Source organism: Ranitomeya variabilis, chromosome 5, assembly GCF_051348905.1.
Source record: "Ranitomeya variabilis isolate aRanVar5 chromosome 5, aRanVar5.hap1, whole genome shotgun sequence".
NCBI classification, from domain to species: domain Eukaryota; kingdom Metazoa; phylum Chordata; class Amphibia; order Anura; family Dendrobatidae; genus Ranitomeya; species Ranitomeya variabilis.
Window position 1 is genome coordinate 445,107,650 of NC_135236.1, and position 72,089 is coordinate 445,179,738.

The following is a 72,089-nucleotide window of genomic DNA, read 5'->3' on the forward strand; positions in this document are numbered from 1 at the left end:
ACGTGTGTCAAAAAGCACAACAGGTGTAGGACAGCGTTGCAATCTGGTGACAGTAGCACCGCGTGCAAAGCCTGAAAAGGTATTCCATAGTAGGATGAGTGCAGTGTGGCAATTTTTTAACCAAGATCCGAATGATCAGTCCAAAGTTATATGTAAGAAATGCTCCAAGACCTTTAGCAGAGGGAAGAATCTACAAAGTTTAAATACAATGTGCATGCATAGACATCTAACCAGCAGGCACTTGGAAGCATGGACTAACTACCAAACTTCCCGTACCGTTGATGCACCTGCTCATATTGAAGTTAGTCAGCAACGCAACTTTGCTTCCTTCACTGGAAGCCCACCGGTTATGGCACCACCAGTAACAAATGTGGAGGTATTGTCGCAAGGCCAAAGCAGTCAGGGAATCACAAGGTTCTTGGTTGGAAACACTGTAGGTAGGCCCACATCAAGAATACCATCACCAAGCCTCTCTCAATCTGCCATGTCCACCACCACCCCCGCTAGTTCCACCATATGCAGCTCTCCAGTCCAGCTCAGCCTACAAGAGACTCTAGATAGGAAAAGAAAGTACTCTTCCTCTCATCCGTGTACACAGGGTTTGAACGGCTACATTGCTCGACTAATATCGTTAGAGATGATGCCCTACCGGTTGGTTGAAAGTGAAGCTTTCAAAGCCCTGATGGCCTACGCAGTACCACACTATGACCTACCCAGTCGACACTTCTTTGCGAGAAAAGCCATCCCAGCACTCCACCAACATGTCAAAGAACGCATTGTCCATGCACTGAGGCAATCGGTCAGTAGAAAGGCGCACCTAACAACTGATGCATGGACCAGTAGGCATGGCCAGGGACGTTACGTGTCTATCACGGCACACTGGTTTAATGTGGTGGATGCAGGGTCCACAGGGGACAGACATAGTGGCACAGATCTGCCTAGCCCACGGTCTAGGAAACAGTTGGCTGTAGGCGTTTGCACCTCCTCCTCCTCCTCTTCCACAAGCAAAAGCTCGTCCACAGAGCTCAGTTGCACGAACACTCCATCCGCAGCTGCCAGTGTTGCACCCGTGGTGTCCCATTATGGAACAGCTAGTGGTAAGCGTCAGCAGGCTGTGCTGAAAATGAAGTGTTTGGGCGACAACAGACACACTGCGGAAGTACTGGCCGAGTACTTACAGCAAGAAACTCATTCATGGCTGGACAGTGGACATCTTGAGGCAGGCAAGGTAGTCAGTGATAACGGAAGGAATTTTATGACTGCCATAGCCCTTTCCAAAATGAAACACATACCTTGCCTGGCTCACACCTTGAACCTTGTGGTGCAGTGCTTCCTCAAGAATTTCCCTGATTTACCAGCCCTGCTCCTGAAGGTGCGCAGACTTTGCTCGCACATCCGCCGGTCGCCCGTACACTCCAGCCATATGCTTAACCATCAGCGATCGCTGAATCTTCCCCAGCACCGCCTAATAATAGACGTTGCAACAAGGTGGAACTCTACACTGCACATGCTTCAGAGGCTGTGCGAACAGAGGCGTGCTGTAATTTATTTGTGGCAGGATACACATACACGGGCAGGCAGTTGGATGGCAGACATGGAGTTGTCAGGTGTGCAGTGGTCGAAGCTCCAAGACCTCTATCAAGTCCTTCAGTGTTTTGAGGAATGCATATGGCTGGTCAGTGCGGATGACGCCATCATAAGCATGAGCATCCCACTAATGCATCTACTGATGCAAAGTTTGATGCACATCAAGGAGCAGGCGTCTGCGGCCGAGGAGGAGGGAAACCTTGATGACAGTCAGGCATTGTCTGGTCAGGGAAGTCTCCGGGACAAGGTAGCGGATGAAGAGGAGGAGGAGAAGGAGGATGATGGGGCTGAATATTTATGGGAGGAGGATGCTTCTCAGGGGGCAATAGAAACTGGTGGCATTGCAAGGTCAGGTACAGGGTTTTTGCGGGCCACAAGTGATGTAGATTTTCAAGAAAGTGCTCCTCAACCCAGCACAAGCAGTGAATTGACACCTGGAACTTTGGCCCACATGGCAGAGTATGCCTTGTGTATCCTAAAACGGGACCCCCGCATTATCAAAATGATGACCGATGACGATTACTGGTTGGCCTGCCTCCTGGATCCACGATACAAAGGCAAATTACAAAATATCATGCCACATGAGAACCTTGAGCAAATATTGGCTACCAAACAAGCAACTCTTGTAGACCGTTTGGTTCAGGCATTCCCAGCACACAGCGGCGCTGATGGTTCTCACACGGGCTGTAGGGGGCAACATGGCAGAGGTGCTAGAGGTGCACAAAGCCGAAGTGGCATTGGACAGAGGGGATTTCTCACCAGGTTGTGGAGTGATTTCACAATGACCACAGACACGACAGGTACTGCTGCATCGATTCAAAGTGACAGGAGACAGCATTTTTCCAGTATGGTTACCAACTATTTTTCCGCCATTATCGATGTTCTCCCTCACAGGTCATTCCCCTTTGATTACTGGGCATCTAAACTAGACACCTGGCCCGAATTGGCAGAATATGCATTACAGGTAGTGTTGAGCGATACCGTCCGATACTTGAAAGTATCGGTATCGGAAAGTATCGGCCGATACCGGCAAAGTATCGGATCTAATCCGATACCGATACCCGATACCAATACAAGTCAATGGGACTCAAGTATCGGACGGTATCCCTGATGGTTCCCAGGGTCTGAAGGAGAGGAAACTCTCCTTCAGGCCCTGGGATCCATATTAATGTGTAAAATAAAGAATTAAAATAAAAAATCTTGCTATACTCACCTCTCCGACGCAGCCTACACCTTACCGAGGAAACCGGCAGCCTTGTTTGCTTAAAATGCGCGCGTTTACTGCCTTCCGTGACGTCACGGCTTCTGATTGGTCGCGTGCCGCACATGTGACCGCGACGCGACCAATCACAACAAGCCGTGACGTAATTTTCAGGTCCTGAATGCCTAGAATTAGGCACGCGACCAATCAGAAGCCGTGACGTCACGGAAGGCAGTAAACGCGCGCATTTTAAGCAAACAAGGCTGCCGGTTTCCTCGGTAAGGTGTAGGCTGCGTCGGAGAGGTGAGTATAGCAATATTTTTTATTTTAATTCTTTATTTTACACATTACATCGATCCCGATACTGATTCCCGATACAACAAAAGTATCGGATCTCGGTATCGGAATTCCGATACCGCTAAGTATCGGCCGATACCCGATACTTGCGGTATCGGAATGCTCAACACTAATTACAGGTCGCTTGCCCAGCTGCTAGTGTGCTCTCAGAAAGAGTCTTCAGTGCTGCTGGTTCAATACTGACCGAAAAAAGGACACGTCTGGCTCCCCGAAATGTTGATGATCTAACCTTCATTAAAATGAACCAATCATGGATTTCAAATTATTTTGCCCCACCTTCCCCTGCTGACACGCAGCTTGCCAGAAAAATTTCTTGTTTTTGGCCTCCTCTTACTGACTGCTCCAATTCCGCCATTTGCAGGTGCCGAATGTCCACCATAGGACATTTGTATACCTCCTTAAATGGGCTGACTCCCCCCACAGGGCCGTGGTCACAACGTGGCGCAAGCACCCGTGCGAGTGCCGTTTGCCTGGACAGGTGGGTGTGCCCACTCTTGGGCCACGGCACTGGCGCAGGGTCCCTCATAGTACAATGAAGTGTCTCTGATTGTGGTGGTGCACAACCAACGTCAGACACACCGTCGTAATATGAGGGGCCCTGGGCCAGTACCGCCGTCCAAGAGAGAGAGTGTTCCCCCCAGCTCGAACTGTGCTCTACCACTTGCAAAACTTGCCTCTCCCTGCCCCACCACTGTGTAGTCTGTGCTGTTAAATCCTTAAATGGCACTGCCAATACAAATTTGTTGCAATGATAGATGATAGTAAAAATATACAGGGGCCCTGGCCTCCATTTAGACCTCTTAATACTTTGCGCCAACTACCCCTGTCTGCAACTCTGCAGAGGAGCCCACCCCTGTACCTCGCTATGCCACCAGTTTATTTATGACCAATTCCTTGGCTGACATTTAGCCCACTTTAGTATTTTGGCCTACTAACTGTGTCAGTCACTTCTAACAGTTGACCTCCACTGAACAAAGCTATGCCACCTCTGTACTCCTGTTACCAATTGTGAACTGCATGTAGCCTACTTACTGATTTGTGCCTAGTAACTGTTTCAGCCTCTCATAACAGTTGTCCTCCCACGCTGAAACAAGCTAGGCCGCCTGCTTAGTCCTGCTAGCAGTTTTGAACTGCATGAAGCCACCGTTTTTTATTTTAGGCCTCTGTCTGTCTGTCTGTCTGTCGGCGCCACATATTGCAGCTGCCCCCCCCCCCCGAAACAAGCTAGGCCGCCTGGTTAGTCCTGCTAGCAGTTTTGAACTGCATTTAGACACCTTTTTTTAGGTTAGGCCTCTGTCTGTCTGTCTGTCTGCTCCACACATTACAACTGTCCCCCGAAACAAGCTAGGCCGCCTGGTTAGTCCTGCTAGCAGTTTAGAACTGCATGAAGCCACCGGGTTTTATTTTAGGCCTCTGTCTGTCTGTCTGTCTGTCTGTCTGTCGGCGCCACACATTACAACTGTCCCCCCCGAAACATGCTAGGCCGCCTGGTTAGTCCTGCTAGCAGTTTTGAACTGCATTTAGACACCTTTATTAGGTTAGGCCTCTGTCTGTCTGTCGGCGCCACACATTACAACTGTCCCCCCCTGAAACAAGCTAGGCCGCCTGGTTAGTCCTGCTAGCAGTTTTGAACTGCATTTAGAAACCTTTTTTTAGGTTAGGCCTCTGTCTGTCTGTCTGTCTGCTCCACACATTACAACTGTCCCCCGCGAAACAAGCTAGGCCGCCTGGTTAGTCCTGCTAGAAGTTTTGAGCTGCATTTAGACACCTTTTTTTAGGTTAGGCCTCTATCTGTCTGTCTGTTCCACACATTACAACTGTCCCCCCCGAAACAAGCTAGGCCGCCTGGTTAGTCCTGCTAGCAGTTTAGAACTGCATGAAGCCACCGTTTTTTATTTTAGGCCTCTGTCTGTCTGTCTGTCTGTCTGTCGGCGCCACACATTACAACTGTCCCCCCCGAAACAAGCTAGGCCGCCTGGTTAGTCCTGCTAGCAATTTTGAACTGCATTTAGACACCTTTTTTTAGGTTAGGCCTCTGTCTGTCTGTCTGCCCCACACATTACAACTGTCCCCCCCGAAACAAGCTAGGCTGCCTGGTTAGTCCTGCTAGCAGTTTAGAACTGCATGAAGCCACCGTTTTTTATTTTAGGCCTTTGTCTGTCTGCCTGTCTGTCTGTCGGCGCCACACATTACAACTGTCCCCCCCTGAAACAAGCTAGGCCGCCTGGTTAGTCCTGCTAGCAGTTTTGAACTGCATTTAGACACCTTTTTTTAGGTTAGGCCTCTGTCTGTCTGTCTGTCTGTCTGCTCCACACATTACAACTGTCCCCCACGAAACAAGCTAGGCCGCCTGGTTAGTCCTGCTAGAAGTTTTGAGCTGCATTTAGACACCTTTTTTTAGGTTAGGCCTCTGTCTGTCTGTCTGCTCCACACATTACAACTGTCCCCCCCGAAACAAGCTAGGCCGCCTAGTTAGTCCTGCTAGCAGTTTAGAACTGCATGAAGCCACCGTTTTTTATTTTAGGCCTCTGTCTGTCTGTCTGTCTGTTGGCGCCACACATTACAACTGTCCCGCCCCTGAAACAAGCTAGGCCGCCTGGTTAGTCCTGCTAGCAGTTTTGAACTGCATTTAGACACCTTTTTTTAGGTTAGGCCTCTGTCTGTCTGTCTGTCTGTCTGTCGGCACCACACATTACAACTGTCCCCCCCTGAAACAAGCTAGGCCGCCTGTGTACTCCTCTTACCAATGTAGAACAGCATTTAGCCTACTTATTTATTTTGTCCTAGTAACTGTGTCAGACTCTCACAACAGTTGTCCTCCACCGCTGAACCCAGCAAGGCCGCCTGTGTACTCCTCTTACCAATTGTGAACTGCATATATCGTTCTTTTTTATTTTACGCCTACTCAGTGTGTCAGAGCCACTAATTACACTTGTCCTCCTCCGCTGAACCACGCTATGCCGACTGTATACTCCTATTACAAATTTTGAACTGCAATTAGCCACCTTTTTTAATTGTTGCCCTACTCTGTCTGTCTGAGCCACTTATTACAGTTGTCCTCCGCTGAACAAAGGTATGCCGCCAGTATACTCCACTAACCAATTTTGAACTGCATTTTGCCTACTTTCTTATTTATGCCTACTAACTGTGTCTGCCTCCCATTACAGTTGTCTTCCACTCAACAAAGCTGAGCCTAAGTTTTCATCCGATGTCAGATATTAAACTGCATTTGGCCTACTTGTTTGGTTGGGCCTACTAACGGTGTCTGCCGCTGCTTGGTGTTCTCCTCCACTGAACAAAGCTGAGCTTCAATCTTCAGGCTTTCGGCCTACATAACACATGAAACTGCATTTGGCCTACTAGTTTGGTTGGGCCCTAGTAATGGTGTCTGCCGCTCCTTGCTTTTCTCCTCCACTGAACAAAGCTGAGCTTCAATCTTCAGGCTTTCGGCCTACATAACACATGAAACTGGATTTGGCCTACTAGTTTGGTTGGGCCCTAGCAACAGTGTCTGCCGCTCCTTGCTTGTCTCCTCCACTGAACAAAGCTGAGCTTAAATCTTCAGGCTTTCGGCCTATAGGAAATTTTAAACTGCATTTGGCCTACTTGTTTGGTTGGGCCCTAGTAACGGTGTCTGCCGCTCCTTGCTTTTCTCCTCCACTGAACAAAGCTGAGTTTCAATCTTCAGGCTTTCGGCCTATAGGAAATTTTAAACTGCATTTGGCCTACTTGTTTGGTTGGGCCCTAGTAACAGTGTCTGCCGCTCCTTGCTTGTCTCCTCCACTGAACAAAGCTGAGCTTCAATCTTCAGACTTTCGGCCTACATAACACATGAAACTGCATTTGGCCTACTAGTTTGGTTGGGCCCTAGTAACAGTGTCTGCCGCTCCTTGCTTGTCTCCTCCACTGAACAAAGCTGAGCTTCAATCTTCAGGCTTTCGGCCTATAGGAAATTTTAAACTGCATTTGGCCTACTTGTTTGATTGGGCCCTAGTAACGGTGTCTGCCGCTCCTTGCTTTTCTCCTCCACTGAACAAAGCTGAGCTTCAATTTTCAGGCTTTCGGCCTACATCAGATATTAAACTGCATTTGGCCTACTAGTTTGGTTGGGCCCTAGTAACGGTGTCTGCCGCTCCTTGCTTGTCTCCTCCACTGAACAAAGCTGAGCTTCAATCTTCAGGCTTTCGGCCTATAGGAAATTTTAAACTGCATTTGGCCTACTTGTTTGGTTGGGCCCTAGTAACGGTGTCTGCCGCTCCTTGCTTTTCTCCTCCACTGAATAAAGCTGAGCTTCAATCTTCAGGCTCTCGGCCTACATAACACATGAAACTGCATTTGGCCTACCAGTTTGGTTGGGCCCTAGTAACAGTGTCTGCCGCTCCTTGCTTGTCTCCTCCACTGAACAAAGCTGAGCTTCAATCTTCAGGCTTTCGGCCTATAGGAAATTTTAAACTGCATTTGGCCTACTTGTTTAGTTGGGCCCTAGTAACGGTGTCTGCCGCTACTTGCTTGTCTCCTCCACTGAATATAGCTGAGCTTCAATTTTCAGGCTTTCGTCCTATATCAGATATTAACCTGCATTTGGCCTACTTGTTTGGTTGGGCCTACTAACGGTGTCTGTCGCTGCTTGGTGTTCTCCTCCAATGAACAAAGCAGTGCCGCCTGTTTACTCCTGTTACCAATTTTGAACTGCATTTAGCCTACATTATTCTTTGGGACTATATCTGTGTTTCCTCCTCATCCTGCCCATTGCCCAGCCACTGCTAGATGAGTCTGCTGGTACATTGACCCAGACCACTACATTCCACTTGCACTCTACACAGCCAGAATCTGACCCTGCTGAAAGTCAGGTTCCCCTTCCCGCATACTATACCACCTTACACGGGGACAAAGAGGAAGGTGCAGATGAAAGTGCAGGTTCCTTCATCAGGTGGGGGAGCATACTCGTTGGCGACGTCACTGGCACAGGGACCCTCATAGTATGCAAAAGTGTCTCTGCCGGTGGGAGGCACCCCCGCCGTCAAACACACCGCCGTACTTTGAGGGGCCCTGTGCCAGTGCCAATGTGAACAAGTGGGCCCCCCCTGCTTGCTCGGGATCATAGCACTTGCAAAGTTTTAATACTTACCTCTCCTGGCTCCACCGCTGTGACGTAGTCCGCGTTTCCTGGGCCCACAAAAAACTTGAGCCAGCCCTACCCCCCTCCCCACAACTTTAGCCAAATGACCCCCAATTTTAAATGCCTAACTATTATTAAGATAAATTAAGATTCACAAGCTTAAGTGACAAGAATTGATGTTTTTGACATTAAAATGGGCACTGTTGGAGTTTTCCTGTCCTCCACTCACTGCCGACTTTGATTTCCCATTGACTTACATTGGGTTTCGTGTTTCGGTCGATCCTCGACTTTTCGCAATAATCGGCCGATTTCACTTGACCCGACTTTTGACAAAGTCGGGTTTCGCGAGACCCGACTCGATCCTAAAAAAGTAAAAGTCGCTCAACCCTACTGATCAGTAATATAAAAAAATACAATATTATCACCAAAAGTGCCATTATACACAGGAGATCTGTACTTAGTATGCAGTATCTGTGTACAGGTAATACAGTGATCACTGGTGACATTATACACAGGAGCTCTGTATATAATATACAGTGTATATCATCAGTGTATAGGTAACACACTGACTCACCAGAGACGTCTCTAGGTGAAGTCCTTCATCTTTGTTTTTCATCTTTCATCCAGCACAGACCGCCATCACTTCTTCTAGCTAGGGCTTGTCTCTGCAGGAAATAACAGTTATCTCGAGCTCTGTTTGCAGAACACATTAATTAATTTTCCCTAACTTCTACATTACACCACATGAAGAAAAAAAGGCAACATAGTATCACTCTACACAGTAACAGGACTGTCCCCCCCCATTTAAAACAGTATATTCAAAAATAAAATAAATACATCACTGCAGTAATAATAACCCTTAATTAGCCCATATGGTAATAATGTTCCCCATCCTAGCCCCCGTGTGTCTCATTCCTGACTTCAGCCATATGTTCTCCCATCCTGCCCTCATGAGTATCTATTCTGCCCCATATGATCTCCCCATCCTGCTCCATCTGTCTCCATCGTATCAATCCTGCCCCATGATCCTGCCCCGTGTCTCCAATCATGCCCCGTATCTACATTCTGCCCCGTATCTCCAATCATGCCCGTATCTCCATTCTGCCCCCTATGTCTTCAGTCTTGCCTCCATGTCTGCAATCCTGCCCCGTGTCTCCATCCTGCCCCATCTATCTCCAATCCTGCCCCATCTGTCTCCAGACATGCCCCCAGTGTCTCCAGTCATGCCCCAGTGTCTCCAGTCATGCCCCCATGTCTCCAATCATGCCCCGTATCTCACATTCTGCCCCTGTGTCCACCATTCTGCCCCCCGTGTCCAGCATTCTGTCCCCATGTCCAGCATTCTGCCCCATGTCCAGCATTCTTCCCCCATGTCCAGCATTCTGCCCCCATGTCCACCATTCTGCCCCCATGTCCACCATTCTTCCCCATGTCCACCATTCTGCCCCAATGTCAAGCATTCTGCCCCCATGTCCACCATTCTTCCCCCATGTCCACCATTCTGTCCCCATGTCTCACAGTCTGCCCCGGGCCCCCTGGATCGCCGCTCTCAATACAAAAATAAAAAAGTTCTTCTTACCTGGCCGCGCTCCTGCGGCGGGCGAAGCTCCCTCCATGCAGCTGGCGAAGCTCCCTCCATGCAGCTGAAGGACGCACTCGCCGGCGACTGACAATGACGTCAGACGCCGGCGATGTGCACGCTGTGACTAACGTCACCTGCCAGCTTGCGATTGGCTGGCGGCTGTTAACAATTGACCTGCGGGCGCTGGCCCGCACGTCAATAGCGTAAAAACTGCCGCAGCGCCGCTAAGGGCCCGGTTTAGCCTGTCGGTAGGGGCCCAGTGAGCAGATGAGGCGGGGTCCGAGGCGGGCCCCCTCTGCCCACCTGGCCCCATACGCCAGTCAGGGAAGTAATGCCCTGATGGCGGCCATGGTGAGAGATACTAAATGTGCAGTTGCAGAGGTATGAGGAGATCCCAGAGATTAAAGTGAGTGTTCTGTTCCTCATGCAACACACACCACAGACAGAACATTACAATTTCTTTGTGTGGTGCCAGAGTGCGGGAACACATCAGCCCCTCGCCATGACTACTATCCTGGTCACCTCACAGCACGCTGCTTCTTCTTGGGGTCCTGTATGTGCTTAATTCTCTCCAGCAAGGGGCTTATCTGTCTCCTTTTTCCATATCATCACCACACACACTGATCTTTATCAGGAAGTTCCTACACTCAAGTACACTATGCCCAATTCTAGTTCCTCCTAACCTGGAAAGTCACCTGTGTTGTGAGCATAAGGTCTCCTAACAATACTGCAATATAGTGCCCCCTCCCCTTACTTCTACTAAACTGTGCTTCCCAATCCTAAAGGGGAAGGGAGAAGTGTGACCTGACTCTGGCACAGTCTTACATATATACTACACCATACAGGAGAGCTTACAGATCCTCTATATATATTACCTCACACAGGAGAGCTGACAGATCCTCTATATACTGCACCACACAGGAGAGCTGACAGATTCTCTATATATTACACCATACAGGAGAGCTGACAGATCTTCTATTTACTACACCATACAGGAGAGCTGACAGATCCTCTATATATTACACCACACAGGAAAGCAGACAGATCCTCTATTTACTACACCACACAGGAGAGCTGACAGATCCTCTATATACTGCACCACCCAGGAGAGCTGACAGATCCTCTATATACTACATTACACAGGAGAGCTGACAGATCCTCTATATACTGCACCACACAGGAGAGCTGACAGATCCTCTATATACTGCACCACACAGGAGAGTTGACAGATCCTCTATATACTGCACCACACAGGAGAGCTGACAGATCCTCTATATACTACACCGCACAGCAGAGCTGTCAGATCCTCTATATACTACATCACACAGGAGAGCTGACAGATCCTCTATATATTATACCATACAGGCATACAGGAGAGCTGATAGATCCTCTATGTAATTGCAGCGCCCCAGAGTCCGGGTCTTTGCAGTAATGTTATTCTTTCACCAGGGGGAGTGATATTACATCTGAGGGCAATAAAGGAGATCTCTTTGCCAGGTATCACAAACCATACACCACACTTCACACTCCAGTCCACCAGGGGGAGCCTTGCTCCTATTCACTAGGGCACTCCTCACAATTAGGTAAAACTGGTGGTTTGGATAGGAAGTTAGTCAGACGCTGACTGGGCTTCACCCAGGCAGCATCCTGTGAGTCAGACGCTGACTGGGCTTCACCCAGGCAGTTCCTGTGAGGCAGACAGATGGGAAGGAGGAACATCACAGAGCTGCAGACAGAGAGGTCCCTGACAGGGGTGGGATCCTGTCAGAGGCCTAGACAGAAGGCCACGGAGCTGCGCCTGCCTCACGTGCGGCAGCATCCTAAGGAAGGACACGAAAGAGAATTGTATTGTAGCGAATGAGAAACGAAGTCATAGCACAAGGAGAGGAATCCAGAGGGAGTTCTGCCCTGCAAAAGGCTGCCTCCTTCTGAGGCGCAGAATCCGGTAGCCGGGAAACCGAGGGAGCAATCGTCTCCAAGCCTTGCTTCAGAGACTGGCAGGACAGTCAATTCCACGTTGGCTGCCCGACCATATACCCAAGAGGCATGGTGGCAACTTGTGGGGGCTGGGACATCGTAGGGTCCCTATAAAAGCCTCATGCCACCAGTCATATGGGTTTGTCCTATCCATACCATCTGGACAGAGAGAAAGAGACATTCAATCTACAATAGTTGTGAAGACCTTACCGAGAAGCTCAGCAGGGAGGTACTACAACACACAGGCGCTAGAGGAAGGCTACTGATTTCCACCTGGATAAGGGGACTCTGGATTTGCCTTCAGACCGGCTGGACTCTGCCTACCCTGTGGTCCATACCCTGAACTGTGGACACTGAAGCCTTCAGGAAAGGTAAAGAGACCGCAACCTTGTGTCCTCGTTCTTCACTGTGCCTCACACCATTCACCATCTACACCTCTGGGAAGCCCTGGGGATACACTTCACCTGTGGGAAGGTATACCATCTTGCTGCCATAACATCACCCCAGGGGACCCCTAAGCAGCGTCGGTCACCCTGACCGAATACCACAGGTGGCGTCACGAACATTATTCAAACTTTCCCTTTTATTGGATGTCCCTCAAAGGGCCACGGACCGGGTCGGGCCACCGTGACATCCCCACTGAGAACCGAAGGACCCAGGACCGAGTACCCCATTGCCCTGACGTGGGGGCGCTCCATAATACACCACACAGGAGAGATGACTGATCCTCTATTTACTACACCACACAGGAAAGCTGACAGATTCTCTATATATTACACCACACAGGAGAGCTGACAGATCCTCTATTTACTACAGCACACAGGAGAGCTGACAGATCCTCTATATACTGCACCACATAGGAGAGCTGACAGATCCTCTATATACTACACGGGAGAGCTGACAGATCCTCTATATGTTACACCATACAGGAGAGCTGACAGATCCTCTATATACTACACCACACAGGAGAGCTGAGAGATTCTCTACATACTACATTACACAGGAGAGCTGACAGATCCTCTATATACTGCACCACACAGGAGAGCTGAGAGATCCTCTATATACTACACCACACAGGAGAGCTGACAGATCCTCTATATACTACACCATACAGGAGAGCTGACAGATCCTCTATATACTGCACCATAAAGGAGAGCTGACAGATCCTCTATATACTACACCATACAGGAGAGCTGACAGATCCTCTATATACTGCACCATAAAGGAGAGCTGACAGATCCTCTATATATTACACCATGCAGGAGAGCTGACAGATCCTCTATATACTACACCACATAGGAGAGCTGACAGATCCTCTATATACTACACGGGAGAGTTGACAGATCCTCTATATGTTACACCATACAGGAGAGCTGACAGATCCTCTATATACTACACCACACAGGAGAGCTGACAGATCCTCTATATGTTACACCATACAGGAGAGCTGACAGATCCTCTATATACTACACCACACAGGAGAGCTGAGAGATTCTCTACATACTACATTACACAGGAGAGCTGACAGATCCTCTATATACTGCACCACACAGGAGAGCTGAGAGATCCTCTATATACTACACCACACAGGAGAGCTGACAGATCCTCTATATACTACACCATACAGGAGAGCTGACAGATCCTCTATATACTGCACCATAAAGGAGAGCTGACAGATCCTCTATATATTACACCATGCAGGAGAGCTGACAGATCCTCTATATACTACACCATACAGGAGAGCTGAGAGATTCTCTATATACTACACCATACAGGAGAGCTGACAGATCCTCTATATACTGCACCACACAGGAGAGCTGACAGACTCTCTATATACTACACCACACAGGAGAGCTGACAGATCCTCTATATATTACACCATACAGGAGAGCTAAAAGATACTTTATATACTACACCATACAGAAGAGTTGACAGATCCTCTATATACTACATCACACAGGAGAGCTGAGAGATTCTCTATATACTACACCATACAGGAGAGCTGAGAGATTCTCTATATACTACACCATACAGGAGAGCTGACAGATCCTCTATATACTACACCGCACAGGAGAGCTAACAGATCTTTAATATACTACACCATACAGAAGAGCTGACAGATCCTCTATATACTACGTCATACAGGCCAGGTCCTTTATATACTACACTACACAAAAACTGTCAGATCCTCGATAAACTACACCACAAAGGAGAGCTGACACATACTCTATATGCTACACTACACAGGACACATTCTCTATATACTGCACCACATGTGACACATCCTCATACTACATCACATGAAACACATGGCTGCATATAGCAGAAATCATAGTCTCCTTTGAAGCCCGGCCACAGGAATAACAGGCACCGGCGGGGTCATCAGTAGTCTCCTGGCTGTCATTACAACATGAAAAAAAAGGCGTGCCTGTGACGTGATTGCGGGGCACCGATGGGTGAAAGAATAATGCGCATGCATGTCGGCTTGTGTTAAATGCCACTGTCAGAGATGGATAGTGCCATTAAAAATGCGCCATACATTAAATAATAATAATAATAATCTTTATTTATATAGCGCCAACATATTCCGCAGCGCTTTACAGTTTAACAGTTTCAAACACAACAGTCATAGGTAACAATGTTAACAATACAGCAATAAAGCAAAATAAGACGACCCTGCTCGTGAGAGCTTACAATCTACAATGAGGTGGGGAGATACAAAGTACAGGTGTGTATTTACAATGATGTATTTACAATGATGGTCCAGCCATCTTCAGGGGGTGGGGGGTAGGTGAGATAGTGAATGGGCTACACACACACACACACACAAACATAAAATATTACATTAAACATTACATTAAACATATAAACATTAAAGGCAGATGTCGTGAATGGGTTAAATACCTAAGGGCACCCTCCCCCACTTTTGTCAGCTAATTTCCTGTGGGCACCTTCCCCCACACTTTTTATCTCTAATTTCTTGTGGGCCCCCTCCCCCACTGTTTCACCTCTAGTTTCCTGTGGGCTACCTTCCCCCACTGTTTCAGCTCTAATTTACTCTGGAACTCCTCCACACAATGTTTCACCTCTAAATTCCTGTGGGCCCCCTCCCCATGGTGTCACCTAATTTACTGTGTGCCTGCTCAGGGTGCAAAAGGAACCCACAGTAGAATAGATTGACACAATGGGAAATGGGGTCCACGGGAAATTAGAGGTGAAATTGTGGAGGAGGGGGCCCACAGAAATTAAAAATTTCATGTGAGCCCCCTCCCCTGTGTCACCTTTAGATTGCATGCGGGCCCCCTTCCCTAACTGCCTCTCTGGCTGGAGAACTAGTCAGGCTGAAGGCATCATATATTTTATTTACTTACAGACACTCACACTGCAGCCATCAACGTTGTCCCTCTGCTCCTTTATACAACACTACCCTGCTGCTTGGACAGGACAGCCGACCTATCACAGCACAGCTCCTTGCCTGGGTGGTGCTGTGAGGTCACACAAAGAAAACTAATGCTGATTGGCTGCATTGCAGCCAATTAGCTATAGACACACTGCTGTCCAGGGTGTTGTGGAAGAGGAGCTGAGGACTCAGCACAGGAAACAGGTGGTTTGCGGATTGCCAGTGCAGCACCCCAGAGTCCTGGTCATTGCAGTAATGTTGTTCTTCCACCAGGGGGAGTGATATTACGTCTGAAGGCAATAAAGGAGATCTCTTTACCAGGTATCACAAACCACACAACACACTTCACACTCCAGGCCGCCAGGGGGAGCTACGCTCCTATCTCTTAGGGCACTCATCATAATTAGGTAAAACTGGTGGTCTGGATGGGAAGTTAGGCAGAAGCGAGCTGGGCTTCACCCAGTGAGCTGCTATCTGAGCTCCTCTCAGGTAGTGGGTCCCTGACAGGGGTGGGATCCTGTCAGAGGCCTAGACAGAAGGCCACAGAGCTGTGCCTGCCCCACGTGCAGCAGCATCCTAAGGAAGAGACATTAGAAAGGAATTGTATTGTTGCTCGTGAGAAACAACGTCATAGCAAAAGGAGAGGAATCCAGAAGGAGTTCTGCCCTGCAAAAGGCTGCCTCCTTTCTGAGGCACAGGAATCCTGGTAGCCAGAACACCGAGGGAGTAAGGATCTCTACACTTTACTTCAGAGACTGGCAGGACAGTTAATTCCTTGTTAGCTGCCCGACCTTATACCCAGGAGGCACGGTGGCAACATGTGGGGGCTGGGGCGTGATAGAGTCCCTGTAAAAAGTCATCAGTCATACGGGTTCGTCCTATCCTATCCATCAGGGGGACAGAGAGAAAGAGACATAACATCTACAATAGTTGAGAGGATCCTACCGAGAAGCTCAGCAGGGAGGTACTACAACACCCAGGCGCTAGAGGAAGGCTACTGATTTCCACCTGGATAAGGGGACTCTGGATTTGCCTTCAGACCGGCTGGACTCTGCCTACCCTGTGGTTCGTACCCTGGACTGTGGACACTGAAGCCTTCAGTAAAGGTAAAGAGACTGCAACCTTGTGTCCTCGTTCTTCATTGCGCCTTACACCATTCACCATCTACACTCTGGGAAGCCATGGGGATACACTTCACCTGTGGGAAGGTATACCATCTAGCTGCCATTACATCACCCCAGCGGACCCCTAAGCAGCGTCAGTCACCCTGACCGAATACCACAGGTGGCGTCACGAACATTATCCCTTTAAAGACCTTCCCCCATTCATAACGGACGTCCCTAGGGCCATGGACCGGGTCAGCCACCGTGACATCCCCACCGAGAACCGAAGGACCTGGTACCGAGTACCCCATAGCCCTACTAGGGGGCGCTCCACCTGCATGTGTCAACTCTCAGATTCAGCCCACATAGTCAGCTGTGCCTGTGACTGTGCTGACTGAAGTGAGGGTTGGCACACAAGCACTGAATTTCAATAGAAGCCAGCAGCGGCAGCACCTTCACATCACTTGTGCAGCCTGTTGGCCAGTGCTGGCTATAGAATAAAGTGTGCTCCACTTGGTGCACGCTATTAGCTTCCGGTGCAGGTATGATTTAAGGAGGCAGGATTTGGGGCTGAGGGCGGACCCACCAGAGGATTCTTCAGTGTCCTGCTGCTGCAGTCCAACCCTGCACTCAGCTACATTCAGGACACAACTGACCTATTGAATAAACTAGCAGAAGGAACCATCCTGGCCATGGATGTGGAATCTTTGTATTCTGATATCCCACACCAAGATGGATTAAATGCCTGCAAAGCCTTCATGGAAAATACAGGAATTTATGTGGATTCTGTCATTAAACTTACAAAATTAATACTCTCCTGCAAATGCTTTGAATTTGATGACAAGATACAGATCTGGCAAAAATTAACCCCTTCAAGACACAGCCTGTTATGATCCGGTGACCCTGGAGCCGCAGGAGACTATCTTTGGAGTAGGTGGTACCTGTACTGACCGCAATCCTAATACTGACACCGCAACTAGAAGTAGCCATGGGATGTACCTAACCAGGCCTAGACACCTCGACACAGCCGGAGGACTAAATACCCCTAAAGATGGAAATGGGAAATCCTATCTTGCCTCAGAGCAGAGCCCCAAAGGATAGGCAGCCCCCCACAAATATTGACTGTGAGTTTAAGAGGAAATACGTACACAGGCAGAAAAAACAGAGTTTAGCAAAAGAGGCCCTTCTAGCTAGATAGAAAGGATAGGACAGAGTTATAAGTGGTCAGTATTAAAACACTAGAAAATTCCACAGCAGAAAATACTATATACTACATCTAACTAAAGACATAGGATGTATATCTGCATCTCCAGAGAAACCAGCATGACAGAAAAATCCAAACAAGTCAAGCTGGACAAAAACACAATACATTGCACTGCACATAAAAGCACACTGCATGTGTGCTACAGAGAACCAAAACAAGGCACTTATCTTAGCTGAAATGACAGCAGGGCAGTGGAGCCAGACAGAGATGCAATCCCTCCAAGATACAATGGACAACTGTCAGGGATTGATGGATCCTACAAACCTAAATACCTAATAGAGCTGCAATAAGCAGAAACACCTGCCCTGGCCTATAATCCAGAGACCACTGCACTACCACTAACAACCACCGGAGGGAGCCCAAGAGCAGAATTCACAACAGGAGGAAAAGTATACCCTCGACAAGATGTATAATAAATACCCGTTCACCATCGGCAATTTTCCTCCTGTTGATATATTGGATACTAAGGGTTGTTTAGCAGGTGTCAAAACCGTTATTGGTGTCTATACACTCATACAGTATAATTGGTAGCAGATATATGTGTATTATTCTGTGCATATACAGTATATATTTTTGTACTTTTTCTATGGTTAACACACGTTATATATGTAAGATAAACTTGTTGTAAGGTGCTTGTGGGCATTTGGTTCCATTTTGTCTGGGGGGTTGCACATAGCCTACTAGCTCTGTGTATGCCTTTTGGTTTTTAAATGTTTTTAATGTATGTCTCACCTTGCTGTGTGTCTTAATAAAGTAAATATTTTTTCATGGTGATCCCATTGATATGCATATCTTTTTTCTTGTTCAGATTAAGTTGTACTTTTGAACGACACCATTGGTTTACCATGTCTTGTACTAGAAAACGGGAAACAAATTCCAAGTGTGGTGAAATTGCAAAAAAGTGCAATCCCACACATGTTTTTTGTTTGGCTTTTTTGCTAGGTTCACTAAATGCTAAAACTGACCTGCCATTGTGATTCATCACGTCATTACGAGTTCATAGACACCAAACATGTCTAGGTTATTTTTTATCTAAGTGGTGAAAAAAATTCCAAACTTTGCTTAAAAAAAAAATTGCGCCATTTTCTGAAACCCGTAGCGTTTCAATTTCTTGTGATCTGGGGTCGGGTGAGGGCTTATTTTTTGCGTGCTGAGCTGACGTTTTTAATGATATCACTTTTGTGCAGATACATCCTTTTGATTGCCCGTTATTGCATTTTAATGCAATGTCGCGGCGACCAAAAAAACTTAATTCTGGCGTTTTGAATTTTTTTCTCGCTACGCCATTTAGCGATCAGGTTAGTCCTTTTTTTATTTGATAGATCGGGCAATTCTGAATGCGGCGATACCAAATATGTGTATGTTTTTTTTTTTATTGTTTTATTTTGAATGGGGCAAAAGGGGGGTGATTTAAACTTTTATATATTTTTTATTTTTTTCATATTTTTTAAAACTTATTTTTTACTTTTGCCATGCTTCAATAGCCTCCATGGGAGGCTAGAAGCTGGCACAACTGGATTGGCTCAGCTACATAGGAGCGATCATCAGATCGCTCCTATGCAGCTGAATTACAAGCTTGCTATGAGCGCCGACCACAGGGTGGCGCTCACAGCAAGCCGACATCAAGAACCATAGAGGTCTCAAGGAGACCTCAGGTTATCATGCCGACGCATCGCTGACCCCCGATCACATGACGGGTTTGAAAGCGGCATTTAACTAGTTAATAGCGGCGGGTGGATCACGATTCCACTTGCCACTATTGCGCACACATGTCAGCTGTACAAAACAGCTGACATGTTGCAACTTTGATGTGGGCTCAGCGCCGGAGCCCACATCAAAGGGGGAGACACGACATGCGCTGTACTAGTACGGTGCATGTCGTGAAGGGGTTAAGAGACCACTGCATCAAAACCCTGTCATGGGCAGCCCAATCTCCAGACCTGAACCCCATTGAAAACCTCTGGAATGTAATCAAGAGGATGATGGATAGTCACAAGCCATCAAACAAAGAAGAATTGTTTAAATGTTTGCACCAGAAGCAGTGTGAAAGACTGGTGGAAAGCATGCCAAGACACATGAAAGCTGTGATTAAAAATCATGGTTATTCCACAAAATATTGATTTCTGAACTCTTCTTGAGTTAAAACATCAGTGTTGTTGTTTCTAAATGATTGTGAACTTGTTATAAACTTGTAATATTTTAGGTCTAAAAGCCCTGAGTTTTCTTTTAATTTGACCATTTCTCCTTTTCAGAGAAATAATACAAAATGTATTGCTTGAAAATTCGGAGACATGTTGTCAGAAGTTTATATAAAGGAACAATTTACATTTTACTCAAATATATACCTATAAAGAGAAAAATCAAGACAAACTGAACATTTTGCAGTGGTCTCTTAATTTTTGCCAGAGCTGTATATCTACATGAGACTGGTACATCAATGGGAAGTAAAATGGCTCCACATTACGCAAATCTTTTCATGGCCAAGCTTGAGAGTGACTTTTTGCCCTCATGTCCCATCAAGCCTCTGGCCTACTACTGTTACATTGACAATATTTTAATCATCTGGACGGAGTCTGAACAACAGCTAAAGATGTTCTATGAACAGCCTAATCAGTTTCACCCCACCATCAACTTAATATGCAACTACTCCTGTACTGAAATTAACTTTTTGGACACCATCATTAAGCTACAGAATGATGAAATAGAGACATCCCTGTATCAGAAGACAACTCACCGTCCAACATACCTTAAATGGGACAGTTTTCATAAAAAAGCAAATAACTATTGTCTACAGCCAAGCCATCAGATACAATCGTATATGTTCCAACCCAATGGATAGAGACAAACACCTTGGTGACCTCAGAAAGACCTTTTTAAATCAGGGCTACCATCCAAGAACAATTAAAAAACAGATTTCAAGAGCCACCAGAATATCAAGGAATCACCTGCTACATTATAAAACTAAAGAAGAAAGCAACTGGGTGCCTCTATTAGTAATCTACAATCCAAATCTGGAGGTGCTAATGGGAGCTGCAGGAAACTCACAACCTTTCCTACAAAAAGATGCCCGCTTACAATCCATTTTTCCTAACCCCCCACTACTGTGTTTTAGGCAGCCCCTTAATCTAAGAAGCATCATTGTCAGAAGCTCCCTGTCCTCTCCAGCAGCTACAGGAACCTTCCTCTGCAACCAGAAAAATGTAAAACTTGTCCATTTATAATGACCACGGACAAGATAAAAATCCCCAACTCACATCAAGACTACAAGGTACCTTCAGCTGCATCACATCTAATGTGGTGTACTTAATTATATGTACTAAATGTCCAACTGGGGGTCTGTATGTTGGGGAGACAGGGCAAAAACTGAGAACAAGGATAAATTCTCATTACCACACAATAAAAGAAAAAAGAATAGATCTACCTGAGGCCAAACATTTTTGTATCTCTGATTACAGCACCATGGACATGAAATTGGTAGTATTAAATGTCAATTCAATTCTCAGAGATACAGAAGAGTCTGAAACTAAAACTTATGACAACCTTTGACACACTCAGTGCAGCAATGAACGTGTCGCATGGATTTATGTCTGCCTATATCAACTACCTCACAGGCGCATCACAACCCGGGACCAGACCTAAATCACAGGTCAATAAAACTTTCACACTCCTTACCTATGAACTGTTCAAATATTTATGGTCAAAACTGATTATCCCTCTACCATAATGATAGTTCTGCTTCACGTAACTTGAATTATCTATTGCATTATTCCTCTGTCCTGTTGTGTATAAATATGTGACTTTTCAGATTTTGTGTTAGTCTTTGCCTGATGAAGAGGCCTGAGTAGTGTCGAAAGCTGCAATTTGTTACCATCTTTTCAGTTAGCCATTAAAAGGTATCAACCACTGAGGACTCTCAACTCCGGGCAGGGGAGGAAGCCAAACAGTGTACAGTCATTACAGCATTGGATTGCAGCTGATTATTTTTTAAGGCAAAACATTTCACTGCCTGTTATTAAGCAATGTTTTATCTTAAAGAAAGAATTAGCTGTGATCCCGTGCTGTAATGTCTGTATAGTCTTTTGCTTCCTCCCCTGCCCAGGAGCTGTGGTGTGATCAGACCATGTTCCTGTTCGGTCAGACACGGCCATTACACAGCACACAGCAGGGGCACATTTATAAGATTATCTCCGCAGAGGAACATTTTTATAACACATACAAATGTGGAACTTATTATTATTCTAAGATCTATTTATTAAAATGTTGATTAAAATTAACTTTGCTCTTGGGAAAATCCCTTTAAAACAGATTAAGGTCTCATTCAGACATCAGTGATTTTTCTTGTATTTAAATAAACGAGCCATTTGTCATCAGTGCTGTGGATCTGATTATTATCAGTGTTCAATCAATCAGTGATTTTGACATATAAAATGCAAAGCTTCTCAGACCATTACAATGTTAATCACAGACATACACGGATGATTTTCATAAACCCATGGATTTGTTTAGTAATTTTGATTGGTGACTCAGATACAAAATGGACATGTCTGTCATTTTTTCCTGGCCTCTCGGTCTTCAAAAAAAGCACAGACATGTGAACAGCTCCATACCCTATAATGGGTACTTATTCTATCCTTGAAAATCATGGATAGAACACATACGTGATTCACAGATGTATGTTTGAGGCCTTATTAAAACTGGAAAGCCCCTGGATGCCCAGTATAAAAGTATAATGTATGTGGCAGTAACCACAACATACTGTAAATAAATACAGGATACTTATGAATTGTCTTTTCAGCAGACTTTACACATGTGCAGAGCAATATGATTAAAACATTATAAGCAACAATGGAAGACTATAACAATCATCTTGTGTAACCAGGGAAACTGGCTATGATTATTATATAGCACAGGCAAAGTACATGGCAGATCACACACTTTGGGTAAGCTGTAATCACATCTGTACAAGTGTAATAAATGAATACTTGTTTGCCTCATCCTATTCAGACTATCATTCTTGATTTCATTTATTGCTTTGCAAATAGAGCTTTTAACAATCAATTATAAAATGCCATTAATATATTTAATAGATATGAGTTGTAATAAGAGATGGGCACATTTATCAAAGGGGAATTCAACTTTACTCAAATGTTACATAAATCCACATTCTCCAGAATACAGAAATTGTTTTGTGATTCACTTTGCTCTAATTCAGCAAAATGGCAGCCTTAGGCTACTTTCACACTAGCGTTAACTGCATTACGTCTCAAATCGTCTTTTTTCAGAAAAAACGCATCCAGCAAAACTTTTTGCTGGATGCGTTTTTTCCCCATAGACTTGTATTGGCGACGTATGGCGACGGATTGGCATACGTCGTGTACGTTTTACGACGGATGCGTCGAAATTTGGCGACACGTCGTCTCAAAAAAACGTAGATTGTAACGTTTTTTGTCTCCGCCTAAAAAACGTGTCGCGACGCATCCTGCGGCATACGTCGTTGGCTGCAATGGAAGCCTATAAGCGACGGATGCGTCGGGACACGTCGTACGACGCAATGCAGCGCTGCAATACGTTTTTTTTACACTGAGCATGCTCAGAAGAAGTATTTTGTTGCCAATTGGTCAGACACCCCCAAATCTATATAAACCTGGCCTGGGCCTTCAACCCCACATATGCCAGCAAGAGCCAGAGAGAAGACTGCCAGCAAGAGCCAGAGAGAAGACTGCCAGCAAGAGCCCAGCCAGCAACAGGACCCCAGCCAGCCACAAGACCCCAGCCAGCCACAGGAGCCAGCCACCATAGAGCCAGCCACAGGAGACAGACATAGGACCCCAGCCAGCCACAAGACCCGAGCCAGCCACAGGACTCCAGCCACAGGAGCCAGCCACCATAGAGCCAGTGTGAGTATTGCAATTTTTGTGTGCATCTGTGTGCCTGTGCATTTGTGTGTGTATATGAGGTACTGACTACAGAAAGAGCTTAAAACCTGAAGAGAACCTGAGGCCTGCCATCGTCCTGCACCAGCCAGTGCCATGCTAGAGTCCAGATGCAGCCTGATTCCAGCCACTGTGAAGACCTGCTGCTTCAGCCAAAGGATTGTCAGCCTTTTGTATGTGTGTGTGTGTGTATGCGTCTTCTGATTGGGTTCACCTTTCTGCCTTTGTTGTACATATGTGTATTTGCATAAAGCTATGTGCGTGCATGTGTATGTGTGTATTTTTTTACGGCTGTGTGATTTTGTATCATGTGCCTGCACCATATTATGCCTTTGCCAATTTTATGCCTGTTCATGTGGGAGGGTATGTGTCCATGTGCAGGATTGCATCAGGATGTGGTCAGGATTTTCCATCAGTATTTGTACGCCAAAATCAGGAGTGGGTGATAAAATCAAAAGTGTGCCTGTTTTCCTATTATACTTTACCTAATTTTTACACTCCTGGTTTTGGCTTACAAATACTGATGGGAAATCCTGACCAAATTCTGATGCAATCCGGAATGTGGAAACATACCATGCATGTTTTTTGTGTGCGTCTTGTTGATTGCATGTGCATTTGTCCATGCTGTAATTGGTTATTTGCCTTTTTCTGATGTATGGACTGTATAGTGGTCTGTGCAGCATGTGGTTTAAATGTTGTTTGTTTTTTTTTGTTTTTTTTAAAAATTTGATGTGTTTTTTAAAAAAGTCTAGCGGTCTGCAGCTTGTGGTGTGAGTGTGGGGTTTTTCTATTGAATAAAAGTGTTGATTTTATTTTAATTACTGTTATAACCATTAGCAGTTGAAGTACTTGTATTTAAAATAAAGAGCATGTCAGCTCCTAATTGTGATTTTTAAAAAAAGAGAGAAAAAAAATAATAATAATAAAATGTGTTTTAAAAAAATGTCCGTAGTATTATTTCATAAAGGTAAATTTAAAACTGGTGTATGTACCAATGGTTACACATGCAATACAGGGTTGGTTGAGGGCTCATTTTTTTAATAAAGGTTAACTTGTAAAGTTTTTTTTTTTTTTTTTTTTGGGGGGGAGGTTATTTTTTTAAAATAAAATGTGTCAAATATATTTTTTCATAGTGTTAACATTTTAAAATTTTATTTTTTGGGACATGGAAATGAATGGTATAACGTGCAACTTTTTGGGGGTTTTTGTTGTTCACCTGTATGAACATTTCTGACATCATTTCAGTAGGGTGTTTATCATTGAACATTACCTAGTTCAGGGGGTGGTCTAACTATAGATCCATTATACATATTAACAGATAAACCAGGACCGCAGCCACAGCCGCTGCCCACCAGGACCACAGCCGCTGCCCACCAGGACCACAGCCGCTGCCCACCAGGACCACAGCCGCTGCCCACCAGGACCACAGCTAAGTGTTAGAAGTAAGTTTTGAAGACCCACAATCTGCTACTTCAATGTGTCGAGCAGATTGCAAGTGTCTCTTTAACTTACAGAAACACCAGGACCACAGCCGCTGCCCACCAGGACCACAGCCGCTGCCCACCAGGACCACAGCCGCTGCCCACCAGGACCACAGCTAAGTGTTAGAAGTAAGTTTTGAAGACCCACAATCTGCTACTTCAATGTGTCGAGCAGATTGCAAGTGTCTCTTTAACTTACAGAAACACCAGGACCACAGCCGCTGCCCACCAGGACCACAGCCGCTGCCCACCAGGACCACAGCTAAGTGTTAGAAGTAAGTTTTGAAGACCCACAATCTGCTACTTCAATGTGTCGAGCAGATTGCAAGTGTCTCTTTAACTTACAGAAACACCAGGACCACAGCCGCTGCCCACCAGGACCACAGCCGCTGCCCACCAGGACCACAGCCGCTGCCCACCAGGACCACAGCTAAGTGTTAGAAGTAAGTTTTGAAGACCCACAATCTGCTACTTCAATGTGTCGAGCAGATTGCAAGTGTCTCTTTAACTTACAGAAACACCAGGACCACAGCCGCTGCCCACCAGGACCACAGCCGCTGCCCACCAGGACCACAGCCGCTGCCCACCAGGACCACAGCTAAGTGTTAGAAGTAAGTTTTGAAGACCCACAATCTGCTACTTCAATGTGTCGAGCAGATTGCAAGTGTCTCTTTAACTTACAGAAACACCAGGACCACAGCCGCTGCCCACCAGGACCACAGCCGCTGCCCACCAGGACCACAGCCGCTGCCCACCAGGACCACAGCTAAGTGTTAGAAGTAAGTTTTGAAGACCCACAATCTGCTACTTCAATGTGTCGAGCAGATTGCAAGTGTCTCTTTAACTTACAGAAACACCAGGACCGCAGCCGCTGCCCACCAGGACCACAGCCGCTGCCCACCAGGACCACAGCCGCTGCCCACCAGGACCACAGCTAAGTGTTAGAAGTAAGTTTTGAAGACTCACAATCTGCTACTTCAATGTGTCGAGCAGATTGCAAGTGTCTCTTTAACTAAGGGTCCCTTTCCACTTGCGAGATAAAAAACGGTCCGTAATCTGGACCGAAAAAACGGATGGAACGTATGCGATTTTCATGCGAGTGTCATGCGAGTACAATGCGATTTTTAATCGCATCATCCGTTTTTTATACTCGCATCATCCGTATGACATCCGTATTACTGTCCGATTTGTACGCACCGGTGTCCTTTGAAAAGCCGGCAATTCAGCGCAGTGTACAGTAAAATCACACTGACAGGTTAGAATAGACTAGATATATACACATAGAATAGGTATATATACATATATATATGTCAGTGAGACACCTATATATGTATATTTATATTTAATGCAGCGCAAGATAGCATAAAAGCCACTAATTCAATTGCCGGCTTTTAATTTCTCCTTCCCAAACCCGACAGGATATGAGACATGGTTTACATACAGTAAACCATCTCATATCCCCCTTTTTTTTGCATATTCCACACTACTAATGTTAGTAGTGTGTATGTGCAAAATTTCAGCGCTGTAGCTATTAAATTTAAGGGTTAACTCGCGGAAAAAATTGGCGTGGGCTCCCGCGCAATTTTCTCCGCCAAAGCGGTAAAGCCAGTGACTGAGGGCAGATATTAATAGCCAGGAGAGGGTCCATGGTTATTGGCCCCCCCGTGGCTAAAAACATCTGCCCCCAGCCACCCCAGAAAAGGCACATCTGGAAGATGCGCCTATTCTGGCACTTGGCCACTCTCTTCCCACTCCCTGTAGCGGTGGGATATGGGGTAATGAAGGGTTAATGCCACCTTGCTATTGGAAGGTGACATTAAGCCAGATTAATAATGGAGAGGCGTTAATTATGACACCTATCCATTATTAATCCAATTGTAGGAAAGGGTTAAAAAACACACACACACATGATTACAAAGTATTTTAATGAAATAAACACAGCGGTTGTTGTAATAATTTATTGTTCTCCCATTCCATTTCCAGGACCTCGCTTGGCAACATAATAAACGCACAAGATACATACCTTCTGCTGTCAGATCTCGTCCCACGAAGTAATCCATCTGAAGGGGTTAACTAATATTACAGGCAGGAGCCCTGCAAATGCAGCTGTGCTCCGTGCTTGTAATCCCCGGGGAATGAATGAAATGTAGGTCATTGACCTACATTTCCTTCAGTCGCGGTGATGCGCCCCCTGGTGGATGTCCTCATATGACCTGGAGCGTGGGAAAAAGTTCCCAGGCTGCAGTTCATGAGAACATCCAGCAGGGGCGCATCACCGCGACTGAAGGAAATGTAGGTCAATGACCTACATTTCATTCATTCGCTGGGGATTACAGGCAGGGAGCACAGCTGCATTTGCAGGGCTCCTGCCTGTAATATTAGTTAACCCCTTCAGATGGATTACTTCGTGGGACGAGATCTGACAGCAGAAGGTATGTATCTTGTGCGTTTATTATGTTGCCAAGCGAGGTCCTGGAAATGGAATGGGAGAACAATAAATTATTACAACAACCGCTGTGTTTATTTCATTAAACTACTTTTAAATCATGTGTGTGTGTGTTTTTTAACCCTTTCCTACAATTGGATTAATAATGGATAGGTGTCATAATTGACGCCTCTCCATTATTAATCTGGCTTAATGTCACCTTCCAATAGCAAGGTGGCATTAACCCTTCATTACCCCATATCCCACCGCTACAGGGAGTGGGAAGAGAGTGGCCAAGTGCCAGAATAGGTGCATCTTCCAGATGTGCCTTTTCTGGGGTGGCTGGGGGCAGATGTTTTTAGCCACGGGGGGGCCAATAACCATGGACCCTCTCCTATCTGCCCTCAGTCACTGGCTTTACCGCTTTGGCGGAGAAAATTGCGCGGGAGCCCACGCCAATTTTTTCCGCCATTTAACCCTTTATTTCAGCAGCTACAGCGCTGAAATTTTGCACATACACACTACTAACATTAGTAGTGTGGAATATGCAAAAAAAAAGGGGATATGAGATGGTTTACTGTATGTAAACCATGTCTCATATCCTGTCGGGTTTGTGCAGGAGAAATGAGAAGCCGGCAATTGAATTAGCGGCTTTAATGCTATCTAGTGCTGCATTAAATATAAATATACATATATAGGTGTCTCACTGACATATATATATGTATATATACACATTCTATGTGTATATATCTACTCTATTCTAACCTGTCAGTGTGATTTTACTGTACACCGCGCTGAATTACCGGCTTTTCAAAGGACACCGGTGCGTAAAAATCGGACAGAACTCGCATGGTGCGAGTGCTGTGCGATTTTTTTCTCGCACCCATTGACTTGCATTGGCGAGTCTCGTCCGAGAATCGCAGCAATACGCAGCATGCTGCGATTTTTTTCTCAGCCGATCCAGATTTTTCTCAGTCCGATTTCGGCTGAGAAAAAAATCGCAAATCAAAAGACACCTATTAACTAACATTGGTCCGAGTGCAATCCGATTTTTTATCGGATTGCACGCGTCCGTTTTCCTCGCAAGTGGAAAGGGACCCTTACAGAAACACCAGGACCACAGCCGCTGCCCACCAGGACCACAGCCGCTGCCCACCAGGACCACAGCCGCTGCCCACCAGGACCACAGCTAAGTGTTAGAAGTAAGTTTTGAAGACCCACAATCTGCTACTTCAATGTGTCGAGCAGATTGCAAGTGTCTCTTTAACTTACAGAAACACCAGGACCACAGCCGCTGCCCACCAGGACCACAGCCGCTGCCCACCAGGACCACAGCCGCTGCCCACCAGGACCACAGCTAAGTGTTAGAAGTAAGTTTTGAAGACCCACAATCTGCTACTTCAATGTGTCGAGCAGATTGCAAGTGTCTCTTTAACTTACAGAAACACCAGGACCACAGCCGCTGCCCACCAGGACCACAGCCGCTGCCCACCAGGACCACAAAACAATGTCCTCTTCTGACAGCCCTCCTCCACAGCAACAGTGTGTATCGGTAAAAGTTAACGCAAAAAATGGGTTTATTTTTTTTTGGTTTTTTAAAATTACATTTTGATGTCTAACCACATGCATAAATTATGTTTCAACAGGAAGCTGAATCAGATGAGGAGCTGTCAGAAGGGGGCGAGACGGGTGGAGAGATGCTAGTGGAGGAGGAACCAAGTGTAAGTAGTGGTGAAACAGTTTTTTCGCACATCACACTGCACCATACACAAAACAGATTTTCATACATAACTAAACACAGAAAATATATGCCTACATTACTGAGAATTTTGTTTCCTTTATTTCAGGCTGCTGCTGCTGCTGCTCCTGCTGCTGCCGCTGAAGGTTCTCCCAGACACTCCCAGAGTCGGCGGACTCGTCGCCGCGGTCGGCCATCAGTGAGTTTTTTTTTTTTTGGGAGGGGTATTCTATTGGTACTTTAGTGTTTCAGTGTACTAATTTGTTTGTTTTCCTTTTTTTTTTTTGGCACAGGCTTCACAGCGTGCTCCCGCAGAAGAGGATGATGATGATGATGACGACATTGATATTGAGAATCTCATCGAGGAGGTTCGCGAGCGGGAGCCGCTGTGGAACATGGCTGACCACAGGCATGCTGATACCGGTGTCACCCGTCGGCTCTGGGACGAAGTGTGTCGCAACCTGTTTCCAAGGCGGGAGAGCCTTCATCCTCAGCAGCAGAGCAAACTAGGTAAGTATTCACTTTCCAGTGATGTTTTGAGCTGACTGTAATGTATTGCATTTACCAATTTTTTGTTTTTTCTTTTGATTCTTGTCTTCACAGTTGGAAAGATTAGGAAGCGGTGGCGGTCACTGAGGGATCGCTTTAAGAGGGAATTCAACGATGAGATGAAGGCCCCGAGTGGCTCTGCAGGAAGGAAGAGGAGCAAATATAAATATGGCCAGGCCCTCTCCTTCCTGAGGCGAACCATGCTGAGCAGAGTGTAAGTATTCTACAGCCCACTAATAACCATGTTAACCTGTCTACTTAGTTTGCTTTCAGTCAGGGCTTTTTCATTCCAATGTATTAATTTTTTATTTTTTTCTTTCACAGCACCTTCTCCAGCCACCGGGCGCCTGCATCTTCCTCTGCGCCCTCTGGAGCGATCCCTCCTGAGTCCGCCACTGAGGGCCACGTCGGTAGGCCCCACACCTCTGTCCCCTCCTCTGACCCCTCTGTCCCCTCCTCTGACCCCTCTACTTCATCCGCCCCAAGCAGTGGAGCATTATTGCAGGCTTCATTGCTCGCATCTGATGCTGAACAGTTAGCGTTCCCTTTACCCCACCCCTCTGATCCTGCCACCTCGACACCACCATTAGGTTCGTGGCGGCAGCGACAGAGGGGTCAGGAAAGGAGCTATGCTCCTGAGTTCTTACACCTGAATGCATCCTTCCAAGGCTCTTTCAAAATTTTGGGAGAGCAAGTGACTGCTGGTTTCAACATGGTGCAGTCACGCATCAGTGAAACAAGCCGTGAAACCAGCAGTCGCTTGGATAGGCTGCATTCAGCTGTAAGTCCCGATCCGGCCAATCTTTTTTTCCAATCCATGCTCATGAGCATGGAGAAGCTTTCTTTTGAGCAACAGATGCGGGTAATGAATACCTGCCATAATGCTGCACTGCAGGCCATTAATGAATCGACCCACACACCTCCCCACACCTCCACTCCAATTCCACCCCAGGCCCCATTTCCACACCATACCCCCCATTACCAAACCCAGCCCCAATACCCACACCAGCACCATTACCAAACCCAGCTCCAATCCCCACACCAGCACCATTACCAAACCCCACGCCAGTCCCACTACCCTACCCAGTCACAATACCCGACCCAGTCCCCACAACAATCCCGGCCCCCAGACCAAATTACTTCCCCAATGTTTTCCTTACTCAACTTTTCTCTTCCCCCTACCCCAACACCACCCCCCTCTGGTCAGCCTCTTGGTTTAACCCCCCCTTCCACTGCACCCCAAACAAGTAGGGTTTCCCCACCTATCGACGTGGTCCAACCTTCCTGCCCCTCCTCCTCTCATATCTCCACCCAACACTTTGAAAATTTGTAAAGTGTTATTAATGTAAATAATATTATAAAAAATGTTCAAATTTTTCAAAAAAAAAGTTGGAAAATAAAAATATATTTTTTTTGCAAAACAAAAAAAAAAAAAAAGAGATAAAATAAATTTCTGATTACAATTCTACTCTTTGTGTGTGTGTGGATTTAATAAGGTAATATAATAAAAAAAGGTTTAATAAAAACAAACACCAGACATGTAAAAGGTATAACATAATGGTTTTACTAGCAAGAAAACCACGCTTTTGGGCCTTTTTTTGGGGGGGGGCTGAAACACTTTTTTTACATAAAAAAAACACATGGGAAACAGGTTACACATGGGAAACAGGTTACACATGGGAAACAGGTTACACAATCATGTCTTGCCACGGGATCCGCCCGACAGGTGAGACAAAATAATCGGCAAACTGGTCCCTCATCCTTGTAACTGAACTTGTAGAGCGAACCGAGCTGCTGCGGTAGTCCCACAAGGTGGTCTCCAACTCTTCATCATCCAAAGAAACGGGCTCCTTTGACAGGACAAAGTTGTGGAGCACCACACAGGCTTTAACTACCTCGTCTATAGTTGTTGTTTTCAGCTTGATAGCCGTCAGCAGAACTCGCCACTTCGCCGTCAATATGCCAAAGGAACACTCCACTACTCTTCGTGCTCTAGTAAGTCGGTAATTAAAGACCCGCTTGGTACGGTTTAAGTTCCGGCTACTGTACGGTTTCAGTAGGTGCGGCGACAGTTGAAAGGCTTCATCACCTACAAAAACATATTCCAGGGCTGGGTCATTTGTTCCTGGCAGTGGTGTGGCTGGCGGGAAATCGTAGGTCTCTCCATAAAGGCAACGACCCATCGGAGAGTTTTTAAGAACTTGCGAATCGTTGGACCGTCCATATGCTCCGATGTCCACGGCAAGGAACCTGCAGTTGGCGTCTGCAATAGCCATAAGGACGATGGAGAAATACTTCTTATAATTATAATACTCCGATCCTGTTCCTGCCGGTTTCGCAATCCTTATATGTTTCCCGTCAACTGCACCCACACAATTAGGGAAATTGCAAATTTGCAGAAACTCTTCAGCACTTCGCAACCAGATTTCCATGGATGGTTGGGGGATATACTCTGGTTGCAAAGTGGTCCAAACAGCCCGACATGTGTCCTTCACTATTCCAGAGATAGTTGAAATGCCCAGCCTGAACTGATAATGGAGCGAAGTCATAGATTCACCCGTAGCTAGGAAACTTTAAAAAAAAAAAAAAAAAAAAAAATGTTAGAAAAAATTGCACAGACCAACAAGTTTTAATATGGCACTGTTATTTTTTTTTTAAGGACGGGACACCCAATAAAACCAGCATGAAACCAGTGTAAAAAAACAGTGGAATGTCCGCCAAGAAAACCCAAATTACATGCTGCAGAAAATAGTGCGCAATATGGCAGCGCAGTATTGTCTGCAGCGTGTAATATAACATTCAAAATGACCAATGACAGAAAAAAGCAGTTGCATGTCATCAAACCCAAAAAACCCCCCCCAAAAAAAAAATGCAGAAAAACATTCAATATCAGCAATGACATTTAAATAAAGCAGTGGAATGTCCGCCAAGAAAACCAAAACTACATGCTGCAGAAAATAGTGCGCAATATGGCAGCGCAGTATTGTCTGCAGCGTGTAATATAACATTCAAAATGACCAATGACAGAAAAAAAGCAGTTGCATGTCATCAAACCCAAAACCCCCCCCCCAAAAAAAAAAATGCAGAAAAACATTCAATATCAGCAATGACATTTAAATAAAGCAGTGGAATGTCCGCCAAGAAAACCAAAACTACATGCTGCAGAAAATAGTGCGCAATATGGCAGCGCAGTATTGTCTGCAGCGTGTAATATAACATTCAAAATGACCAATGACAGAAAAAAAGCAGTTGCATGTCATCAAACCCAAAAAACCCCCCCCCAAAAAAAAAATGCAGAAAAACATTCAATATCAGCAATGACATTTAAATAAAGCAGTGGAATGTCCGCCAAGAAAACCAAAACTACATGCTGCAGAAAATAGTGCGCAATATGGCAGCGCAGTATTGTCTGCAGCGTGTAATATAACATCCAATATCAGCAATGAAATAAAAAAAAGAGGCTTACCGCAGGGTCACCATCAGCCGCTCCGCCGGTGTGATGGCAAGCCTCATCCTTGTATCCTTTCTTCGGATGACATCCTCCATTTTTGCAAGCAAAAAATCGAAATGTTCAATCCTCATCCGCACGTAGTTGTGGAATTTGTGTGGATTGTGCCGCAACTCCAGGTAGAGAGTGGACTGGACACCCCGGGTCATCCGTAGTTCATTAATCGGATGAATCCGGAGTCGTCTCCGTCTCCGTTGCTGCAGAAGCATCCTACGCCTTTCCGCTGCCGCCTCCTTCTCCCGCACTATGATATCCAGGCGATTCGTCTCAAAGATAACGTCGGTAACCAAACTAGCAATCCTCCCAAGAACACCTTCCATCGCTGCCACAAAACTAAAACCCACAAAGATGGGCTGTAAATACAGTACTATATAGTTTTTCAAATTTTCCAGTAGCCAATCAAATTTTGGGAGCCTCCCCTTTTAAAAACGGATCCGTCGGAAAAACGGATACAACGGATGGTAAAACGTATGCAACGTATGCAACGCATCCAGTATTTTCGACGGAAACGTTTAGCGGATTTGCGACGGATCCGTCGAAATGCTGGATGCGTGGCATACGTTTGTCACCGTTTTTCACTTTTTTGACGCATCCGTTTTTTCGGCAAAAAAACGGATTTGCGACGTTATGCAGTAAACGCTAGTGTGAAACTAGCCTTAAAGAGGTTAAAAAAAACTAATCGACACCTCACTACTCACATTTACCTAATCTCAGCGATGCTCATTGTTTAGTCCTTAGTTCCTTTTGTTTCTGCATTAACTCACCTTCACTGTGGAGCTAGACCTTGGGCTGTGACCAAGCCTCAAAGGGGCACATCCTAATATTAAGAAGTATTGTTCTAAGGCCGGAGACACACTGGTGCGAGAGACGGCCGAGTCTCGCTGGTTAAAAGCAAGCTGTGGCACCTGCATTCCGGAGCTGAGCGTGCAGCTCCATGTATTGCTATGGAGCCGCACGCTCCGCTCCGGAGTGCAGGTGCCACAGCTTGCTTTTAACCAGCGAGACTCGGCCGTCTCTCGCACCAGTGTGTCTCCGGCCTAAAGTGAAGACACTACTGCGCACCTGAGGAAGAAAAGAATCTCTGAGAACTTGACAGTTGGGCAACAGAGACAGCAGGATTGCAAAGACAGGTGAGTATAAGGCCTCTTCGAACCATTCAAGTGAATGAGTCTGTGCACATGTCAGTGTGCTTCCACAGATCGTGTGTCTGTGAGCAAAATACGCTGACATGTCCGTTTTTTAACAGCAGCATCAGCCACAAAATGTCCCCAACACGTGCACACAGATGACAAATGGATGAAATCAGTGTACCATGAGAGTGACACGCACCGATGCCTGGGAAGCAGTGGTACAATTAGCTCTGTTTCCTGGCGCCGAGTGCTGAAGACCGCTCTCATCATTCTTCTCTGCTCTGCCGGTGATCAGCATGAGCAGGGGAGAATACTGAGAGCTATATTCAACTGATAACAGCAAGAGCAGGTGGCGGTTGATGGGACTACAACTCCCATCTGCCTACATCTGTTGCTGATAATAACAGTAAGAGCAGGCGGTGGTTAATGGGAGTATTCATCAGCCAGGGCCTGCACTATAAATACATTAATTAATTCCTTAATTAAAAATTGTCATGGGTTCCCCCCCGTATTTTTGATAACCAGCCAGGCAAAGTGGACAGCTGCAGGCTGCAACCCTTAATTGTCAGAATTAGTAAGGCTGGATATCAAGAATGGAGGGGTCCCCCACACCATATTTTTAATTAATTAAATAAGTAATTAAGAAAATGGCATGGGGTCCCACAATTTTTTACAACCAGCCTTGCTAAGGCTGACAGCTGGAGCTGGAATTTTCAGGCTGGTAAGGGTCCAAGGATATTGACACCCCACCAGCCTAAAAATAGCAGCCCACAGCTGACCAGAAAAGGCTCATCTATTAGATGTTCCAATTCTGGTGCTTTGCCTAGCTCTTCCTACTTGCCCTGTGGTGGTGGCAAGTGGGGTAATGGTTGTAGGGTTGTGTCACCTTTGTATTGTCAGGTGTCATCAAGCCCATAGATTAGTAATGGAGACGTATCTATGACTTTTCAATCATTTATTTACAACGCAGGCGCTAGCTGATGAATACTCTCATCAGCAGCTGCCAGCTCCCGCTTTTATTAGTGGCAGCAGGCTTAGGCCGATGGGAGCAGTAGTCCTATCACCTGACTCCAGTGACCAGAGGTAAACTTTTTACCTCCGATCACAGCTGTGGGCTCACGCTGTCATTTGATAGTGTAGGAAACGTCTGACCGGCGGTAATGATTTACTGCTGATCAGAAGCAGTGTTTGGAGCACTGCCGTGCACATGACAGTAAAGAAACACAGTAGTGATACTAGAATGATATTATTGAAAAAAATAAATTAATAAAATGAAGTATACACTATAGTTAATAGATCACCACCTGTGCACCAATTTTAGTGGGGGGAACACTAAAGAGAAAAAACCAAAGCTCCCAGCATAGAGACCCGAACCAATAAGAACATGACAGGGAATATTGATAATATTATTTTATTAATTCATTTATTAGTAGCAATAGTGACAACCATTAAAAAGATATTTATTTATTTTTTAAAAAATTAAAATACATATATAAATATATTCCAAAGTATGTGCACAGTTAAAACCGCAAAATTATAGGGCCAGCCAAATCCTCATCATATATTACAAATGGCAATTTATCCCATATGCACACTAGATTTAAATATATATATATGAACAAAAATCAATATGTGCCAGTGATAAAAAATCACACAAGATATATATCAAAAAGTAAGAGGTCAGTCTCAAAAAATCATGGTGACAATGTGGAACAATATGTAAAGTGCCAAGTGCAACAAGTTAATTACCACCCAAACGACATCTAGTGCAGAGAAAAACAGCCAAGAGGGCCAAATGATTAAAAAGTGCTATGTGCCAATGCAATGGGAATGCCAATTACTTACTATAATAAATCGGGTGAATGATCCCAGGCTGCCAGCGGTTAAATAATGTGCACCCCGACGCGCGTTTCAGACCCGCAGTCCTTCGTCAGGGGAAATGTATATTAACATGACCGAAGATCTTTATATACTATCCATATCAGGGGACGCTGATGTAAATCCCCGCCGCTAATGCGGCGCATGCGCCGCTCGTACAGACCGGAAGTCCGGGACGCCGCGTCACGTGACCGGACGCACATGGTGAGATCATGGCGTTACCAAGGACACGGTGACGCCGCGGCCCCGACACCAGACCGCCGAACGCTCATGCGCACAGCAGCAAGAACCACATGAGCGAAAAAAGTGGAGAATCTCAAATGGTGCTTGTGAATTAAGGCTAAGTGATAAAATTTAATAATAATTAAATACTGCAGTGCCATTATAATGCCATTGATATATAATATGATACCACGACATTTCGTCTGAATATTCATAGCATATAATGGCAATTTGACTATGTGCTATTTAATAAATAGTGATAGTTTATAATATAACAAAATAATTTATAAGATGTGGATATGGGGTGTAAAATAGATTTTTAGTAGAAGATGTGAAAATAATAATAATAATAAATAAAAATAATAATAATTAAATAATAATTAAGAAAAATAATAAAAATAATAATAAGTTGATATTTATGAATCAACTCAGTGAAAATATGACATCAAAAAACTATAATAAGAAAAAATATAAATATAACATATCAATAATAATACTCCAATACAATGGTATGGAGTATATAATATTTAGAACACCATATACATTGTAGTTTACCGCAAACCCACACTAAGTCCCATGAGGGGAAGCTGAATACAGCTTATACAGAGGAGATGAACAGCATATAGCAAAGAATAGTTCCAATATATATAATGTTATTTCTTTATCTAGTCCTCCTGGATCCAATGTGGGCAAGTGTTCACTTCGACAAGGCCGAAACAAGGGAGGAACCCCCAAACGAAGAAGGCTGGTCCCTGGCTCCTGACCTCACGTGAGAATCCAACACGTAGTACACATCCACAAAGGTACGTTATCAAGAAATGCCTAAGATGGTATAAGCACAATAATTAGTACAGAATAACTACATCATTTATTGTTAGCCGGAGTATTACCACAGCAGCGCGTGTTACTTCATATAAGCAGCAGAATCCAACGTAAGGCAAACTGTGTTTAATATATGCAGCTTGAACTGGAACAAAATAAGAAAGCTTTGACAGTAACTACCGATATAATCTAGTCCATGTAACACATGTCTCTCTGTGAAGGAAACAGCAGCAGACTGATGCAATCAGTGAGTGTCCTCTGACCTTTTTTTTTTTTTTTTTTACAAACTTTAACAATCACAGCATAGCTGACAAATGAACACTCATAGACATTCAATGCAGACTACAACAGGAATGGAGTTGTTGCATTTAAACTTATTCCAACACCCCCACTCAACAACTGCTTATCCTGTTAGTCCCATTGCAGTTCTGAATTCTTCAAACTTGGCTCTTGACAATGGCTTTGTCAAAACATCTGCTAACATCTTGTCAGATTCACAGTAAACAAACTTTAGAACTTCACGCTCTACTAAGTCACGCAAGTGATGATGTTTAACATCAATGTGCTTTGTTCTTGCACTTATCCTTTCACTGCTGGCGAGCTTGATACATCCTTGGTTGTCCTCATAGATAACAGTTGGTTCAGCTAGTGGTTTGCCGAATTCTTCCAAAAGTTGCTTCAACCAAATTAACTCTTGACTTGCATGAGCAGCTGATGTATATTCTGCTTCTGTAGAAGACAATGCAACTGACACTTGTTTTCTACTCGACCATGAGATTGAAGTGTGTCCTAACTTGAACAAGTAACCACTTGTTGATCTTCGATCACTTGAGTCTCCAGCCCAATCTGCATCTACATATCCTCTGAGAATTAGATCTCCTGATGCAGAAATCTTTAGACTTAACTCTTGGGTTGCCTTAAGATACTGAAGAAGTCTCTTAATTGCATTCCAATCTCTTTGGCGTGGCTTGCTTACACGTCGGCAGAGAATTCCCACTGTGGCTGAGATATCTGGACGGGTTGTGGTTGCTATGTATAGAAGTGCCCCCACTGCTTGTCTGTAACTGTCATTTGTGGGTAGCAGATCTTCTTCTCCTTCCAATTTTAGGTAAGATGGATCCATTGGAGTTGATATGCCTTTGGCTTCTGACATTCCAAACTGGTTTAGAACTGTGGAGATTTTAGAATTTTGATTAAGAAGAAAACTTCCATCTTCCTCTCTCTGGATTTGGATTCCCAAATAGTATGTCACATCTCCAAGATCCTTGGTCTCGAAATGCTTGTTCAGAATTTGACCTAGTTTTGAAATTTCTCTCTCTTCTTGATGCGCTATTATTACATCATCCACATATAGAATAACATACATCCAATCTTGTGATACACTTTTTGTATACAAACATGGATCCGCTTGAGACCTTTTAAATCCTTCGTCGATTAACACTTTGTTCATCTTAGTGTTCCATGCTCTTGCTGATTGCTTAAGGCCATAGAGAGATTTTTGCATTCTGCAAACAAGGTTCTCTTTACCCCTTTTAACATAGCCTTCTGGTTGAGTCATGTACAGCTCTTCTTCAATGTCTCCATGTAGAAAGGCTGTTTTGATGTCAAAATGTCTTACTTTCATCTGCTGAACAGCAGCTATGGATAATAAAGTTCTGAATGTAGTTTGCTTGGCAACTGGAGCAAAAGTAGCATCATAATCTTCACCATATTTTTGTGAATATCCTTTTGCGACCAATCTTGCTTTAAAACGGTGAATATTACCTTCGGAGTCATATTTGTTCTTAAAGACCCACTTACATCCAATTGCTTTCTTGCCTTGAGGTAGCTCTGTGAGCTCCCATGTTTTGAGCTTATGAAGGGATTCCATTTCTTCATCAGCAGCTTTTATCCATTTTTGCTTCTTATGAATAGGCAGTTTTTGCATTTCCTGCCATGACTGTGGCTCTTCTTCTGGAATTGATCTGACCATATAAGAAAGGCGTTTAGCTGGAATTCCTTTATTTGATCTTTCTGATCTTCTGATCTCCTGAGGTTGGCTTGGTTCTTCTGTTTCTTTTTCAGTACTTTCAGAGCATATCCAGACTTCAGTATTTTCTTTGAGATTCTCTTCAATGTCTGGAATCACTGACTGAAATTCTTGTTCCTTAGGTTGAATTATTTGCGTAACCTCATGAAATTTGAGCGATACTGAGTTTTCATCAATCACTACATCTCTGCTGATTGTTACTGTGTTGGTCTGTGGATGCAGGATTCTGTATCCTTTCTGAGTTTCACTGTACCCCACAAGAACTCCTTCCTTTGCATGAGATTCCCACTTAGAACGTTTTTCTTTGGGAACATGCACAAAAGTTTTGCTTCCGAATATCCTGAGATGCTTCAGGTTGGGCTTCTCACAGTTCCATAGCTCATATGGAGTTTTACTTGTAGCTTTACTTGGCAGTCGATTTTGAAGATAGGTAGCAGTCATGATGGCTTCTCCCCAATATGTTGTAGGTAGGTTTCCATCAAATAGCATACTTCTTCCACTTTCACAAAGAGTTCGGTTCTTTCTCTCTGCTGTGCCATTCTGCTCTGGGTTGTATGGAACGGTTGTCTGGAACACGATTCCATTCTTTTTCAGGATGGTTTGCACTTTACCACTTGTATATTCAGTTCCATTATCTGCTCGCAGTACCTTTGGTATTCTTCCAAATTTGTTAAGAACTGCAGCAAGATATTCTTCAAGTTTCTGTGGAACTTCATCTTTACTTTGAAGTAGGTAAGTAACAGTATATCTGGAATAATCATCAATGAATGTGAGAAAATATCTCTTCTTGCTGGGAGTAAGAACACTCATTGGACCACACACATCTGTATGTATCAAATCCAGTATCTGTGCAGATTTAGTAGTGCTTACTTTAGGAAACGATTTTCTGGACATTTTCCCTTTTAGGCAACTTGTGCACTTCATTGTTTGATTACACTGGTTGATTGCAATACCATTTGCAAGTTGAGCTAGTTTCTTTACTGCTTCTGGATCTCTGTGGCCTAGGCGTCTGTGCCACACATGAATACAGTCCTTATGAAAATCTTGTCTAGCACTGTAAACAGTTTCATTGCATTTCAGCTGATAAAGTTCATCTTTGATTTTTCCTTCGGCAAGGGTATGACCCTTCTTTGAAATGATGCATCTGTCATCCTTAAATGTAACTATATTTCCTTGTTGTGCAAGCTTCTTTACAGATAAAAGGTTACTTTCAAGTTTGGGAACATACAGCACGTCTTTAACTGGGATTTTTCTGACTTGTGCTGAGGATTGAACTTGACAATGGAAATAACCATCTCCTATTCCTTCTGATGTCATATAGTGACCATTAGCTAAAATTACCTTTTCAGACTTGCTTTCATCTAGATTAATGAAGAAATCCTTATCACGTGTCATGTGAGCAGTCGCTCCAGAGTCAATACACCAAACATGGTTTGCATATGGGCTTGTGCTGACCCCAAATGCAGTCGCAATACATGCATCTTCCTTCTTTACAGCTGTTTTAACCTTTTGATGACTGTCCAGCTTTTTAAACTGATTCATTCTTGCTTTCCACACTCTGCAGTCTGCTTTAAGGTGACCAGGCTTTTTACAGACAAAACATTCACGAGTTTCCTTTAAATGACTCTGAGCTTTAGAAAAGTACTGTGTCTTTAATGCTGTTTCTGCTTTGCATATATTATTGCTAATAGTCTCTGACTTTCTCTTGTATTCATCTGCAAGTTTCCCTTTCACATATTCTAGTGTGAGTTCATCATCTGGTCTGGCATCTAATGCAGTCACAAGCGTGTCATAACTTTCTGGAAGACCACTTAATAGTAATGCAGCAACATGAAAATCTTTAATTTCTTCACCAATACCCCTTAGGCGCTCCACAATCTCTAGGGTGTTTCTGATATAGTCCTGCATATGCTGGCCATCACTTAATTTAGACTGATACAGCTTTCTCATAAGATATAGCTTATTGCTGAGATTTGACCTTTCATGCACTTTCTGTAATTCTTCCCACATTTTCTTTGCAGTATCACATTTGCATACATGTACAATCTGGTTATCATCTATGCTGAGGGAAATAGTGCTTTGTGCTTTCTGATCAGTCTCTAGCCAATCACCCGGTACTGGGTCAGGCACAGGCTGTTCAATACATTTCCATGTACCCTCTCTTATAAGTAACATCTTTACCTTGAATTTCCAGGAGCTGTAATTGTGATTTGTGAGACTTGGCACTGTGTACTTCACTGCATTCCTTTCTGTAGACATTCTTGTCTCTTGTACCTCTTTTTTTTGTTTGTTACTGGCCCTTTAAGCTGCGCTGTCCGGTGCTCTGTACACTGCGGTACCTTTGCGTTCCGGTGTCCTTGTATTCCGGGGGTTCCTCTGTGCTGTCTGCGCTTGGCTCGCTGCTTATTCCGGTGACTGGGCTTTTTACCATTTACTTTCCGGTGGCTGGGCCCATAACCTGTTAGCCGGAGTATTACCACAGCAGCGCGTGTTACTTCATATAAGCAGCAGAATCCAACGTAAGGCAAACTGTGTTTAATATATGCAGCTTGAACTGGAACAAAATAAGAAAGCTTTGACAGTAACTACCGATATAATCTAGTCCATGTAACACATGTCTCTCTGTGAAGGAAACAGCAGCAGACTGATGCAATCAGTGAGTGTCCTCTGACCTTTTTTTTTTTTTTTTTACAAACTTTAACAATCACAGCATAGCTGACAAATGAACACTCATAGACATTCAATGCAGACTACAACAGGAATGGAGTTGTTGCATTTAAACTTATTCCAACATTTATCAATATTGGTCATGTTACAATCACATATTAAATAAATATATGTAACTATCTATAAAAGCAAGGTATATTTAATGTTATATAAAAATAGCCCTACCAATGATAAAAATAATTGATTAAAAATTTGTAAATTGGGTTGTGGGAACTTTATGGAAAACATCAATAAATATGTAGATTCTAAATTACAACCTCTGGTTGAGGTACTGCCATCGTTCATTAAAGACACTAGCGATTTTTTAAAGAAAATAGATGGCTTACACATTAGTGACGATACCCTATTAGTATCATGTGACGTGGAATCTCTGTACACGAATATACGCCACAATGATGGGCTACGGGCAGTTCGTTATTTTTTGGACTCCTCTCCAACATCCAAGGACATAAATAATTTGACTTTGGAACTTCTGGATTTTTCCTTGTCACATAATTTTTTTCTATTCAAGGGGTCCTTCTACCTACAGCTCCAGGGCACTGCAATGGGTGCGTCATTTGCACCTGCATATGCTAATTTATTCCTGGGGCTGTGGGAGAGGGACCTCTTGATGTCAGACCTTGTACCGGCGATGGACCGTATCCTTCTATGGGTACGGTTCATCGATGACGTATTTATTCTTTGGCAAGGCTCAGTAGCATCCCTAGAATCTTTTATGTCCCAGTTGAATCAAAACCCACTCAATATACACTTAACTTATAAATGGCATCTGAACCAAATCGAATTCCTTGATGTTATAGTAAAGAGAGGTGTAGATAATGTCCTTCTGACCGATTTATATCGGAAACCGACAGCGGTTAATTCATTTTTACATGCCTCATCGTCACACCCGAAGGCTATGATAAACTCCATACCAATAGGGCAGTTCTTACGCCTTCGGAGGGTATGTTCAGAAGAGGAGGACTTTGAAAAACAGGCAAGTATTCTGAAGGGGAGATTCTTTGAACGTGGCTACAGTCATAGATCAGTTAAAAAAGCGTATAATCGGGCTAAATATACCACAAGACATGAGGCCCTATATACTGCAAAACTCCCGACTAAAAAACAGCCCATCAGATACATTACTCAATTCCATGGCCAGACTGATTTGATGCGCCATTATCTGGCAAAATCATGGCCAATACTCCAGAGTGATCCGATACTATCTAAATACATTGGCAAACAACCAGATATTACATTTAGGCGTTCACAGAATCTCGGTAACTCTCTTGTTAAAAGCCACTATGTGAGCGACCCATCAGTGGGTTCCACATTTTTGAATGGGACTAAACCACAACCTGGCTGCAAACCTTGTGGAAAGTGTGTGGCCTGCCCCAACATTACGAGGTCACAATCATTTAAAAACAGTAAAGGTACTATAACATACCAGATCAAACACCCAATTACATGCACGTCTCGAGCCGTAATATACTATGCTGTATGTCCATGTTCACTTATTTATATAGGAATGACGACTCGTCAGTTAAAAGTACGCACAAGGGAACATGTATTGGGAATACAAGCAGCTAGGGAGATTGAGGACGTCACAATGTTAAAAACTCTCCCCAAACACTTCAAAACACATCATAATAGTGACGCCTCTCTCCTAAAAGTGGTAGGAATAGACATGATAAAACACAATGAGAGAAGTGGGAAGGTAAGTATACCCCTTGCACAGCTAGAAACAAAATGGATTTGGCTATTGCATACAGTGTCACCCAATGGCCTTAATGAAAATCTTAGTTTTGCTCCATTTAAACAAACTTTTACTTAATTCTCCTAATATTGTATACCTTTTAAATTTTTACAAATTTTTAATCAATTATTTTTATCATTGGTAGGGCTATTTTTATATAACATTAAATATACCTTGCTTTTATAGATAGTTACATATATTTATTTAATATGTGATTGTAACATGACCAATATTGATAAATGATGTAGTTATTCTGTACTAATTATTGTGCTTATACCATCTTAGGCATTTCTTGATAACGTACCTTTGTGGATGTGTACTACGTGTTGGATTCTCACGTGAGGTCAGGAGCCAGGGACCAGCCTTCTTCGTTTGGGGGTTCCTCCCTTGTTTCGGCCTTGTCGAAGTGAACACTTGCCCACATTGGATCCAGGAGGACTAGATAAAGAAATAACATTATATATATTGGAACTATTCTTTGCTATATGCTGTTCATCTCCTCTGTATAAGCTGTATTCAGCTTCCCCTCATGGGACTTAGTGTGGGTTTGCGGTAAACTACAATGTATATGGTGTTCTAAATATTATATACTCCATACCATTGTATTGGAGTATTATTATTGATATGTTATATTTATATTTTTTCTTATTATAGTTTTTTGATGTCATATTTTCACTGAGTTGATTCATAAATATCAACTTATTATTATTTTTATTATTTTTCTTAATTATTATTTAATTATTATTATTTTTATTTATTATTATTATTATTTTCACATCTTCTACTAAAAATCTATTTTACACCCCATATCCACATCTTATAAATTATTTTGTTATATTATAAACTATCACTATTTATTAAATAGCACATAGTCAAATTGCCATTATATGCTATGAATATTCAGACGAAATGTCGTGGTATCATATTATATATCAATGGCATTATAATGGCACTGCAGTATTTAATTATTATTAAATTTTATCACTTAGCCTTAATTCACAAGCACCATTTGAGATTCTCCACTTTTTTCGCTCATGTGGTTCTTGCTGCTGTGCGCATGAGCGTTCGGCGGTCTGGTGTCGGGGCCGCGGCGTCACCGTGTCCTTGGTAACGCCATGATCTCACCATGTGCGTCCGGTCACGTGACGCGGCGTCCCGGACTTCCGGTCTGTACGAGCGGCGCATGCGCCGCATTAGCGGCGGGGATTTACATCAGCGTCCCCTGATATGGATAGTATATAAAGATCTTCGGTCATGTTAATATACATTCCCCCTGACGAAGGACTGCGGGTCTGAAACGCGCGTCGGGGTGCACATTATTTAACCGCTGGCAGCCTGGGATCATTCACCCGATTTATTATAGTAAGTAATTGGCATTCCCATTGCATTGGCACATAGCACTTTTTAATCATTTGGCCCTCTTGGCTGTTTTTCTCTGCACTAGATGTCGTTTGGCTGGTAATTAACTTGTTGCACTTGGCACTTTACATATTGTTCCACATTGTCACCATGATTTTTTGAGACTGACCTCTTACTTTTTGATATATATCTTGTGTGATTTTTTATCACTGGCACATATTGATTTTTGTTCATATATACAGTGGGGCAAAAAAGTATTTAGTCAGTCAGCAATAGTGCAAGTTCCACCACTTAAAAAGGTGAGAGGTGTCTGTAATTTACATCATAGGTAGACCTCAACTATGGGAGACAAACTGAGAAAAAAAAATCCAGAAAATCACCTTGTCTGTTTTTTTATCATTTTATTTGCATATTATGGTGGAAAATAAGTATTTGGTCAGAAACAAAATTTTATCTCAATACTTTGTAATACATCCTTTGTTGGCAATGACAGAGGTCAAACGTTTTCTGTAAGTCTTCACAAGGTTGCCACACACTGTTGTTGGTATGTTGGCCCATTCCTCCATGCAGATCTCCTCTAGAGCACTGATGTTTTTGGCTTTTCGCTTGGCAACACGGACTTTCAACTCCCTCCAAAGGTTTTCTATAGGGTTGAGATCTGGAGACTGGCTAGGCCACTCCAGGACCTTGAAATGCTTCTTACGAAGCCACTCCTTCGTTGCCCTGGCGGTGTGCTTTGGATCATTGTCATGTTGAAAGACCCAGCCACGTTTCATCTTCAATGCCCTTGCTGATGGAAGGAGGTTTGCACTCAAAATCTCACGATACATGGCCCCATTCATTCTTTCATGTACCTGGATCAGTCGTCCTGGCCCCTTTGCAGAGAAACAGCCCCAAAGCATGATGTTTCCACCACCATGCTTTACAGTAGGTATGGTGTTTGATGGATGCAACTCAGTATTCTTTTTCCTCCAAACACGACAAGTTGTGTTTCTACCAAACAGTTCCAGTTTGGTTTCATCAGACCATAGGACATTCTCCCAAAACTCCTCTGGATCATCCAAATGCTCTCTAGCAAACTTCAGACGGGCCCGGACATGTACTGGCTTAAGCAGTGGGACACGTCTGGCACTGCAGGATCTGAGTCCATGGTGGCGTAGTGTGTTACTTATGGTAGGCCTTGTTACATTGGTCCCAGCTCTCTGCAGTTCATTCACTAGGTCCCCCCGCGTGGTTCTGGGATTTTTGCTCACCGTTCTTGTGATCATTCTGACCCCACGGGGTGGGTTTTTGCGTGGAGCCCCAGATCGAGGGAGATTATCAGTGGTCTTGAATGTCTTCCATTTTCTAATTACTGCTCCCACTGTTGATTTCTTCACTCCAAGCTGGTTGGCTATTGCAGATTCAGTCTTCCCAGCCTGGTGCAGGGCTACAATTTTGTTTCTGGTGTCCTTTGACAGCTCTTTGGTCTTCACCATAGTGGAGTTTGGAGTCAGACTGTTTGAGGGTGTGCACAGGTGTCTTTTTATACTGATAACAAGTTACAGGTCTGTGAGAGCCAGAAATCTTGATTGTTTGTTTCTGACCAAATACTTATTTTCCACCATAATATGCAAATAAAATGATAAAAAAACAGACAATGTGATTTTCTGGATTTTTTTTTCTCAGTTTGTCTCCCATAGTTGAGGTCTACCTATGATGTAAATTACAGACGCCTCTCATCTTTTTAAGTGGTGGAACTTGCACTATTGCTGACTGACTAAATACTTTTTTGCCCCACTGTATATATTTAAATCTAGTGTGCATATGGGATAAATTGCCATTTGTAATATATGATGAGGATTTGGCTGGCCCTATAATTTTGCGGTTTTAACTGTGCACATACTTTGGAATATATTTATATATGTATTTTAATTTTTTTTTAAATAAATATCTTTTTAATGGTTGTCACTAGGGTTGAGCGATACCGTCCGATACTTGAAAGTATCGGTATCTGAAAGTATCGGCCGATACCGGCAAAGTATCGGATCTAATCCGATACCGATACCCGATACCAATACAAGTGAATGGGACTCAAGTATCGGACGGTAAATCAGCCCTTTCTGTCCTTCTATATGGGGTTCTGGAGGGGGGGGAGAGTGTGGGCAGTGCGTGGGCGGAGACTGCGTGTCTCTGTGCGGGCGGGGTCTGTGCGGGCCTGCCAGGGATCTCATTCTATGCGGCCGGCGCTGTATGCCCAGGCTTGATGCGGCGTGGGAGGGCTCTATGCGGCATGAGGGGGTCTAAGCGGCGTGCTGGGGGGTCTATGCGGCGTGAGGGGCTCTGTGCGGCGTTCTGGGGCGTCTATGCGGCGTGCTGGGGGATCTATGCGGCGTGAGGGGCTCTCTGCGGCGTTCTGGGGCATCTATGCGGCGTGCTGGGGGGGTCTATGCGGCGTGCTGGGGGGTCTATGCGGCGTGCTGGGGGGTCTATGCGGCGTGCGGGGGTCTCAGCGGCGTGCGGGGGTCTCTGCGGCATGCTGGAGGGTCTCTGCGGCGTGGGGGGGGTCTCTGCGGCGTGGGGGGGGGGGGTCTCTGCGGCGGGGGGGGTCTCTGCGGCGTGCGGGGGTCTCAGTGCGGGCATCGTCCGATGGGACTACAAGTCCCATCGGGCTATGCCTGCTACACTGACAGTGATTGACACATTAGCCAATGATGGGACAGTAGTAGTCCCATCATCCGGCTAATGTGTTGAATGAAAAAAAAAAAAATACTCCATACATACATTCTACATACATACATACATATAGACATACAGTACATTCATACATTACATACATGACATACATTACATTAAACATAGATTACATACTCACCATTACTTGTCATTTTGATCCCCGAAGCCAGTGTCATCTATAAAAAATGTGAAAAAAACAAACAACCAATATACTCCCTGTCCGCAGAAATCCACGAGTGTCCCACGACGATCTCCCGTGGAGAGCAGCAGCATCAAATAATGCGACCGCTCTCTAGGGGCTCAGAAACACAATGACGGGAGGAAGGTATCCTTCCGCCACTGTATTCCTCCGCCGCTGTAAAAAAAAAGTCCCTAGTCTCACTTTATGGCATTGCTGTATGAGACATTTTCCCATGCAGCAATTATATAAAGTGACACTTTGAACTCAGGTAACCTTAGTGATGCACTGCAGGAGCCATTGTCTCCTGTCAGTGTGTCACTGAGGGTCCTATAGAGCAGTGACGTCACCCGATGTCACTGTTCTATAGGGGAGATCGTCGTGGGACACTCGTTATTAATTGGACTACGGCGGACAGGTAGTATGCGGTTTATTATTTTACGTTTTTTGCAGGCGCTGAAGTATGGTAAGTATGGTGAAATGAAGAATATTAAAATACTTTTTCCTAATGTGTGCGTGTTTTATTAACCCTTTTCTTACTATTGGATTAATAACGGATAGGCGTCTTATTGACGCCTCTCCGTTATTAACCCGGCTTAATGTCACCTTACGATAGCAAGGTGACATTAACCCCTTATTACCCCATATCCCACCGCTACACGGGAGTGGGAAGAGAGGGGCTAAGTGCCGGAATTGGCGCATCTTACGGATGCGCCATTTTCGGGGCGGCTGCGGACTGGTATTTGTAGCCGGGGGGGGGCCAATATCCATGGCCCCTCTCTAGGCTATGAATATCAGCCCGCAGCTGTCTGCGTAGCCTTTCTGGCTATAAAATATAGGGGGACCCCACGTCATTTTTTTGGGGGGTCCCCCTATTTTAATAGCCAGTAAAGGCTACGCAGACAGCTGCGAGCTGATATTCATAGCAGGCTACAAATATTGGCCCCCGGCCGTCGGCTTTCCCCCTCTGGCGCAGAAAATTGCGCGGGAGCCCACGCCGTTTTTTTCCATTTTTTTTTTTTTTTAAATTCAACGCTCATAAAGGCCTCTTTCACCCTTGCGTCAGTACGGGTCCGTCGCTATGCGTCGAGCCGACGTACCGATGCACGTTGTGAAATTTGTACACGACGTGGGCAGCGGATGCAGTTTTTCAACGCATCCACTGCCCATTCTGAAGTGCGGGGAGGAGGGGGCAGAGTTTCTGCTGCGCATGCGCAGTAGAAAATGGCAGACGCGACGGACAAAAAAACGTTCACTTGAATGTTTTTTCGTGCTGACGGTCCGCCAAAACTCGACGGATCCGTTGCAGAACGGACGCGACGTGTGGCCATTCGTCGCGATCCGTCGCTAATACAAGTCTATGGGGAAAAAAATGCATCCTGCGAGCACATTTGCAGGATCCGTTTTTTTCCGCCAGATCCGTTTTTTTTACATTGGATCCGTTTTTTTCTGCCAGATCTGGTTTTTTCCACCGGATCTGTTTTTTTCCACCAGATCCGTTTTTTTTCCGCCAGATCCGTTTTTTCCTGCCGGATCCATTTTTTTCCGCCAGATCCGTTTTTTCTCATAGAGTTGTAATAGCGCCGGATTGCGCCTGATGGCCACACATTTCATCCGTTTTTTGCAGGATTCATTAAAAAAAACTGTTTCCGCCGGACGGAAAACTCATAGGAACGTTTTTTGTCCGTTATTTTTCATGCATGTTTCCATTCAAATCATGCACATTTTCCGTTTATTTATTTTCCAAAAACCTCATCAAAACCTGCATCAAAACTGCATGAAAAACCGCACCAAAAACCTGCATCAAAAACAGCATCAAAAACCGCACCAAAAACCTGCATCAAAAACCGCACCAAAAACTGCATCAAAAACCGCACCAAAAACCTGCAGCAAAAAAGCACCAAAAACTGCATCAAAAACTGCATCAAAAACCGCACCAAAAAACTGCAGCAAAAAAAGCACCAAAAACTGCATCAAAAACCGCATCAAAAAGCTACATCAAAAACAGCACCAAAAACTGCACCAAAAACTGCATCAAAAACAGCACCAAAAAACTGCAGCAAAAAAAGCACCAAAAACTGCATCAAAAACCGCATCAAAAAGCTACATCAAAAACAGCACCAAAAACTGCATCAAAAACCGCACCAAAAACCTGCAGCAAAAAAGCACCAAAAACTGCATCAAAAACCGCATCAAAAACTGCACCAAAAACTGCATCAAAAACCGCATCAAAAAGCTGGAGAAAAAAAAGCACCAAAAACTGCATCAAAAACCGCACCAAAAACCTGCAGGAAAAACTGCATCAAAAACCGCATCAAAACTGCACCAGTTTTTTATGCAGGTTTTGATGCAGCTTTTGGTGCAGTTTTTGATGCGGTTTTTGATGCAGGTTTTGGTGCTGTTTTTGATGTAGCTTTTTGATGCGGTTTTTGATGCAGTTTTTGGTGCTTTTTTTGCTGCAGGTTTTTGGTGCTGTTTTTGATGCAGTTTTTGATGCAGTTTTTGGTGCTTTTTTGCTGCAGGTTTTTGGTGCGGTTTTTGATGCAGTTTTTGGTGCAATTTTTGATGCGGTTTTTGATGCAGTTTTTGGTGCTTTTTGCTGCAGGTTTTTGGTGCGGTTTTTGATGCAGTTTTTGGTGCAGTTTTTGATGCGTTTTTTGATGCAGTTTTTGGTGCTTTTTTGCTGCATGTTTTTGGTGCGGTTTTTGATGTAGTTTTTGGTTCAGTTTTTGATGCAGTTTTTGGTGCTTTTTTTGCTGCAGGTTTTTGGTGCGGTTTTTGATGCAGTTTTCGGTGCTGTTTTTTATGTAGCTTTTTGTTGAGGTTTTTGATGCAGTTTTTGGTGCTTTTTTGCTGCAGGTTTTTGATGCCGTTTTTGATGCAGTTTTTGGTGCTTTTTTGCTGCAGGTTTTTGGTGCAGTTTTTGATGCGGTTTTTGATGCAGTTTTTGGTGCTGTTTTTGATGTAGCTTTTTGATGCGGTTTTTGATGCAGTTTTTGGTGCTTTTTTTGCTGCAGGTTTTTGGTGCTGTTTTTGGTGCTTTTTTTGCTGCAGGTTTTTGATGCCGTTTTTGATGCAGTTTTTGGTGCTTTTTTGCTGCAGGTTTTTGATGCAGTTTTTGGTGCAGTATTTGATGCAGTTTTTGGTGTTTTTTGCTGCAGGTTTTTGGTGCGGTTTTTGGTGCAGCAAAAAAGCACCAAAAACTGCATCAAAAACCGCATCAAAAACTGCACCAAAAACTGCATCAAAAACCGCACCAAAAACCTGCAGCAAAAAGCACCAAAAACTGCATCAAAAAACGCATCAAAAACTGCACCAAAAACTGCATCAAAAACCGCACCAAAAACCTGCAGCAAAAAAAGCACCAAAAACTGCATCAAAAACTGAACCAAAAACTACATAAAAAACCGCACCAAAAACCTGCAGCAAAAAGCACCAAAAACTGCATCAAAAACCGCATCAAAAACTGCACCAAAAACTGCATCAAAAACCGCACCAAAAACCTGCATCAAAAAAAGCACCAAAAACTATCAAAAACTGAACCAAAAACTACATCAAAAACCGCACCAAAAACATGCAGCAAAAAAGCACCAAAAACTGCATCAAAAACCGCATCAAAAACTGCACCAAAAACTGCATCAAAAACCGCACCAAAAACCTGCAGCAAAATGCACCAAAAACTGCATCAAAAAACGCATCAAAAACTGCACCAAAAACTGCATCAAAAACCGCACCAAAAACCTGCAGCAAAAAAAGCACCAAAAACTGCATCAAAACTGAACCAAAAACTACATCAAAAACCGCACCAAAAACCTGCAGCAAAAAGCACCAAAAACTGCATCAAAAACCGCATCAAAAACTGCACCAAAAACTGCATCAAAAACCGCACCAAAAACCTGCATCAAAAAAAGCACCAAAAACTATCAAAAACTGAACCAAAAACTACATCAAAAACCGCACCAAAAACATGCAGCAAAAAAGCACCAAAAACTGCAGCAAAAACCGCATGTTTTTGGTGCGGTTTTTGATGTAGTTTTTGGTTCAGTTTTTGATGCAGTTTTTGGTGCTTTTTTTGATGCAGGTTTTTGGTGCGGTTTTTGATGCAGTTTTTGGTGCAGTTTTTGATGCGGTTTTTGATGCAGTTTTTGGTGCTTTTTGCTGCAGGTTTTTGGTGCGGTTTTTGGTGCAGTTTTTGATGCGGTTTTTGATGCAGTTTTTGGTGCTTTTTTGCTGCATGTTTTTGGTGCGGTTTTTGATGTAGTTTTTGGTTCAGTTTTTGATGCAGTTTTTGGTGCTTTTTTTGCTGCAGGTTTTTGGTGCGGTTTTTGATGCTGTTTTTGATGCAGGTTTTTGGTGCGGTTTTTCATGCAGTTTAGTTTTGATGCAGGTTTTGATGAGGTTTTTGGAAAATAAATAAACGGAAAATGTGCATGATTTGAATGGAAACATGCATGAAAAATAACGGACAAAAAACGTTCCTATGAGTTTTCCGTCCGGCGGAAACAGTTTTTTTTAACGAATCCTGCAAAAAACGGATGAAATGTGTGGCCATCAGGCGCAATCCGGCGCTATTACAACTCTATGAGAAAAAACGGATCTGGCGGAAAAAAATGGATCCGGCAGGAAAAAACGGATCTGGCGGAAAAAAAACGGATCTGGTGGAAAAAAACGGATCCGGTGGAAAAAAACAGATCTGGCAGAAAAAAACGGATCCAATGTAAAAAAAACGGATCTGGCGGAAAAAAACGGATCCGGTGGAAAAAAACCGATCTGGCGGAAAACAACGGATCCGACTGAAAAAACGGATCTGGCGGAAAAAAACGGATCCTGCAAATGTGCTCGCAGGATGCATTTTTTTTCCCCATAGACTTGTATTAGCGACGGATCACGACGAATGGCCACACGTCGCGTCCGTTCTGCAACGGATCCGTCGAGTTTTGGCGGACCGTCGGCACGAAAAAACGTTCAAGTGAACGTTTTTTTGTCCGTCGCGTCTGCCATTTTCTACTGCGCATGCGCAGCAGAAACTCTGCCCCCTCCTCCCCGCACTTCAGAATGGGCAGTGGATGCGTTGAAAAACTGCATCCGCTGCCCACGTCGTGTACAAATTTCACAACGTGCGTCGGTACGTCGGCTCGACGCATAGCGACGGACCCGTACTGACGCAAGGGTGAAAGAGGCCTTTATGAGCGTTGAATTTAAAAAAAAAAAAAAATGGAAAAAAACGGCGTGGGCTCCCGCGCAATTTTCTGCGCCAGAGGGGGAAAGCCGACGGCCGGGGGCCAATATTTGTAGCCTGCTATGAATATCAGCTCACAGCTGTCTGCGTAGCCTTTACTGGCTATTAAAATAGGGGGACCCCCCCAAAAAAAATGACGTGGGGTCCCCCTATATTTTATAGCCAGAAAGGCTACGCAGACAGCTGCGGGCTGATATTCATAGCCTAGAGAGGGGCCATGGATATTGCCCCCCCCCCCCGGCTACAAATACCAGTCCGCAGCCGCCCCGAAAATGGCGCATCCGTAAGATGCGCCAATTCCGGCACTTAGCCCCTCTCTTCCCACTCCCGTGTAGCAGTGGGATATGGGGTAATAAGGGGTTAATGTCACCTTGCTATCGTAAGGTGACATTAAGCCGGGTTAATAACGGAGAGGCGTCAATAAGACGCCTATCCGTTATTAATCCAATAGTAAGAAAAGGGTTAATAAAACACGCACACATTAGGAAAAAGTATTTTAATATTCTTCATTTCACCATACTTACCATACTTCAGCGCCTGCAAAAAACGTAAAATAATAAACCGCATACTACCTGTCCGCCGTAGTCCAATTAATAACGAGTGTCCCACGACGATCTCCCCTATAGAACAGTGACATCGGGTGACGTCACTGCTCTATAGGACCCTCAGTGACACACTGACAGGAGACAATGGCTCCTGCAGTGCATCACTGAGGTTACCTGAGTTCAAAGTGTCACTTTATATAATTGCTGCATGGGAAAATGTCTCATACAGCAATGCCATAAAGTGAGACTAGGGACTTTTTTTTTTACAGCAGCGGAGGAATACAGTGGCGGAAGGATACCTTCCTCCCGTCATTGTGTTTCTGAGCCCCTAGAGAGCGGTCGCATTATTTGATGCTGCTGCTCTCCACGGGAGATCGTCGTGGGACACTCGTGGATTTCTGCGGACAGGGAGTATATTGGTTGTTTGTTTTTTTCACATTTTTTATAGATGACACTGGCTTCGGGGATCAAAATGACAAGTAATGGTGAGTATGTAATCTATGTTTAATGTAATGTATGTCATGTATGTAATGTATGAATGTACTGTATGTCTATATGTATGTATGTATGTAGAATGTATGTATGGAGTATTTTTTTTTTTTTTCATTCAACACATTAGCCGGATGATGGGACTACTACTGTCCCATCATTGGCTAATGTGTCAATCACTGTCAGTGTAGCAGGCATAGCCCGATGGGACTTGTAGTCCCATCGGACGATGCCCGCACTGAGACCCCCGCACGCTGCAGAGACCCCCCCCACGCCGCAGAGACCCCCCCCACGCCGCAGAGACCCCCCAGCACGCCCCAGAGACCCCCGCACGCCGCTGAGACCCCCGCACGCCGCATAGACCCCCCAGCACGCCGCATAGACCCCCCAGCACGCCGCATAGACGCCCCAGAACGCCGCAGAGAGCCCCTCACGCCGCATAGATCCCCCAGCACGCCGCATAGACGCCCCAGAACACCGCAGAGAGCCCCTCACGCCGCATAGACCCCCCCAGCACGCCGCAGAGCCCTCCCACGCCGCATCAAGCCCCGGCACGCCTAATCAAGCCTGGGCATACAGCGCCGGCCGCATAGAATGAGATCCCTGGCAGGCCCGCACAGACCCCGCCCGCACAGAGACACGCAGTCTCCGCCCACGCACCGCCCACTTTACATTATAGTGATTTTAGCACTGTGGGGACTTCCGATTCCGATACCCGATACCACAAAAATATCGGATCTCGGTATCGGAATTCCGATACCGCAAGGATCGGCCGATACCCGATACTTGCGGTATCGGAATGCTCAACACTAGTTGTCACTATTGCTACTAATAAATATTCCCTGTCATGTTCTTATTGGTTCGGGTCTCTATGCTGGGAGCTTTGGTTCGTGCACATGACAGCATGACAAACACCCGGTGTTTGAGGGGCTGAACCAGAACAGTAACACAGATTTTTTGGTGAAGTCCGTGTTTGGTGTCCGTGCCCCAACTGTAGGTGTTCGGTATGGATGCCAAGTTTTACTGTTTAGGTTCGCCCATGTCTACTAATTATCTGTCATTTTCTTTACTGCAAGATGAACATTCCCTTTACTAAACTCAAAATATTGAATCAGTTGAAATTGCATTGTTCAATAAGTGTAATTGTTATGATCATGTATAAATTTCCTTTACCATCTATTTATATAATTGCCTTATAATGTTTTCATTTCCTGTTCTGTCCAGATGTCACCGTATCCCAGAAATATCCCAGAATTACAAGCGGAGGAAGTTCACCGACCACCATATTGGGACACCCAAGTGATGGGTGTCTCAATATGGAAACTGCTGCTGGTACCAACCTATTGCGCGGTACCACCAGCAGAACACTGTCACACTACACACACACACACACACACTCACCCTCACACACTCTCACACTCTCACACACTCACACACTCACTCTCACACTCACTCACACACTCACATTCACACTCTCATGTCATGCTCACACACACTCACACTCACACTCACACACTCGCCCTCAAACTCAAAACACTCACACTCACGCTCACACACCCACACTCACACTAACACACTCACACACACTCACAATCACACTTTCACACTCACATTCACACTCACCTACTCACACTCACACACACTCACACACACACACATACCCACACTCACACACCCACACTCACACTTTCACACTCAAATTCACACTCACACACTCACTCATGCAGCCTCTTGCGCTGTACCACCAGCGGAACACCGTCACGAACATGCCACCGAAGGGATCAGCCGAATGATTCACTGACTGCTGCCATCTTTGTACAGGAGGAGTGCATGCGCAGTTTTAATGTGACCACCGCTATCTGTCTGCACAAAGATGGCGGTGGTCTGATTTACTGCACCTGCACAAATTATGCACAGGTGCAGTGAATCATTCGGCTGATCCCTGCGGCAGATGCGCGACCTGTCTACAGGCAGAGGAAGCTGGTCACATTAAAGGGTTTTCCCACGAAGAAAGTTCATTTTAAAAATTGTCTGTGTCTGACCATGTACGGAGCATACCACATCTCCTGGGCAAGGGAGGAAGCAAAATATATTACTGACATTACAGCAGGGGGTCACAGTGGATTCATTTTGTGAGGTAAAATATTTCACTGACTGTTGTTAAAAAATATTTTACCTCACAAAATGTTTCCTCTACGATCTGATGCTGTAATGTCAATATTGTCTTTTGCTTCCTCCACTGCCCAGGAGCTGTGGTATGTTATGTACATGGTCAGACACATCATATACAAAAAATTGGCCTGCACTCTGTAATAATGCGGGGTGCTGGTGTAACGGACCAAAGGTCCAATATCCGTAGACTAAGATTCACCACACACCCTTAGTGGAATATCTTTCAGAAATTAACAATTTATTCAATATGCACAAAATCAATCTGATAGGATATGTACAATGGAAAAATGATATGCGACACAGATTACTGACGTTTCGACCCCTCCCAGGTCTTACTCATAGGTCGCTGAATCCAGGTGTAGTACGGGAGCAGAACTCAAGAAAAGGGGAGGGATATCCCTGTAGTATCCTGGGGCTAATAATCCTAGAAAATCAGTTGTGGTGGTATAGGGTGCCTATTGTGGCTGTGGACCTAGTTTGCAGTGTGAATCAGTGGCGCTCCTGCACCTTGCTGTGAGATCAGACACAGACAATTTTTAAAATGAGCTTTTGTTCATGGGAAAACCCCTTTAAAAAGCAAATATCAATGCCAACATGGCATCTCATACAAAGTCCACCAATGACAATGAAAGGAAAGCTGCAAAGGCATAATGTCGAAGACAACAAAGGGCAAATGAGACTCTTGAAGAGCAACAGCATAAAAAAAAATGCATATAAGCGTAGGCGTCAAGCACATGAGTCCCTTGATGCAAAAGTCATTAGATTATCACAGGATGCCATTAGGTAACAACAGTGCCACATTCCTGCCCCCATCGTGACATTACCGCCCTCCCGATGCAATAACATCGGGCCTCTATCTAGTAAATAATAATACCAAATCAAGCAAATATTGTTTTTCTATGTTTGATAACACTTAGTGCATTAAAACTAATGATTGTAATTTGGTGGTGATTGAACTGCTAAGAAGCTATTCATTTTGAAAAAATAGAGAAATGAGCTGAGAGGTGGAAGATGTCATTTAACAATGATAAATGTAAGGTTATACACATGGGAAGAAGGAATCAATATCACCATTACACACTGAGCCGGAAACCACTGGGTAAATCTGACATGGAGAAGGACTTTGAGATCCTAGTTAATGATAAACTTACCTCGAGCAGCCAGTGCCAGGCAGCGGCTGCCAAGGTGAACAGGATCATGGGGTGCATTAAAAGAGGTCTGGATACACATGATGAGAGCATTATACTGCCTCTGTACAAATCCCTGGTTAGATCACATATAAAGTACTGTGTACAGTTTTGGTCACCGGTGCTCAGGAAGGATATCATAGAACTAGAGAGAGTACAAAGGAGGGCAACAAAACTAATTTTAGGGGATGGGGAACTACAATACCTAGAGAGATTAGCAAAATTAGGATTATTTAGTCTAGAAAAAAGATGACTGAGGGGCGATCTAATAACCAGGTATAAGTATATAAGGGGAAAATACAAATATCTCTCCGAGGATCTGTTTATACCAAGCAAGGTGACAGTCACAAGTGTTGTGAACTCTGTTTTTGGGCTCCCTCTTGTGGTCACAAGTGGTACTGTGTGAGTGCTATCTTTGGGCTCCCTCTGGTGGCTCTTTTTGTCATTCTGCAGGTCTGTGGCTGGGATCAGCTGTCTCGTTATCTGCTGGCTGGTTTCCTATTTAGCTCACCTGGACTTTCAGTTGTTGCCTGCTGTCGATGTATTCAGTGCTATTTTGATCTCTCCTGACTACCTTCGTTATCAGTCTCTCCAAGAGAAGCTAAGTTTCTGTTTGTTCATTTTTTGATCATCAGTGTTCAATATGTTTCTTGGTTTATTATCTGTCCTTGTCCAGCTTGCTAATATGTGATTTCCTTGCTTGCTGGTAGCTCTAGAGGGCTGAGTTTCTCCCCTCACACAGTCAGTTGGTGTGGGGGTTCTTGAATTCTGAGCGTGGATATTTTGTATAGGGTTTTCAACTGAACGCACAGTTTCCTATCTGTCTTCTGCTATCTAGTACTAGCGGGCCTCATTTGCTGAATCTGTTTTCATTTCTTCATTTGTATTTTCCCCTTACCTCACCGTTATTATTTGTTGGGGGCTTTCTATATCTTTGGGGTTATTTCTCTGAGGCAAGTGAGGTCTTACTTTCTATCTCTAGGGGTAGCTAGTTTCTCAGGCTGCGTCGTGACGTCTAGGAATTCAGGCACGTTCACCGGCTACCTTTAGTGTGTTTGGTTAGAATCAGGATTGCGGTCAGTCCAGTTACCACCTCCCTAGAGCTCGTTCTATGTTCAGTTACTTAGCTCGTCAGTTCTGTGATCCTCAGCCACTAAGGATCATAACACACAAGGGGGCATTCTCTGCGTCTGGCGGAAAGAAGAATTTTCCATAAACATAGAAGAGAATTCTTTACTGTTAGGGCAGTGAGAATCTGGAATTACTTACTTGAGGAGGTGGTGATGGTGAACTCAGTTGAGGGGTTCAAGAGAGGCCTGGATGTCTTCCTGGAGCATAACAATATTGTATCTTACAGTTATTAGGTTCTTTAGAAGGACGAAGATCTGGGGATTTACTCTAACGGAATATAGGCTGAACTGGATGGACAAATGTATTTTTTCAGCCATGCTAACTATGTTATTATGTTACTGTTATTTAATAGTTTGCTATTTGCATCCGGTCTAGCCAGATACATATGGAAAAACTACAGCAAAGGCCACTTCTCATCTTTACAAACTCTACTTCCTTTAACCCCTTTACAAATAATGACGAACATAGCACGTCAAGAGCAGGTGCCAGTTCCTGCACCATGACGTGCCATGTCCATCACGACTTTAAACTGTCACTGCATGTAAACAAGCAGTTACAGTTCCATGTCAACTGCTGCCTCTTGACTTGTGTTTATGTCCAGAGGAAGAGGTCATTTGAACTTTGAAATGCGTTGAATTAAACCACTTTTGTTCATTTGAAAACCTTGACTTTACATCATTATCGGCAGCACCTACTATATCCACAATTCCTCTATCTTGTCTTATCTGGTTTGGTGACTTCTAATTCCTCATATACGCCCCTATCTCCTTTTTCTTTGAGGTTAGTTTGGTACCATGCCTTCCTGGAAAGGAACCTACAGTACAGACCAAAAGTTTGGACACACCTTCTCATTTAAAGATTTTGCTGTATTTTCATGACTATGAAAATTGTACATTCCCACTGAAGGCATCACAACTATGAATTAACACATGTGGAATTATATACTTAACAAAAAAGTGTGAAGCAACTGAAATTATGTCTTATATTCTAGGTTCTTCAAAGCAGCCACCTTTTGCTTTGATGACTGCTTTGCACACTTTTGGCATTCTCTTGATGAGCTTCAAGAGGTATTCACCAGGAATGGTCTTCCAACAATCTTCAAGGAGTTCCTAGAGATGCTTAGCACTTGTTGGCCCTTTTGCCTTCACTCTGCGGTCCAGCCCACCCAAACCATCTCGATTGGGTTCAGATCTGGTGACTGTGAAGGCCAGGTCATCTGGCGTAGCACCCCATCACTCTCCTTCTTGGCCAAATAGCCCTTACACAGCCTGGAGGTGTGTTTGAGGTAATTGTCCTGTTGAAAAATAAATGATGGTCCGACTAAACGCAAACGGATGGAATAGCATGCCGCTGCAAGATGCTGTGGTAGCCATGCTGGTTCAGTATGCCTTCAATTTTGAATAAATCCCCAACAATGTCACCAGCAAAGCACCACCACCCCATCACACCTCCTCTTACATGCTACACATTGGGAACCAGGCATGTAGAATCCATCCGTTCACCTTTTCTGCGTCACACAAAGACACGGTGGTTGGAACCAAAGATCTCAAATTTGGACTCATCAGACCAAAGCACAGATTTCCACTGGTTTAATGTCCATTCCTCATGTTCTTTAAACAAACAAGTCTCTTCTGCTTGTTGCCTGTCCTTAGCAGTGGTTTCCTAGCAGCTATTTTACCATGAAGGCCTGCTGCACAAAGTCTCCTCTTAACAGTTGTTGTAGAGATGTGTCTGCTGCTAGAACTCTGTGTGGCATTGACCTGGTCTCTAATCTGAGCTGCTGTTAACCTGCCATTTCTGAGGCTAGTGCTCAGATAAACTTATCCTCAGAAGCAGAGGTGATTCTTGGTCTTCCTTTCCTGGGGTGGTCCTCATGTGAGCCAGTTTCTTTGTAGCGCTTGATGTTTTTTGCCACTGCACTTGGGGACACTTTCAAAGTTTTCCCAATTTTTCGGACTGACTGACCTTCATTTCATAAAGTAATGATGGCCACTAGTTTTTCTTTACTTAGCTGCTTTTTTCTTGCCATAATACAAATTCTAACAGTCTATTCAATAGGACTATCAGCTGTGTATCCACCAGACTTCTGCGCAACACAACTGATGGTCCCAACCCCATTTATAAGGCAAGAAATCCCACTTATTAAACCTGACAAGGCACACCTGTGAATTGAAAACAATTCCCGGTGACTACCTCTTGAAGCTCATCAAGAGAATGCCAAGAGTGTGCAAAGCAGTCATCAAAGCAAAAGGTGGCTACTTTGAAGAACTAAGAATATAAGACATAATTTCAGTTGTTTCACTCTTTTTTGTTAAGTATATAATTCCACATGTGTTAATTCATAGTTTTGATGCCTACAGTGTGAATGTACAATTCTCATAGTCATGAAAATACAGAAAATTTTTTAAATGAGAAGGTGTGTCCAAACTTTTGGTCTGTACTGTATGTGTCGTGGATGGGCGTATTTCTTGTGCTTTAGCAACAGGTATAGTCACACCTGCCGACGTCCTTGGCATCTGTGTGCACCATCATCAGCACTTCCACTTCCCGTCCCTTAACGCATGCCTTATACAATTTGTAATTGTTAGATCTCTTGAAATTAAATTTAGTTTAAATAAAAGAAAAAAAATTGGTCACCTGCAGCAAGGAAAGCGGTTATGTGAGTTTACTCCACCATAATGTAACAGAAAGAACACAAAAGTGTATTGATGACAATTAAAGTCAATCCAGAAAAATGTATAAGATTATTTTTTCTCAATCTTATAGATCACAGAAATGTTCACAGATCATGTTACACTATATACAGTATATGAGAAATGGAGGCCTAAACATTTTTTGAAAGCTTTTTTTTCAGTTTTACAAATCACAGAAATGCTCACAGACCACATAAAATGTATTCGCACCTGACCCATGTCTTTTGGCATCAAAGTGCACCATCATCAGCACTTCCACTTCCCCTTCCCTTAACATACACCTTATGCAATTTGTAATTGCTAGGTCTCTTGAAACCAAGCTTATTTTTAATAAAAGAAAAAAAAATTGGTCACCTGCAGCAATCAAAGCGGTTTTTGGGAGTTTACTCCACAGTAATGTAACAGAAAGAACACAATTGTGTGTGGATGACAATCAAATTCAATCCAAAAAAATTTTTCAATGTTTTTTTTTTCAGTTGTATAGATCACAGAAATGTACACAGACCAATAATACTGTATGGCTGAGAAAAGGAAGCCTACAACATTTTGTAAAGTTTTTTTTAAGTTTTTGATATCACTGAAATGTTCACAGACCAAATTACACTATAAGGTTGAGAAAAGGAAACCTAAAAAATGTTAAAAGCTTTTTTACAGTTTTTGAGATCACAAAAATGTTCCCATACCAGGTAACATTATACATGACTGACAAATAGATGCCTACAAACATTTTAAAAGCTTTTTTTCAGTTTTAGAGATGACAGAAATGTTCACAGTCGACGTAACTCTGTATGGTTGAGAAATGGAAGCCTACAAAAATTTGAAATGTTTTTTTTTTCAGTTTTATAGATCAAAGAAATGTTCACAGGCAATGTAACACTGTATGGCTGAGGAATGGAAGCCTACAAAAGTTTTAAAAACTGTTTATCAGTTTTAGAGATCACAGAAATGTTCATAGACCACAGAATACTGTATGGCTGACAATACTGTATTAGCTTCTGCAGGAACACTGAAAACTTCTTCTCTTGCAACATTCTGAATAAATTATTCTGCTCTGTCAAGGAAGTCCTCATCTTCTTTGATGAGCTTCAATATAGCTATTCTCTTTTTAAGACTTTGCACCTTTTCCTCTAACAGAGTAACAAACTTGCATTTCTGACACATAAAGTTTGTCTTTTCCTGTGACAAGTTTGTAAACATATAGCCAGGGCCATATTTAGAGTTTCTGCTGCCCTAGGCACTTTTAGTGCTGCCTCCCCCATTGGTGAGTATGACACTATCGCCAGTGACTTTGGCAAGAATCGCTGTTGTGAAAATAGCCTTTTGCAGCAGATCGGGCAGTTTTTTCGCATCTGCCGCGTAACAGATCACTTACGGCAACACTGTGTTTGGCTTCATTAATTCCCTATGGGATTTGCGGCACTTGCTGTGATCTGGCAAATGCGGTACCATACCTCCCAACTCTTGAAGGGAAAGAGGTATAAAGGTTGCGGCGCACGTAGGCAAATTTTAGGCCACACCTCTGACCACACCCATTTCACAACTAGTCACACCCATATCCAAGTCCCAACCACACCCATTTAGCACTGCTGATCACACTGTTTCAAATACAATAATTATAACCAAAAAAATATGGCCACACAATGCTCCATACTGTATAATGGCCACACATGATGCTCCATACTGTATAATGACCCCACATGATGTTCAATACTGTATAATGGCCTCACATGATGCTCAATACTGTATAATTGCCACACATGATGCTCAATACTGTATAATTGCCACACACGATGCTCCATACTTTATAATGGCCACACATGATGCTCCATACTGTATAATGACCCCACATGATGTTCAATACTGTATAATGGCCCCACATGATGCTCAATACTGTATAATGGCCACACATGATGCTCCATACTGTATAATGGCCACACAGTGCTCCATACTGTATAATGACCACATATGATGCTCCATACTGTATAATGACCCCAAATGATGTTCAATACTGTATAATGGCCCCACATGATGCTCAATACTGTATAATGACCGCACATGATGCTCCATACTGTATAATGACCACACAGTGCTCCATACTGTATAATGACCCCACATGATGTTCAATACTGTATAATGGCCCCACATGATGCTCAATACTGTATAATGGCCACACATGATGCTCCATACTGTATAATGGCCACATAGTGCTCCATACTGTATAATGGCCACACATGATGCTCCATACAGTATAATGGCCACACATGATGCTCCATACTGTATAATGCCCTTACATGATGTTCAATACTGTATAATGACCCCATATGATGCTCAAAAGTGTATAATGCCCCCCTCCCATCTTGTATGCATGGCTCATCTTCCTCCCATCCCATATGCATGGCTCATATCCCCCCGCGTATGCATGGCTCATAATTCCCCCCCCCCTGTATGCATGGCTCATATCCCCCTATGCATGGCTCATAATTCCCCCCCCACACCTCCTGTATGCATGGCTCATAATTCCCCCCCTGTCCTGTATGCATGGCTCATATCCACCCCCCACCCCCTGTATGCATGGCTCATATCCCCCTATGCATGGCTCATAATTGCCCCCCACCTCCTGTATGCATGGCTCATAATTCCCCCCTGTATGCATGGCTCATATCCACCCCCCCTGCCCCCCTGTATGCATGGCTCATATCCCCCTATGCATGGCTCATAATTCCCCCCCACCTCCTGTATGCATGGCTCATAATTTCCCCCCTGTATGCATGGCTCATATCCACCCCCCCTGCCCCCCTGGGCCCCTTTTGGGGGTTGGGGCGGTCAGGAGGTGAAAAAAAAAACCTTGCTCACTTGCTCAGGTGCCGCCCCCCGCATCGTCCCCGCCCTAGGCACGTGCCCTCTAGTGCCTAGTGGCAAATACGGCCCTGCATATAGCATACAGTGCAGCACACCATATGGGTAATTCCTTTCCTCATGTTTAACAGAATTAATTTCTGTGGAATTACCATAAAGATTCCTTCAAGATGCTTGATTGAGCTATGCCCAGACTCTTCACTCTTTCCAGAATGTAGCAGTAATATGCAAATTATCTCCGCTGAGCTTCAATTCCTGGTTTTGGAAGCCTACAATATTTTTAAAACAAGAAAAAAATCGGCAAAAGCCGTAGCCAGCTCACCAACCAGACCACCAGATATGGGGCACGGAGATTCGTCCTGACTTCAGACACCAAGCAGTTACAATGTACGAAAAACGTGGATACTCCAGCTCCAATAAAATGATGAAATTCTTTATTCGTCCAATATTATATTAAAAGGACAATCCTTACATATAACAAGTGGAAACAGGTGAATTACGTAACTAATGGCAACGCGTTTCGATCCCTAAGGATCTTACTCATGCACATGCGATTAAGCATATGAGTGCTACATATATAGCGTGCCTGGACCAATCACAAACAATTTAATAGTCACATGATAAAATGAAAGGTCCTGCAATCTCTCATGAAAAAGTGAAACTTAAAACATTTCACAATATAATAAAACATTAACAATAATGATATAAAATTTAATTCCTTTTGTTCAAACCCATGGGGAAATGAGTATTCAAATTATAAATACAGAAAGCTTCTCTGGTAAGTAGGCGTCTTTTAATGTCACCCCCATGGCTATGAGAATACGAGTATACCACATGATGTGGCAATGTGAGCCTTGCAATTCCACCTTACAGAGTACGGACAGTATTCTCAGGATTTGATACATTTTGCGTTGCAGGTTATTTTTTTCATTATGAAACATAACATTTTTGCATTTGGGGATGAGATATATGTTCAGAAGTCGGGAGTGCCGATGGGGGCAAATATTCCCCGTCCCTAGCCAATCTAGCAATGGCTTATTGGGAACAAAAATTTATATATTCTGTGGAGAATCCCTTCATTGATCACATCTCCTGGTATGGCAGATACATCGATGACACCCTCATTATTTGGGGGGGCGATGTGTCTGCCATACCGGGATTTGTTGATTATATCAATGAGAATGATTGTGGTATAAAGTTCACTTATGTTTGGGATCAACATAATATCTCTTTTCTGGATCTTGATTTGTGTGGAGTAGCTGAGGAATTCATTATCAGCAAAACGCACGTCAAACAAATTAGTGGGAACACTATCTTACATGCAACCAGTAATCATCCAGCCCGCACAATAAAATCTATACCGGTGGGTGAATTTACCAGATTAAAATGAAATTGCAGTGAGGAGAAAGATAAAGTAAAAGAATTTGGGGAACTTAAAGATAAACTTAGGGCTCGCAAATATCCTAATTGGTCGTTAAATAGAGCCACAGGAATAGTGGACAAAAATGTAGACAGGATTTACTGGTACCAAGTGTTAAGGTACCTTCACACGAAGCGACGCTGCAGCGATAGCGACAACGATGCCGATCGCTGCAGCGTCGCTGTTTGATCGCTGGAGAGCTGTCACACAGACAGCTCTCCAGCGACCAACGATGCCGAGGTCCCCGGGTAACCAGGGTAAACATCGGGTTGCTAAGCGCAGGGCCGCGCTTAGTAACCCGATGTTTACCCTGGTTACCAGCGTAAAAGTAAAAAAAACAAACAGTACATGCTCACCTGCGCGTCCCCCAGCGTCTGCTTCCTGACACTGACTGAGCTCCGACCCTAACAGCACAGCGGTGACGTCACCGCTGTGCTTTCACTTTCACTTTAAGGCCGGCGCTCAGTAAGTGTCAGGAAGCAGACGCTGGAGGACGAGCAGGTGAGCATGTACTGTTTGGTTTTTTTACTTTTACGCTGGTAACCAGGGAAAATATTGGGTTACTAAGCGCGGCCCTGCGCTTGGTAACCCGATGTTTATCCTGGTTACCAGTGTAAAACATCGCTGGTATCGTTGCTTTTGCTTTCAAACACAACGATACACAGCGATCGGACGACCAAATAAAGTTCTGGACTTTATTCAGCGACCAGCGACATCACAGCAGGATCCTGATCGCTGCTGCGTGTCAAACGAAACGATATCGCTATCCAGGACGCTGCAACATCACGGATCGCTAGCGATGTTGTTTCGTGTGAAGGTACCTTTAGTAGTGGCTTAAAGAAAAAGATACACAACACTAAGCCTTATGTATGTTTGCAATTCAGCTCACAGTTTAAGGTACCATCACACTGAGCAACTTTCCAACGAGAACGACAGCGATCCGTGACGTTGCAGCGTCCTTGATAGCGATCTCATTGTGTTTGACATGCAGCAGCAATCAGGATCCCGCTGTGATATCGTTGGTCAGAGCTAGAAGTCCAGAACTTTATTTCGTCACTGGATCACCCACTGTCATCGCTGGATCGGTGTGTGTGACACCAATCCAGCGATGTGTTCGCTTGTAACCAGGGTAAACATCGGGTTACTAAGCGCAGGGCCGCGCTTAGTAACCTGATATTTACCCTGGTTACCATTGTAAATGTAAAAAAAAAACACTACATACTCACCTTCTGATGTCTGTCACGTCCCCCGGCGTCCACAGGGTTACGCGCTGCTGCCGAGAACTTCCCGCACTGACTGTGAGCGCCGGCCGTAAAGTAAAAGCAGAGCACAGTGGTGACGTCACCGCTGTGCTGTGCTTTACGGCCGGCACTGACACAGTCAGTGCGGGAAGCTGACGGCGAGGGACGTGACAGACACCGGAATGTAAGTATGTAGTGTTTTTTTTTTTTTACATTTACAATGGTAACCAGGGTAAACATCGGGTTACTAAGCGCGGCCCTGAGCTTAGTAACCCGATGTTTACCCTGGTTATCCGGGGACTTCGGCATCGTTGGTCGCTGGAGAGCTGTCTGTGTGACAGCTCTCCAGCGACCACACAATGACTTACCAACGATCACGGCCAGGTCGTATCGCTGGTCGTGATTGTTGGTAAATCGTTTAGTGTAATGGTACCTTTAGTCAAATTAAAAAGATTATTGATAAAAGGTTACCAATCCTTTATGAAGATTCTACCCTTATGGATATTCTGAAAGATGGAGTAAATGTGGTAGCCAGGAGAGCACACACTATTGGAGATATAATTGCACCTAATACAATGTTATCTAAACCCAGATAGAACACATGGCTTGAATGCAAGGTTTTTTTTAGATGTGGTACTACGGCATGCAGTACGTGTGCACACTCTTATTTAGGCGGTACCTTTCAGAATTCTGAAAAGAATAAAAGTTATAACATTAATAGTTTCATTAACTGCCATACTAAAAATGTCGTATACAAGGTGGATTGCATGGCATGCCAAATTTCGTATATAGTTTGCACGATTTTTTACATGAATATGGATCCCAGAGCCTGAAGGAGAATCTCCTCTCCTCCAGACCCTGGGAACCATACGCACCGCACACTTCCGATTCCGATTTCCGATATCGCAAAAATATCGGAACTCGGTATCGGAATTCCGATACAGCAAATATCGCCCGATACCCGATATTTGCAGTATCGGAATGCTCAACACTAGTCATTACAAAAGAACCAGACCCCAATCAGAGGACAATAAAACATTCCTTATCGAAGAACTGGTCCAATATTTATGGACATAACTGTTTATCACTCATGGTAATTCTGCTTCATGTCACCTGTCTTATCCATGGTTTGTTTTCTGTTTTTTTTTCTGTGCTATGTTGTGCATAAATTTGTGAGTCTTCAGAATTTCTTTTAGCCTTTGCCTGATGAAGAGACCTATGTAGTCTTGAGAGCTTGCAATTTGTTACCATCTTTTCAGTTAGCCATTGAAAGGTATCAACCACTGAGGACTCTCAATTCTACATATTTTTCTATCTACTGGCTAACACGGTACCAAGATATATATCTTTCCTTTATTTATTTTAGTCACTCATATAGTGCCATTAATTCCACAGCACTTTACAGACATCATAATTATTACTATTATTTATTGTTATAGCGCCATTTATTCCATGACGCTTTACATGTGAGGAGGGGTATACATAATAAAAACAAGTACAATAATCTTAAACAATACAAGTCATCATAACTGGTACAGGAGGAGAGAGGACCCTGCCCGTGAAGGCTCACAATCTACAAGGGATGGATGAGAATACAGTAGGCGAGGATAGAGCTGGTCATGCAGCGGTTTGGTCGATCGGTGGTTACTGCAGGTTGTAGGCTATCATAGTCACTGTCCCCATTGGGGCTGACAATTTAGATTCCATATCAGTATGTCTTTGGAGTGAGAGAGTAAATAGGAGAACCTGGAGGAAACACATGCAAACACGGGGAGAGCATACGAACTCCTTGCAGATGTTGTTCTTGGTGAAATTTGAATCCAAGACCCCAGCGCTGCAAGGCTACAGTGCTAACCACTGAGCCACTGTGCAAGAAAAGTTAACTCAATTAATGACCATTCGCAGTTTCACTGTTTCATCCGTGTGTGCGTGGTAGTGATGGTAAACTTTAGTTTACGCTACTGGAGCTTAAATTACTGTGGTTGATGGTGTAAATTGTCCTTTAGGTGGAAGTCATGACCGAGCTGCTGTATGGTTGTGCTTTGACACTTTACAGACAAGGGGTGTCTCAGTCACAGTGTGCTGTAGTGTGTGGGGTGCATCACACTCACTTGTAGGCATCCATCCTCTGATGTCTCCAGACCTCTGCCCTCAGAAGCTGCCACAGAAAATGCATGGGACACCAAGTTCTTTCTAACAGTCAAACTTTTTACTTTTACAGTCCAAGTTCATCAGCTGGGCACAGGTGGGACAGGGCACAGCAGTTCACACTTCCTTCCTTCTTAGTACAACTCCTCTTCTGTCTCACCACCTGTTTGTTCTAAATTACCCACAAGCCTGCTGTCTCTGTGATTCATTGTCTACCCCTGTTGGACTGACCATCCATAGTACCAGCCCAAGGCTGCGGACGCTGGTGTGATGTTCATCGGGGAACATAATTTGGCCTCTCACTGCCTCAAATATTTGGCCCATGCTGCACCTAGCAGCCCACCGCACCTGAACTTCAGTATATACTTCAATAACTGACACTGAACTCCCTCTAACCAGGAAGTGCCCCCCCACTTTTTTTATTAGCACAGCCCACTTACTGGGCTAATCCTATCTGTAATCATTTCCTATCTCCTATCTTTCATGCTGAACCTACTTATTGTTATTCTATATCCTATGCTGACATACTGATAGGGAACTTAGATTGTGAGCTACAATGGGGACAGTGCCAATAATGTTTGTAAAGTGCTATGGAATTAATGGCGCTATATAAATGAGTAAAATAAATAAGTGAAGGGCAAGGTGAATGGCCTCTAGATGACACCACGGCCACCTTGCCTCATGACCCACCTCACCCAAGGCGACGCACAGGGTCGCTCGGGAGAGTGGCCAAGGCATGGAGGCCTATGATGTGCCATTGTTAGGCTGAGACCTGCCTTGGCCGTGGGGGGGCCTTTTTTTGGATTCAATGTTATTTTAAGTCATTTCCCTCTCCATATTTTTTTTGCAATGCACTTGTTGTGCTTTTATCCCTATTTTGCTTACTTTTGCATCCCCCAACCACATTTTACAGCCATTTTAAAGCACCGAAGTTCGGGTCACTATTGACTTCTATGGAGTTCGGGATCGGGGTCAAGTTCGCATACTGAACCGAACTTTGAATTCTAGTTCAGCTGAACCCGACAAACCCGAAAAGCCACAGGTTCGCTTATCCCTAGTCGTCACACCTCTAAGAATAAAATGCAATGAAAAGTGATTATAGCATTGTATGTACCTAACATTAGTATCAATAAAATGTCAACTTGCCCCCCAAAAATTAGTCTTCACACAGCTTTATGAAAAAATTGAAAGATTGCCACACAATCCAATTTTTTATTATAGTTTACAAATGTTGGAATTTTTTTCATCACTTAATTTTATTTTTTTTAAGTTTGGGATCTCTGTAATTTTACTATCATGAAGAATCATGTTGTTAAGTCAATTTTACCACCCACTGAACACAACAAAAATAAACCCCCCCCAAAATATCAGAATTGCAGTTTTATTTTTTATGATTTCGCCACACTTGGATTTTTCTCCCGTTTTCCAGTAAATTGCATGATAAAATGAATTATGTTATCCAAAACTACAAATGGTCCCACAAATAATAATAAAAAAATACTGGCATGGCTTTGTCAATGGAAAATTAGAAAAGTTTTGAGTTTTGGAAAAAGGAGATAACAAAACAAAAGAGGAAAAATTTGAATAGGATGGGTTGAATGATTGCATCATTTATATATGCTCAATACAGAGGTACAAGTGAGGTGGATAATTCTTCAACATTATTCGCTTACAACAAGTAAAAGGTACATAGCTCTTCACAGTGTATTCAGAGTATTTTTTCTTCTTTCTTCATTTTTTAGCATTAGACTGTTGACTGTTATATTTTGCTTTGCAAACAGCAGAAGCTTCCCAATCCATTACTAGACGGCTTAATCTCGTTTATGCTGTATATAAGCAGCCTATAAGAAAATAAATGACATGATTAAATGCTGCTTGTAGCTTTCTTCAGTCCAATAAATGGCAGCAGTTATAAATAGAATAGTATGTTCTCGAGTATAAAGGAAGGGTTAAAAGCGCTTTCATACTCGAAGCATTGGTCTACTGATTACTGCCATGGCAACCCAGCAGCAGCAGCTTCCAGTTCCCAGTGTTTATCTGCTATGATAAGTAGCAGAAATGCTTTACTGAAAACCCCATATTGTTCTTTACGACCTAAATCTTTGACCTTTATAAATTCAATATGCTTTGAAACATAGCTCCCGAAACAATTTACATGTATTAGATGCCATAACTATAAATATTTTCTAGATTTTCAAAGAGAAACACATGATATATCTGCTGCTTTCTATAGAATATTTGGATTTTGTTACATATTAAACCATTTTTTTTTGTCTTTCTTTATCATTCTTCATAATGTGTAGGAGAGGTTTCATATTTATCTATTCATGAAGGTAGAAAAATAACCAGAAAAGAAATATCTGCTAATATGATAATCTTTAGGAGATTCACCTATTTCTAGCCTGGTTTGGGTTCAGTCATTGTGTTCTGCGCTTTGCATTGCGAGCTTTATCCTATTTGTCTTTAACAAGTGGCCACTAGTGAGGAGCGAACATGCTCGGAGAAGGTGTCCAACAACCATGCTCGGGTGCTGTCAGAATGACTTTACAGCGCTTGAATAATATGTTTAAGTCCCTGCGGCTGCATGTCTCGCGACTGTTTGATAGCAGCAACACATGCAGGGTGGAAACACTGCAGTCCATGGTAGCACATTTAGGCCATGCAGGTTACTCATAGTAGCACAGGTAATATGCAGCATGGTTTTGTCATGTTGACAAATGGCTCCTGGAACACTTTGTAGAAAAGGCTGTACAACTGATTCCACCACCAAATCAATGCATCACAGAGCTGATAGTGTAGCTGGAATAAAAACTAGACAAGCACTTTATGCCACCACACACCATAATCCCAGAAGGAGGCTCGGTGGGACATTTCCTCATTAAGGCATGAAGGCCACTTATCCTGTTCCCACATAGAGCAAAGAGTCTAAACTTTTATGTAATGGGCTTG

At 43.9% G+C, this 72,089-nt stretch overlaps 1 protein-coding gene across 1 annotated transcript; it reads left to right on the forward strand.

Moving 5' to 3' along the window:
* The first annotated feature begins 29,562 nt into the window (after positions 1–29,562).
* Positions 29,563–31,720, forward strand: LOC143775051 (uncharacterized). The gene is made up of 3 exons (XM_077262879.1): positions 29,563–29,677; positions 29,771–29,930; positions 30,041–31,720. Exons 1-3 carry the CDS (start codon positions 29,563–29,565, stop codon positions 31,047–31,049), a joined length of 1,284 nt encoding a protein of 427 aa, XP_077118994.1. The 3' UTR covers positions 31,050–31,720.
* The last annotated feature ends 40,369 nt before the right edge of the window (positions 31,721–72,089 follow it).

Coding starts and splice junctions, on each gene's coding strand:
- LOC143775051 (XM_077262879.1), top strand. CDS start 29,563: ATGGCTGACCACAGGCATGCTGATACCGGTGTCACCCGTCGGCTCTGG. Junction 29,678..29,770: donor TCAGCAGCAGAGCAAACTAG/GTAAGTATTCAC, acceptor TTGTCTTCACAG/TTGGAAAGATTAGGAAGCGG. Junction 29,931..30,040: donor CGAACCATGCTGAGCAGAGT/GTAAGTATTCTA, acceptor TTTCTTTCACAG/CACCTTCTCCAGCCACCGGG.